The sequence below is a fragment of the Herpailurus yagouaroundi genome, unplaced genomic scaffold (assembly GCF_014898765.1).
Source record: "Herpailurus yagouaroundi ecotype Mexico unplaced genomic scaffold, PumYag 166, whole genome shotgun sequence".
Classification (NCBI taxonomy): Eukaryota; Metazoa; Chordata; class Mammalia; order Carnivora; family Felidae; genus Herpailurus; species Herpailurus yagouaroundi.
Window position 1 is genome coordinate 5,881,884 of NW_024412407.1, and position 68,852 is coordinate 5,950,735.

The 68,852-nt window shown below is 50.9% G+C and overlaps 3 protein-coding genes across 5 annotated transcripts; 2 read left to right on the top strand and 1 right to left on the bottom strand.

Moving 5' to 3' along the window:
- Window positions 1-14,886: 14,886 nt before the first annotated feature.
- On the top strand, window positions 14,887-22,348 carry RND1 (Rho family GTPase 1). Its single transcript, XM_040488282.1, has 5 exons — window positions 14,887-15,127; window positions 15,903-15,990; window positions 18,606-18,715; window positions 19,579-19,713; window positions 21,249-22,348. Exons 1-5 carry the CDS (start codon window positions 15,008-15,010, stop codon window positions 21,492-21,494), a joined length of 699 nt encoding a protein of 232 aa, XP_040344216.1. The 5' UTR covers window positions 14,887-15,007; the 3' UTR covers window positions 21,495-22,348.
- A 3,662-nt stretch (window positions 22,349-26,010) lies between these two features.
- Window positions 26,011-39,617, top strand: DDX23 (DEAD-box helicase 23). 2 transcript variants are annotated; one of them, XM_040488278.1, is made up of 18 exons: window positions 26,039-26,137; window positions 26,604-26,680; window positions 29,611-29,819; window positions 30,445-30,555; window positions 31,456-31,549; window positions 31,663-31,728; window positions 33,055-33,193; window positions 33,468-33,601; window positions 33,739-33,851; window positions 34,078-34,221; window positions 34,323-34,548; window positions 34,844-34,989; window positions 35,352-35,529; window positions 36,270-36,512; window positions 36,931-37,082; window positions 37,298-37,406; window positions 38,195-38,369; window positions 38,711-39,617. In XM_040488278.1, the coding sequence occupies exons 3-18, from the start codon at window positions 29,611-29,613 to the stop codon at window positions 38,932-38,934; spliced, it is 2,463 nt and encodes an 820-aa protein (XP_040344212.1). In that variant the 5' UTR covers window positions 26,039-26,137; window positions 26,604-26,680; the 3' UTR covers window positions 38,935-39,617. The 2 variants fall into 2 exon arrangements, with proteins under 2 accessions (XP_040344211.1, XP_040344212.1); XM_040488277.1 differs by lacking the exon at window positions 26,604-26,680 and having other exon boundaries at window positions 26,011-26,137.
- Window positions 39,618-40,447: 830 nt separating this feature from the next.
- CACNB3 (calcium voltage-gated channel auxiliary subunit beta 3) lies at window positions 40,448-52,914 on the bottom strand. Of its 2 annotated transcripts, none has more exons than XM_040488279.1 (13): window positions 52,784-52,914; window positions 45,572-45,694; window positions 45,233-45,355; window positions 44,670-44,785; window positions 44,378-44,442; window positions 44,138-44,157; window positions 43,859-43,939; window positions 43,598-43,656; window positions 43,318-43,427; window positions 42,864-43,015; window positions 42,566-42,661; window positions 42,288-42,437; window positions 40,448-41,829 (listed from the first exon to the last, which is right to left on the bottom strand). In XM_040488279.1, exons 1-13 carry the CDS (start codon window positions 52,823-52,825, stop codon window positions 41,515-41,517), a joined length of 1,452 nt encoding a protein of 483 aa, XP_040344213.1. In that variant the 5' UTR covers window positions 52,826-52,914; the 3' UTR covers window positions 40,448-41,514. The 2 variants fall into 2 exon arrangements, with proteins under 2 accessions (XP_040344213.1, XP_040344215.1); XM_040488281.1 differs by lacking the exon at window positions 52,784-52,914 and adding an exon at window positions 49,359-50,093.
- Between the last annotated feature and the right edge of the window lie 15,938 nt (window positions 52,915-68,852).

Below are 68,852 nucleotides of genomic sequence, written 5' to 3' on the forward strand. Positions count from 1 at the left end.
TAGGTGGGAGAAGCTTTAAACTCAGTCTTGGAATCAGGCCCAGGGCCCAGGAAATAAATGGGGCTCAGTGATACACACACACACACACACACACACACACACACACACACAGGCTTTATTCCCAGCACGGCCCAATGTGGGGCTTGAACTCACCACCCTGAGATCAAGACCGGAGCTGAGATCAAGAGTCGGATGCTTAACCAAATGAGCCACCCAGGCTCCTCTCAGTGATATATTCAGTGTTCTCAGAACACCCTCAACTTCTGAAAACAGCTGGATGGGGAAAGGCGGGGAGGTGTCACGAGTGTACCTTGATTTGACTGCAGCCTACCATTAGGACCTTTTATTCTTTGGGTGACCAGGGCAGGGTTGCAGTAAACTCAGTTCTGCCTACTTTTTAAAGTACAGAGTTGTGGCCAGAGGCAACCATGGCCAGAAAAGCAGAGGAGGAGAGAGAGAAGTAGGCTTGGCCCCTGGTTGGAGGCCTACGGGTGGGGAACTGGGAGAGCATAGGATGAGACAGGGGAGCTGATGTTGCAATGATTTATTGCCAGTGATTTATTTTATTTAACAAACACTCATATTGTACTTACTACATGCCAGGCACTGTCCTAAACACTTAATAAATATTAACTCATAACATTCCTAGGAGATAGGCATGACCATCATCCTCATCTCACACATGGAGAAACTGAGGCAGTTAAGTAACTTGGCAAGATCAGGGAAGTGACAGAGACACCATCTGAACCCAGCCAGGCTGGCTCCAGGGTCTATGCTCTTTACCGCTAAACTATGCTGCCTCGTGAAAGGAAAGGCAGTTGCAAGGGTGAAGCATTGAATCTGGGCCTCCCACATGAGACAGATGAGAATTCCACCATTGCAGCTCCTGGGACACTGAGAAAGTACTAGAAGCATCCACTACGTGGGAGGGCCCAGGGCAGTGGGAGGCGCTATGGGGAATGGTGAGGCTCTGCAGCTGGGAAGAGCTGCCAGAAACCAAATCCTAGGGGTCCAGGACTGGAGACGCAGGAGCAGGCACCAGATAAGAGACAAGGTCAAGGGACTGGGTAAGATAGCAGCTCCTACCGTAGTCTATGAGATCTAGCCCCTGCCTCCCTTGTCAACTTCATCTCTTCCCGTTCTCCCCTCATTCACAATTTTGTCCCCACTGTTCTTTCCTGCCACAGGGCCTTCTCACTTGCTGTTGCCTCTGCCCTGAACACTTCTCCGACATGCACACATAAACACCCACCCCTCCCTTTTCCTAAGCTGACGTCCACTCATCCTTCAGATCTCAGCCTCACTGTGGGTTCTTCAGAGAGGCCCTCTGACCTTCAATATCTGAATTAGATTTCTTCTGTTATTCTCTTATAGTAGTATCCTATTCTTTTCTTTTATCACCTATATCATAATTTGAAATTGCAGATTCGATTGTCTGTTTAATGCCTGTCTCTCCCATTAGACTGCAAGCTCCTTGAGGGCAAGGACCCCATCTTATTCTCCACTGTAAACCTTGTTCCTCACCTAGTGCTGGGCATAAACATACTCCATAACATTTTGTTTAATGAGTTTATGAATTTAGAAGGCTCTCAGAGATCTACTTGTCCAATGCTTCTTTCCCTCTACCATATGCCCAGTAGGTGATCATCTACCTTCTCCTTGGATACTCCCAGTGACAGAGAACTCACTATTTCATCAAGAGGCCCATTCCACTTTTGAAGAGATTTACTATCAAAGCAAAATTGGACTCCCTGTTACTTCTTGGTCCTAGTTCGGCCCTCTGGAACTACATGTAATCAAGATAGTCTTTTCTTGTTTTAGTGTTTATTTATTTTTGAGAGAAAGAGACAGAATGTGAATGGGGAGGAGCAGAGAGAGAGAGAGAGGGAGACTCTGAATCTGAAGCAGACTTTAAGCTCTGAGCTATCAGCACAGAGCCCGATGCGGGGCTCGAACTCGGGACCGGTGAGATCATGACTTGGGCTGAAGTCGGATGCCTAATCAACCAAGGTGTCCCAAGACAGTCTTTTAAACAGCTGCAGAGAGCCAGCATGCTCACCACCTCTGCCCTCAATCCTTGTCTGTGTCACCTAAACAGTTCTTACAGTTTTGGAAGGCTTGGTTTCTTAGCCCTTCTCTACCCTGGTCCCTTTTCTCAAGAAACACCCCCTTTGGTCAGCACACAGAATGTAGCCTGATTTATGAATTATTATCATCCTCCCCAGCCACCCCCAACTGGCATAAAGTCCAGCAGGATAAGGGAGGACAGGGAGGAGAAAGTGAGAAAAAAGAGCAGTTTCTTTCTCACCAACGGTTAACTGGGGATGTCTTTCTCCAGGAAACAATGTTATTAGTGATGGCTGGGGCCCCGGGCTAGTCCTGAACTAGATGTACCATTGTCAGCTCCGTTCTGGGTCAAACGGTCTTTCTGGACCCATTTAATACCTTTTCTCTGGGAAAAATGTGTTTGGGTTCCAAACAGGCAAGTTATATATAAACCCTTTAGATAACCAGCTTACAAATTGGGAACTGCTTCTAGAAGTATTTAGGTAACACCGAGTGGGAGAGTGAAGGGATGAGAACAGAGTGGGCTTGCTCGGAGAAGTTTCCAAGAGGTTTTTGGAGCAAAGATGGGGAAAGTGGTAAGGCACACAGGCTTCAGTCAGCAAACCTGGGTTTCAGTCTCAGCTCTGCACTTCATGGTTGTGAGACCTGCTGACTTTATCTAACTTCCCCTCAGGTTCCTCTCTGTAAAGAAGACGATAGTTTTTCCCTGACTGAATTGGAGGGGGCTTTTAAAGAGAGATTGTTGCCTTCAGTACAGTGCCTGGCACATGAATGCTGAGGAGTGGTGGGTATTGTAAGGTTTGCAAAACGGGTTTTTTTTTTTTTTCCCTTCCACTGAGGGAACAAGGTTAACGTCCCTGAAGCCAACATGCCCCTGTCCCGCAAGCGGGAGCCCAAGCTGATTAAGGTGAAGATGGTCCTAAAGAGACATTCCAAAGGATGGCTTCGAAAAGGGGGCTCCAGAGGGGAGTTAGGGGGACAAAAGGGTAGGGGCTCCGAGAGCAGCCAAAGACGGTGCTTCATCACACACTGTTTCTGTAGAGTGTGTGTCCGTGTGGGTCCTGTGAGGCTCTGCTGACTGTGTGTGTCAGTATGACAATGTGTGCAAACCTTCTACCAGTCAGTGGGACTCAAGATTACCCTCCCTCCGTCAGGCTCCATTACTCAGCTTTCTGCAGTTCCAGGCCTTATCGCTTAGCTGTCTGCCCTCTGGCCTCTTCCTTTTGTTTACCAACTTGGCTGGCTTTCTCCTCTGGGAACAAAGGAGGTGTTCAGTTCTGGGCAGTGCGGGGCTCCTGCTACCCCACCCCCACTCCCTTCCCTTTCCAGGAGCACTGCCCCTCCTTGTCTCAGGCAGACCCCTTGGTTCTGAGAGGCCCCTTCCCACAGTTCCAGGGAAGGGAGAGACTGAGCTCCTGGCTGGCACCCCCTTTTTCTCACCCCCTAGCCCCCATTCTTGTCTCCAAAGAGGCCCCTAAAGCTTCACTTGTCTAGGCTGGAGGCAGCTCCTCTCCCCATTGTCTGGCCAGGATTTGGAAGCTCTGGTTTCCATAGCAACCCCTGGGCATTTAATTAAGGGAGGAGGCCTTCATCTCTTCTAGTCCAGGCAGTTCCAAATCTCTACCCGAAAAGGATACCCTGAGGGGGTGAGGAAGAAGCATTTTCCTTCAGTACAGCACAATTCTGGCTTCGGGGCTGAGCCCGTTATAGCTTTCCCAGCCCGCCCCCTCCCACCTGCCAAGCCCATCCCCACCCCACACCAGAGCCGGCTGGGGAGACCTCTCAAACCATGAGGGCAAACCCCAGGTCCCAGGATAGCAGGGGTTTTGAGGGGTGGTGGGCACCCTCAGGCATATACACTGACTGTTGCTTTGTTTACTGGGGTGGGTGAGACTTCCACACTGGCCCTGCTATCCAATTGCTTTACCGTGGAATGGGTTCCGGACTCCTTGAACTCCCTGAAATGGAATGTCAAATGCTGTATATAAAAGTTCATTACAAGCGTTCTCTTGGGTACTGGGTACACAGTTTTCATCCGAGCCACAAAAGGGATCTGTGATCTCAAAACGGTCCCTAGCTCCTCTGCCATTTGCCGGCTGTGAGACCTTAGGCAAATTCCTTCACCTCCCTGGGCCTCCCAGTCCTCATCTGTAAAGGGGGATGATAATACTTCACAAGATTGTTGATGTCTGGTGAGAACTTAGTAAGGGGTGGTTGTGATCGTTTCTGTTACTATGAGAGAGGGTGAAATGGAAGATCCTGAAGCTTGTCCGCTCTACACTTACATCTTATAACACCACTCTGCCCTCTCAGTGGGAGGCATTCCCCGCCCCCCCCATTCCCTCTCAGCCCCACCCAGGCTGCTGGAAAGTGCTCCCGGACTCTGATCGGAAGCTGGCAGCTTTCAAGAGCCTCGTCATGAGGTGGAATTTCCATGCTCTGGTCACTGAGATCCCAATTCCTGAAATTCCTGCCTCCGGTTTCTCAGCTGTGGCCTGTGACCACTTTTCCCCATTTCTGGTTAGGTTACTGTGTGTGTGTGTGTGTGTGTGTGTGTGTGTTTCCTTTTCGCAGTATTTTTAGACTTAGGAGAAAATAAACACAATTCACACACTAGCACCTTTCTGATTGTTTGGTTCCTCACAGACAGGAGGGTGGGGGCACTTCTTTCCCCTGTGAGAGGTCTTCAGCTCTGCCCTCCCCATACATCCTTACCTTCTGTTGAAAATTCCCAGACTTACCCCACCCATCTTGCCCCACACTGCCTCTCCCTCCCTTTAGCGTTGATAAATGCAGATTGTAACACAATTCTGAACTGTACGTGTCTCTGGGTCTTTTATCCTTGTTATATTTTTATCTTGTTTCCCTCTTGGAAAATTCCCCCACCGTGGCATATTTTGTCCCTCTCTTCGGAAGAGGCAACTCTATCCAGGCAGCTCTTGGCTTGCTCCGTTGTGATAGCATCCAGATCCAAAGGAGGGACCGGGGAGTCCGAGGAACCGGGGACCCCACCACTTATGTTTCGGCTTCATCATCAATAAAGCAGTGTTTACCGACTGCAGCTGGGGAGAGATTTCGGTGCAATACTGCGATGAGGGGAGCCCTGAGCTCCGTGCCCAGCAGCAGCAAAGGCCTCAGTGCTGGAGCCGTTACTCCTCAGACCTGAGGGTCCCCCCCCCAGGACGCGGGGCTGTTTCACAGCCCTGTTTCCCTCAGTTTGGTTCACACAGCCGCCAGAGTCCTGGAGCAGGACTGGGCACTGCCAGTGTCAGGAGACGCAGGTGATCCCGGAGGCGGGGAGAGATGTGGGAAGGGCTGAGAATTAGCCCCAGGGCGGCAGAGAAAAGGACTTACTCAGTCCGCAGAGAACCGGAAGAGGGAAGGATAGATTTCCTAAGAAAGGGTGTGTAGGGCTCTTGGTGGCACCTCTTTTCACTCTCCCTCAGGACAGAGCAAGTGTTGGATCAGAGAGACTGAGGCTGGTCAGCAGAGGAATGTCCTAGCTGTGGATGAAGCCTCTGGCTCAGGAAATCCAAAGTCCTTGCTGAGGAAGCTGAGGCTCACAGAGGTCACGGCTGGTCCAAGGTCACGAGTTAGTGTGTGCCATGCCCCAGACGCAGCCCTCGGCCTCCTGAGTGCAGAGAGGCAAGGCTTTCAACTCACAAGCTGTGCCCCTGGAGGCCGGCAGCACCTTGGGGTTAGGGGGATGGCAGAATGAGTGGGGGCTCCCGGTTTGCTTAAGATTCACAGCCCCTAGGAAGGGCTGGAAAGAACTTGAGGTAAGACAAGTGATGTCTTGCGTTACTAAAGAAAGCTCAGTGAGACGTTGAGGAACCCACCCAAGGTCACACCCCTAGTGATTACGAGGGTCAGGACTCAGACTCTGGCCAGCCATGTCTGCACTCTCAACTTTTGCTGCCTCTGGAAGTGTTGGAGTCAGGTTTTGAATCTGGCCTGGCTGCCTCCTGAGCCAAAATGCTAACGATGCTCTGTACCCTCAGAGGACTGAGGACTGAAGGGGACCATGCTGGTGCAACACAGCCTACAGAAAGCAGCCAACGTGGCTGTTTTCATTAGGTCTGGCTGCCCCCGGTTCTGCCTTTTCATTATTTGCTCCGCGCCTGGGTTTATACCCTTGGCTTTCACCAGCCTGGAAGCAAGGCCCCGTCCTCAGCGGTACACAGGATTGTGGGTAAACAGGTAACCACCTGACTCTGTCCTGCCTGCTGCTGGACTCTGGCTGTCTGGAGTGCATCCCCTGATGTGTCCTTGAAAACTGACTCTAAATACAGCCGAAAGGGCTCTCAGAGAGCAAGTCCAAGTTTGAATTTTGTAGATGACGACACTGGGGGGCTCAAAGGGAGAAAGAGTCTTGAGTAGGGTCATTCCTTCCTTTAGGTCCACAAACAGTTACTGACCCCTTTTTGTGCCCCTGCCACTGTTCTAGGCCCCGGGAAAACAGCAGGGAACCATACTCTGGTTCTGCTCCCACAGGGTCCACCTTAGCAGAGGGGAGGAGAAAGATAATCAACAACAAAATCAGGCAGCAAAAAACATAAACCAGAAAAATAGCACAGTGACAAATGCCAGAGAACATGAAAGAGAATGAGTGGGTGGCTACTGTAGCCTCAGTGACCTCTCTGGGTAGATGACACTAAATCTGACACGAAAGGTGCCAGCCGGGGCAGTCAAGGAGAAGGGCATTCCTGCCAGAGGGAGAGCAGTGAAAGGCCCCGAATTTGCTCGCACTCACGGAAAGAAGATGCTTCGGGAAACTTTAACATCAATATAGACGTAAACGTGTCTGTGCGCTGCCTATGTGTATATATAAGTAAATGTATATGTATATAAAGTGTGAGTGTGTATACATTTTAGCGTGTGATTCACATGTCATTTCTGACCGTGACTTGTGGACAGAAAGTTGGAAAGCTATTACTGAAGGAATCAAAACAAGTTCAGTGTGGCTGGAGCAGAGTGGGAGAGAGTAAGACCCGAGGAGATGAGGTCAGCCGGGGGCAAGAGCAGCCGGTCATGTGTGGCTCCAGACGCCAGGATGAGAACTGGGATTTTATTCAAAGTGGGCCTCACCCCCTCCGAAGACTTAAATGGAGGATGGACAGGATCTATATAGTTTCTTGGTTTTGTTTTTATTCTAGCCATCTATTTATTAAAAAAAATTTTTTAAGCTTATTTATTTTTGAGAGAGAGACAGAGAGACACAGAGAGAGAGAGAGACAGAGACAGAGACAGAGACAGAGAAAGAGATAGGGAGGGGCAGAGAGAGAGGGAGAGAGAATCCCAAGCAGGCTCCACGCTGTCAGACCAGAGCTAGAGAGGACAGAGGAGGGCGGGGGAATTGCTACACGGTAGGAGGAGCCAGTGACTGCACTTGGGGGTAGGTCTGGCGGAGGGTCCACATCATTGTCCAGCTCACTCCCATGTTTCTGAGGTGTTTCCCTCCCTTCTCACCACCCCCTCCCCCACTCTTAGCATGAGGCCTCCCTACTACTCACCCAGCAAGTGGCCATCTTGGTCCTGACCAAGCCCTGGTGGTGGCAGGGGAAGCCAGCTGTGGCCTCACCAGTCTCCCGACTCCAGTGCCCACTCCCTGTGTGGCTGCGCTGAACTTCCTCTGACTGCCTTCTGCTCTTCTGTTCCTCCAGCTCAGCCCGAACAGACAGAACACGGGCTTCTTTCCCTGTTTCACCTCCCGCCCATTCCTCAGCCATTCCCGTACTTCCCTCCTAATTCTCAGTCCAGCTCACGTAGCTCTGGGTGTATATGTGCGCATGTGTCTTTTCTCCTCCTATGTACATCTTTTTTTTTTTTTTTAATATTTTATTTATTTTTGAGAGAGAGAGAGAGAGAGAGCTGGGGAGGGGCAGAGAGAGAGGGAGACACAGAATCTGAAGCAGGCTCCAGGCCCTGAGCGGTCAGCACAGAGCCCGATGTGAGGCTCAAACTCACGGAACCGTGAGTTCATGACCTGACCCGAAGTCGGTCACTTAACCGACTGAGCCACCCAGGCCCCTCCTCCTATGTACATCTTTACTCACACACACATAGGCGTGCATCCACTGGTTCTCTGTCCAGGCCTCCATCTCTCGCTTCCAAGCCATCTCATCCTGCCAGAACATTCCCTGTACTCTGGCCCCCTCTCAGCCTCCTGTTCTTGTTTTACATCATAGCTCAGTGCTACGTCCTCCAGGAGGTTTTCTTGGGAAATTCTCCTCTTTCCTCTTGTTTCTCCTTCTAATCTCTCACCAGACTCATGAAGCAACACCCAGCTCCCAGGAAGAGGGGTGGAGAAGAGCACCAGCAGGAGAAAAGCCCTGGGAATGGGCCTGGCACTCACAGTGAGGCTTTGGTTTCCTCCTGGGGAACATAAACAATATCACAGAACACCAACATCAAGCCAGGCCACTCTGTGACCGTGAAGGAGTAAGAACAAGACTTCACTGCAGTCACATCTGAACGCAGACAAAAACAAGAACGTGTCCAAGCCACAAATATGACCAAACACCCCCTATCCCGGCTAGTGGGAGTGGCTGCTGTTTCTTCACCAATCACACTGTTCACCCAGCTGCTTCCTCCTAACTCCTAACAAGATTTATGAAGTTTCCCAATCACAGAATTCCCCAGCTTTCTGACAACAGAGCAAACCCCCACTTCCTTGACCTCTCCCTAAATCAGCAAATGTAAGTCCAAATCCTAAGTCCTTTCTAATGTCCTTTTCCTGGATGCCCACCGTTCCATTCCATGGTGCTATGTTCTCCTTGTTGCAATGAATCCCTACACCCAGTTTTGCTCAGCTGTCACTGTTGGTGGTCTTTGGCTGGAGGGCGTTGACAATCAAGGACAACATGCAGGTGTGCTTTATGTAATGTTTAAACTACAGACTACTATATTTGGGGTTGTAAGTGCATTTTATGATATTTTAGCACTAGATTTCCTTTCCTAATTATTCTCAAGGCAAAATGTCCCACCCCCGACACTGAATGACCCTTCCAGTGAATCGGGTTGATTCTTCAGTCCTTGGGCATGCTTACCATTTTCCTGCATCTGCATTCTTCCGTCACTAATCTTACATCACAATTGAAACCCTCTTCTATCACCTTCCAGGTCACATAACCCAGATCTGATCCCTCCCTCCTCATCCCTCCTATTGCACTAAGTTTTAATGAGCTAGAGGGCTCTTGCCTTGTTTCACCGCAGAGCTGTAGGTTCTCTGAAGGCAACCACTGAGTCTTAAAAACTTGGTTAGCACTCCAGGGGCTGCTCCAGCTAAGATGCCCCGTCAAAAGGTCAGGAGTTCCCAAGTGCTTGGGGCCAGAGATCCTTGAGATCATGAGAAACTGTGGCTTTAGACCAAGGAACGGGGTGCCTGAATCCTGTTAAGGGATGGGGAGAAAGGGCCTCATCCTACAGACTCCTTGGGGATGCCAGTGGCAGGTTCCTGGGAGCTCTTTGTAAGGATCCCTAGGGCAGAAAAAGACAGCCTGGATACCCTCTGGTAAGAATCAGAGTGAATTTGAATTTGCCATCACCCGGAACATCTTTGTGTATTATGTCACTGTCCCAGATAAGGAATTTATCAGAGTAATCAGAGCCAAAAAAAGATAAGACAGTCTTGAGCTTTGAATATGTGGTACACACACACACACACACACACACACACACACACACACACACTATACAGGCTAGTGATTTTTATTTTTTATTTTATTAAAAGTTTGTCTGTCTGTCTGTTTGTTTGTTTATTTTGAGAGTGAGAGAGAAAAAATCCCAAGTAGGCTCTGTCACTGCAGAGCCTGACATAGGGCTTGAACCCATGAGCAGTGAGATCATGACCTGAGCCAAAACCAAGAGTCGGACCCCAACTGATTGAGCCACCCAGACGCCCCATGGGCTAGTGGTTTTGAAACTGTGTCCCCTGTAGTTTGTTCCTTAGAAGTACCCCAGGAGGGGAGGTACTTGACTGAGCCCCATTCCAAGTCCCTTGTTTTTTGTTTTTTTTTTTAATAATGTTTATTTGTGTGAGAGAGACAGAGACAGAGCACAAGCAGGGGAGGGGCAGAGAAGGAAACACAACCTGAAGCTGGCTCCAGGCTCCGAGCTGCCAGCACAGAGCCTGATGTGGGCCTTGAACCCACAAACTGTGAGATCATGACCTGAACCGAAGCCGGACGCTTAACCTACTGAGCCACCCAGGCCCTGCTCCAAGTCCCTCATTCTGATTCAACCAGAGCAGTTTGGTTTTTCATCTTTTTTTGCGTTTGGGATTCCGGATAAGATTTAATTTGTAAAGAAGCTTACTACATGCAAACAACACCATGGAGATGCAATCAGCAAAATCGAAAATATGGAAGACAGTATAGAATACACAACTTGGTTTCTTCAACAAATAAACTTCAAGAAAAAAAAGGGAGGTAGAACCTATGAAATGAAAGACATTTAAGAGCCATATCAACCAAGTCCAACATGTGGACCTTGCTTTACATTAAATCAATGTATTACATAGTTGGGAAAATATTAACACTGACTGGATATTTGATGATATTAAGGAGCTATTTAGTTATTTTTAGTTGTGATAATGATATTATGGTTATGTTAACAAACTCCTGGGGCACCTGGCTGGCTTGTCAGTGAAGCATGCAACTCTTGATCTTGGGGTTGTGGATTCAAGCCCCATGTTGGGTATAGAGATTCCTTTAAATACAATCTTAAAATTTTTTTAAATATTTTATTTATTTTTGAGAGAGAGAGAGAGAGAGAGAGAGAGAGAGAGAAAGTGAGCATGAGCAGGGGAGGGGCAGAGAGAGAGAGGGAGACACAGAATCTGAAACAGGCTTCAGGCTCCAAGCTGTCAGCACAGAGCCCGACATGGGGCTCGAGCCCATGAACTGTGAGATCATGATCTGAGCTGAAGTCAGATGCTTAATGGACTAAGCCATCCAGGTGCCCCCAAAACAAAATCTTTAAAAACAAAAACCAAACTCCTTTTAGAGATGAGTACTGAAAAAATCTATGGATTAAATGATATGATGTCAGGGCACCTGGGTGGCTCAGTCGGTTGAGCGTCCGACTTTGGCTCACGTCATGATCTCACATTTTGTGGGTTCGAGCCCCACATCAGGCTCTGTGCTGACCACTTGCTCAGGGCCTGGAGCCTGCTTCAGATTCTGTGTCTCCTTCTCTCTCTGCCCCTCCCCCGCTCACGATTTGTCTCACTCTGTTTCTCAAAAATAAATAAATGTAAAAAAAAAATTTTTTTAAATGACATGATATCATGTGTTTGGAAATCATCCAGTACAGAAGTTGTAGTGGGAGAAGTGGGTGGAAGGCATAGATAAATAAGATTATGTTGATAATTATTGAAGTTTAGTGACAGAAGCATAGGGGCTTGTTGTATTATTCTTTCTCCCTTTTTACAGGTTTGAATATTTCCACACTCACAAAAAAGCTTTAAAACAAGTCAAAGGAGACTACATAAATAAGATTTGGAATTATAACCTTATTTTTTAAAGTCACAGATGTATCAAGATATAATTCAAACACCATACAAGTCACCAATTTAAACCGTATAATTCAGTGGTTTTTAGTATATTCGCAGAATTGTACAACTATCACCCAATCAAATTTAGAAGCTTTTCATCACCCCCAATCACCACCTTGTATCAACTCCTGTCACCTCCCATCACCACCTGGTATCACTCATCACCCCCCATCAGCCCCTCAATCACCCCCCATCACCACCTCATATCACCCCCTATCATCCCCATCACCCCCATCACTACTTCATATCATCCCCAATCACCATGTCACCCCCCTGTCACCACCTCATATCACCCTCAATCACCTCCTCATATTATCCCCATCACCCCCATCACCCCTCATGTCACCTCCCCATCACCCCCATCACCACCTCATATCAACGCCCACAATCCCCAATCTCCTCCTCGTATTACCCCCCATTATCCCCATCACGACCTTGTATCCATTAGCAGTCACTCCCCATTTCCCCAATCCTGACAGCCCCAGGCAGCTGCTCACCTATTTTCTGTTTCTTTGGTCCATCTATTCTGGACATTTCACACAAATGGAATCAGACAATATGCGGTCTTTTGCACCTGGCTTCTTCCACGTTAGGATAAGGTTTTCAAGTATAGCCTTGTTTTAAAATTTTCTGGTCTTGATAGGAAAGAACCACCTTGTAAGTTTATTACTCTGGCTATGGATTTTTACATGAAGACACTCGGAAGAGGTTTAAACAAACTTAGGGGAAGGAATCTAACTGCTGGAAAGAAAGAAAGAAAGAAAGAAAGAAAGAAAGAAAGAAAGAAAGATGAAGGAAGGAAGGAAGGAAAGGAAGGAAGAAGGAAGGAAGGAAGGAAAGAAGGAAGGAAGGAAGGAAGGAAGACTAAAGACCCTTTCTCCAGTCCAAATCACTCACATTACATTTAAAGAAACAGGGGCCCAGAGAGGAAGTGACTTACACAAATGTCCTAACAGCTTGTTAAGGGCAGAGCAGGGTCCAAAACCCAGACCTGCTGAACTTTGGCTCCATCCTCTGTTCATGTTGCCACGCTGCCTTCTGACCTAACACACACACACACACACACACACACACGCGCGCGCGCGCGCGCGCGCACACACACACACACACGTCACTTTTCCCACCACAGCTCATAACCAAGTGACCCACAAAATATCTTCATACACATCTTGAGAATCCACCACAATGGCGGCTGCTTGGTCTCACAGCTCAGGCTTTCCGCTGCCCTACCCTGACATGCAGTCAGTCACCCAGGGAAGAATCAGTGTTAGCGCCAGCTCCCGGAGTTTCTCTTGCAGAGGAGCTCGAGAATAGCAATCTTGTTAGAAGCCAGAGAAAGCTGTTTGCATGGCAGGAACAGTTTTTACTTACACTGAATGGCTCTTTGGAGTGGCTGGTGGAGAGGGTATATAGCGGGGAGGCTGGTAGAGAACATGGAGAGAGAGGGCTAAAGCCTTTGGGACTACCATTGGAGGGAACCAAGTTAAGGGTTAAGAGGATGTATAGGAACCCCACGGAGGCCTCCAGAGCTGAGTCCAGATGAGCCTGATGGTGGGAAGAGGAGGAAAAGGTCAGGTTGAGGGAAAGGACTCCAGGTTGAGGCAGTCTGGGATCTTACAGCTGTTCCTGGAACTCTCCCAAATCATACTTATGAGCAGTTCAGAGAAGCTGTCAGGTGGCCGAAAAGGGCAAGAAGAGGACACACTCTACAGACGGATTATCTGAGGGCTGAGCATGAGGTCTTAGGGAAAAAATTCCAGAGTGACTGGGAGAGGAGGCTATGGTGGCACCTAGGTAACTCTTACTACTCTGGAGATTCCTTTAGGTGATCCTTGGCCCCTGGAAGGGGGAGCCCTAAGAGATGGGTAGAGGACAGTGCAGGCCTTAGCCCCAGAGCCCTCAGACAAATAATTTGGGCCTGGATGGCACAGGATTTGATGAGGGGCACACTGGGTAGGCTGCCTTCTCAAAATACCATCCATCCCCTGTCTATAGTGAGCACTGGGGATTTCACTCTTAGAAATCTGTCGCTTTGGGTCTGGGAAGTGTTTTTAAACATCCTTTAGAACAGGGAAAATAATCCTGGGTCGGGCACCAATGAAGGTAAAGCTCAGACAGAACAAGATCCAGGCATGCTCCAGAGGTGCTGAGCTTGACAAGGGTAAGAGACCTAAAGATAAACTCTGGGGTGCTCTCATTTTTGCCCAAGATCAGCTTTGCTCCAAACCCTGATCCCCAGAAGGCCTTCTTTAGGCCATCTTGGTTCCTGAATGATCAGTGGGCAGTTTGAGCTGTGCATACCCCATGGTCCTGTCTAGTGAGGGGCAGGGCCCAGAGGCAGTCATTAGCTCATCACAACCTTGGGTTGCCCTCCAGCCTGCTGATCCAAAGTCCCAGGCCCAGTCTTCCAGTCTGAACTTTAACCAGGTGACACACAGCATGTCGGCATTAGTAAGTGTCAACCTAGAACTGGACCTGTGCCTGATTCATCCAGGAAGCTGAACCCAGGCGGCAGAACAAACACCCTTAAGCAGCTCCTGCCTGGCATGGGGTGAGAGGTTATCTGGCCCAACAGACAGAGACTTTGTTTGCTTTAGTCTCCTCCTCTTTCTCATCCCCACTTGCCAGGCTCCCTCATTCCTTTCTCTCTGTCCATCTCTGGGTCAGGAACTGTGTGGTTTTTTTCCAGATGATGCAAGAAGACCTATCTATCTATCTATCTATCTATCTATCTATCTATTTATTTGAAGGTGATTCTAGACTTGGGCATTGAAAGGGGTACAGCAGGAGCTGATAAAGAAGTATAGCAGGAGCCTCTGGGAGAGGAAGCCAGAAGTGGTTTGGACGGGGATTAGAGGGAACAAAGAGGTCAGAGATCTGGGGGGCCACCGTTCCACCCCCTATCCCGGGTGCCACCTGTCTATAGTTGGGGCAGATCCTGCTTTTCTCTTGGGACAATGCCAGCCTGACCTCATTTTCTGCCTTCATGGCCAGTTTGCTTTTGACACTAATTGATGGACACTCAAGACCATTAATTTTGCTTCACGTCCCCTCCCCCTTCCTAATACAAATGCAAACAGCGTGGGAATCCCCTTGCAGAGGAAGCAACGGTGCAGCTTTAAGGGAAAGGGAAGGGAAGAAGAGGGCACTGACTCAGATTTCCCCACCATTGGCTGCTGGAGGGGATCCCACCTCAGGGATTGGCCTTGACAGAGCCCGCCTCCTCTTGCGATTGGCCCAGCCTGGGAAATATAAGGTGGCTGTGCCGGCCTCGTTTCCATTCGGAGGGAGGCGAGGAAGCCGGCCGAGTTTTTGTGCTGAGAGGCCCCTGGCGCAACCCTCTCCTCTCTGAATCGGAGTCCAAGTCCCGCGGAGGCTACGGTCATGAAGGAGAGACGGCCCCCCCAGCCAGTCGTGGCCAGATGTAAGCTGGTTCTGGTGGGGGATGTGCAGTGCGGGAAGACAGCGATGTTACAGGTGTTAGCGAAGGACTGCTATCCCGAGGTGAGCTGCCCGCCTGCTGGCCAGCGTTTCTCCTTGCCCGCCTGTCTTCCCCGCGGCCAGGCTCCCACCTGCCCGGGGGAGCTAGCCGCCCGCCGCTTACGCCACCCCAGCCTGCCCCATCTTCAGGCGCCCGGCCGGAGGACCGCGCTGTCTTAGCTTCCCCTGAGACCTGTTCCACTTCTGCCGCCGCGCTGGCTGGCCCCTCCTCACCTCTTCACCCACAGGCCCCGATCAGATGCCTTCCTACCTCCCTTCGACCTGGAGTCGGCTCGCTCGGGAGAGGGAACTGGAGGCATTTCAGAGTCTGGGGTTTCTCCTTGACGTAATACCTGCTGGTCTCCTCATCCCATCCTCAAAGGTTCTGCGAGCATGTCCGCAGGCGGGCTTCGGCTGCCCTGCTGGTCCGAGGGGCTTGTGGGAGAAGATACAGAGCTCGAATTGGCTTGTGTCTCTAAAATTGGGAGACAGACAAGTCTGGAGCTGTGAGAAATCTGTGTATCTGCCTCCCTGACCATGTGGGATATGGGGGGCTTGTCCCTGGCTGGAAGTCATTCAGCTTTCTTTCTTCCATGGAGCAAAGTGCCTGTGCCTCTAGGCTCCTTTCCTTCCTGTCCCATGTGGTCCCTCCTGCCCCAGGTATCCCCCCTCCCTGCCCCTTATCCCCTGCCACTTTAGTGTCTCACTAGGGTGAGTGGCTTCTTGTGTAGCCAGCACTGATCAGAGGCTTATGAGGGTAGGGGCACCCAGGGTGTGACTGGTTCCTCTCTTTTCACAGACCTATGTGCCCACCGTGTTTGAGAATTACACAGCCTGCTTGGAGACAGAGGAACAGAGGGTGGAGCTCAGTCTCTGGGACACCTCAGGTAAGACTGCCAACCCTAAATGCCCCCTTCCCACCTCCACTGGTCTGCTACAGCTGCTCTCTTAGGAAATTGTTTCCCTCTTTGGTGGGGAGAAGGAGTATGTATGATACTGGCCAGGAAACTGACAGAAGGGGACCTGAAGATTGCTTGGTTGGCTGGTCCAGGGGTGCAGAGTGGATGAGCCCCAGAAGCCACTTCTCTGGGTCTAGCTCCTTCCTTCAGAGGTCCGGGATGGCGAGATGAATGAACCTTGACTACACCTGGGGGGCTGTCAGATAGGGCTTCTCCATTTCCACTCCCTGTTCTCTACCCCTACCCCCCACCGACCCCCCCCCCCCCACCAACTGCCTTTACTGCCCCAGAGCAAAGCCAAATGAGAGACAGGAGTCAGAGCTGCTGGAGGCAGTGGTGGTTGAGGCCGGGAGACAAGCCTGCTTTGGGGGAATATTGCTCCTGACTCAGTTTTCTCTCCTGCATTCCATCTTGGGTCACTGCTGTCCGCCTGCCGCAGCTCCGTTCCACTTGTCATACTGCTGCGGCTCAGGGATGAAGTGATGCATCATCGATGTTTTGGAGGGTGGGGGAGATGGCTTTAATATGGGGCACAGTCAGGTTGTAGATAGTGGCAGGGAGGAGGGGTGGCTGTGACAGTCCCCCCCACCCCCGCCCCCATACTGGGCTGAGGTAGAAGATGCCCCGTCTTTCTGGAATATAGAAAACAATATTTTTCCAGCCTCCCAACCCTAGCCCCTCGGTGCTAGGCTGTCCTTTACTTTGATTCTGATCCCTGCTCATTATCTCCTTTACCCCAATTCTTTTTTAATAGACTGGGCTCAGAGTCCTAATTAAGGACTAAAAGCCAGGAATAACAGAAAGAAAATAAAATCCACTCTCTAAAAATGGATATTCAGGCTGAGTTTAAAGAGGAACTGTGTAAGCCACTAGGGCTTTCCTGTTACATATAATAAATATGCCATCCTACTCCTCAAAGAGCTGTTGTTCCCATGATCCAGTTTTGAGGTCTGAAAAGATTGGGGGTAGGGGACGGATAAACAGAAAATGAGATCTCCTCATGCCTCCCCCCCCCTCCCCAAAACAGAGCAGACAAAAATTCCTCCACCTGGTATGCTTTCCTCCATTGCAGCACCAGGGGTTGGGAGGCAGGGTTCTGGTTATCGTGGACTGTGCTATGCTGGCTGGATCCGACTAGAATGCAGCTTGGCTATGTGATATATGGGATTTTGTCTGCTGTCCCCTGTCCACCTCTGTCTTCACAGAATCTCACTGCGGCTCATCTCTTTTTACTACCACTGCCCCCAAATGCCACCCCCCCGGTGGAATGCAGCTCTTGAATCCCAGTCCGGATAATGGAAAGTCAGCAAAGTGGTGTCAGTTCCCTGTGTCGCATGCCCACCCTCCAATTTCAGAAAGGATGCAGGCTATCAGTCATCTTCAAACTCCTTTTTTCAAATTAGGTGCCCACAAAGAAGGAGGAAGCGGTAGGGGTGTGTGGGATGGGCCCTCCCAACCGAGGGGCCAGGGGCCAGGGTCGAACCTGTTCCCATTACTCACTTGCTGGTTTTAGGGGAGGGGGGTTGCCTGGAGCCAGAATGGAGGCCTCCTCCCCTCCCCTCCCCCTTCCCCACTGCTGCAGTGCTCCCTTTGCTCAGTCCTGCGGTGCTAAGACCCCACCTCAGACCGGGGATGGGGGCAGATTGCTGAAGGGCCACAGTTATTGCAACTCCTCTTTACTCTTTTTTTTTTTTTTTAAACGACCAACCCCCTACCCCAGCTTGGATTCCCCCCAGTTTCCATGGCGATTGTGGTGCAGGGAGAGGGGCTGCTTGCTATTCTGAGCACGGATTGTCTGAGTTCCAAATCTGCTACTGTTCCTTCCCCAGGGTGGAGGGGGGCAGGCTGAGCCCCTAGCATTCTCCCATACTGGACCACCTGGGTCTGCATTGCCTGCTGCCCTCCCAGTGAAGGACCCTTCCTCAAGCCTCGAAATCCCTAGCCTTTGGTGCTACTATCTTTGAAACTGCCTCCCTGAGATCTTGGGGGATAGGGGCTGCAGCTTTTTGCAGGGAGGAGTAGGGCACTGAATTCGTGATATTCTTCCTCTCCTGCCAGCCTCCTAGAGTTCTGACCCCATGGCAAAGAAGCAGGGCAGCCAGTTATGTAACAGGCAGGTTTGTTTTTCCTTTGGGGAGACCCTGGAGCAGAAGCAAGGAGCAGACGTAGGGCAGCAGGCAGACTCTAAAAAAGAGACCTTACACAAGCCCTGGTCTCTGCAGGGGTGGGAGTATCCTCCTCTGGGATTCAGAAAAATGGTAGACCTTAAATTAAGCGCCCTGTAGGAGATCCAAATTCTATTCTACCCACACCTCCTCCCTTTTATTTCCCCCTTTCCCCTTTTCAGGGCTAAGGAAATGATTTTTTTTTTTGTACTGCTTTCTGGCAGGTGGTCAGGTCCCAAGCTTCCAGGCTGTAGCATGTTCCCCTGGGAGATAGGTGGGGCCAACTAACCTAAGGGCCAAGAATGGTATTCCCGGGTCTCTCTGGGCCTAGGCCTGTAGGGAAGGGGGAATGTCACCATCAGCTCTTCTCCATACCAGGATCTCCCTACTATGACAACGTCCGTCCACTCTGCTATAGCGACTCAGATGCAGTATTACTATGCTTTGATATCAGCCGACCGGAGACAGTGGATAGTGCACTCAAGAAGGTAAGTCTGGATAACTGTGCAATCTCTAACTCAGCTTGAGAACAAGAAAGAATCTTGGGGATCTTGTTGTCCAATCCCCTCTTCTGGAGCAGGAAGAAACTGAGGCCAGGGAAGGAAGAGATTTTCCCGAAACCATAACCATTTGCTACAGCTCTGGGACTGGAACCCAGATCTCTCCCCACTCTGCCTCCTGGCTTTGCCATATCCTATACTGCTCTGCCAAGGGCCCAGCAAGGGAGGGTGGTATTAAAGACTCAGGAGGTGAAGGACTGAGAGTCAGAACCTTTCAGTGATAGGGTTTGAGGGTTGGAGGTGGGGTCTTTTGGAGGCAGCGTCTGTAGACCTTGATCCCAGGCCCAGTGGACTGGGCAAGGCAGGCAGATGTGGGCAGAAATGCTGGTAGGAAACACCTGGTTTGGGTGGCAGAGTCTGCCCTTACCGAAGTGTCTCAGAATACCCTGTGGGACTACTTCCCAGGATACTTTGGGATTATTTCCTTTCCTTGGGAAGAGACTGGTTGGTTTCCTCTCGATCCCTCCCGGCTTTCTGGTCTCGTGAAGCTCTTTGACTGGGTTGAGGGGCCAGATCCAGGCCCCGGATGCTTGGCAGAAAGTGGGAAGAGATTCTGCCCCTGTGAACCGGGCTGTTGAATGAGGGGACAGGCTCTCGGGTCAGCACTCCTGTGGCCCCAAAGGCCTCACAGGAAGATGATGTAATTAGTTCATTGGTGATGCTGTGACTCAGGGAGGGCTGGGCTGCCAATAAGCTGGATGGTGTGTGTGATGTTGCCAACTGGGTTTCTGCAGGTTAGCCACTGACTCTTCCTTCCTCCTTCCCCCTTCCCTTCTTACATGGCTCTTCAGTGGAGGACAGAAATCCTGGACTATTGTCCTAGCACCCGCGTTTTGCTTATTGGCTGCAAGACAGACCTGCGAACAGACCTGAGCACACTGATGGAGCTGTCCCACCAGAAACAGGCACCTATCTCCTACGAGCAGGTGTGTGTGTGTGTGTGTGTGTGTGTGTGTGTGTGTGTCTATGCGCACACACGCATGTGTTAAAGGTGGGGTGGAGAAAGCTATAGGCGAAGGATTTGAAATATGGCCCTTGCTCAAACTCTCCCTACGGCAAGGGAGATTGGTATCCTGGGGGGCCATCTGTAATCAGCAAATCAGTCACCTAAATAGAGGTGGCAGGTAACTACTTACCCCGGTTTATGCTATAGGTTGGCAGATGAGTCATTCCTGTGTGTGCTAGTATTTCTCAGATTTTTTTTTGTTGACCATCTACATTAGAGTCACTAGAGGTGCCTGTTAGAATTCCTGACTCCATACCTATACAGTCACTCTGGGAGAAAGATACAGAAACTGTGTTTTGGGAGCACCTGCCTGGCTCGGTCAGTGGAGCATTCGACTCTTTTTTTTTTTTATTTTTTATTTTTGTATTTTATTTATTTTTGATAGAGGGAGACAGAGCACAAGTGGGGGAGGGGCAGAGGAAAAAGGAGACACAGAATCTGAAGCAGGCGCCAGGCTCCGAGCTGTCAGCACAGAGCCCGACACGGGGCTTGAACTTACAAACTGCGAGATCATGACCTGAGCTGAAGTCGGCCGCTTAACCGACTGAGCCACCCAGGCACCCCAGCACGCGACTCTTGATCTCAAGGTTGTGGGTTCAAGCCTCATGTTGGGTGTAGAGATTACTTAAAAAAAGAAATCTTAAAAAAGAAGAAATTGCGTTTTTAATGATATTCCTGGATATTTTCTTTTCTAAGTTTATTTTATTTATTTTGAGAGAGAGAAAGAGAGAGAGGAGGGTAGGGACAGAGGGAGAGAGAGAGAGAGAGAGAGAGAGAGAGAGAGAGAATCGCAAGCAGGCTCTGCACAGAGCCCGAAACAGGGCTTGATCTCACGAGCCATGAAATCATGACCTGAGGAAAGATCAAGAGTCGGAGACTTAACTGACTGAGCCACCCAGTCGCCCCTGGATAATTTCTTTTGCACATGGGAGCACAGGACCATTTCTTTCAAACCAGTGGTTCATATTAGAATCATCTGGGGAGCTCTTAAAAATATCAATGCCGGGGCGCCTGGGTGGCTCAGTCGGTTAAGCGGCCGACTTCGGCTCAGGTCATGATCTCGCGGTCCGTGAGTTCGAGCCCCGCGTCGGGCTCTGTGCTGACAGCTCAGAGCCTGGAGCCTGTTTCAGGTTCTGTGTCTCCCTCTCTCTGACCCTCCCCTGTTCATGCTCTGTCTCTCCCTGTCTCAAAAATAAATACAACGTTAAAAAATATATGTATATTTAAAAAAATATATCAATGCCTAGGCGCTACGGCAAGATTTACTTGGTCCGGTATCCATATGGTTTTAAAAGTGTTACAGGTACCTGTGGAAAATAATCAGCAGAGGGTGGTGATGGGAGACTGGCTGTTGGGTCCCATCCGGAGTAGCCCTGGGGAGTACCACTAAGCACAGAAGGCAGGGTTTCAGAGCCATTTTGGACGATTGCATTCATGACCTCACCCCCTCTGCAGGGCTGTGCAATAGCCAAGCAGCTGGGTGCAGAAATCTACCTGGAAGGCTCGGCTTTTACCTCAGAAAAGAGTATCCACAGCATCTTCCGGACAGCGTCCATGGTGTGTCTGAACAAGCCCAGCCCAGTGCCCCCCAAGAGCCCTGTCCGAAGCCTCTCCAAGCGACTGCTTCACCTCCCCAGTCGTTCCGAACTCATCTCTTCTACCTTCAAGAAGGAAAAGGCCAAAAGCTGTTCCATTATGTGAAGTGGGGGTTGGAGAGGGGAGGCAACCTCCCACTTCCTCCCTTGGGTTGCAGAGGCACGGGGAGAGGGAGGACGGGACAATTTAGGACACTGGACACGAGTTTTTCAGACAGCCACGGTGAGGGCTTGGAAGGAGACAGGAATGGGACGAGGAAAGAGCCAGGCCCGGCTTGAGGACCTGACACTGAGAAAGAACCATCACACCCCAAGCCAGGCACAAGGTTGTGGTGGGGGCGGCTGCCCCAGTGTCCCCCACTCCAGAGGAAGGAAAGGTGTGGGGGTGTGGGGGGCATGCTGGCCTCATGAGCTTGGGGGCCTATAGGAGCCTCACCTTCAGCATCATGCCTCTTCCACAGCGCTTCCATGCGGGCCAGGGGATGGGAGGGGTCCCTGAGCCCTTCCCGTCCCCTCTGAGGAGGCCGCAGAGGAGTGGAGCGGGGAAGCCAAGAGGCAGCTCCCTTGGGAGCTGAGCCCAGGTGCTTCATAACTGAAATGAGAAGGGCAAGAGCTGGTCAGAGCCAATGAGAAGGAAACCTCATCTTTGCATAGCCCATGCCTCATGGAGAGGTGACATCATACATTCATATGCTTCTCACCTAAGTCCCCAGGGTCCAAGGGAGAAGCCCCAGACCCCCTTCTCTTGCAGTGTGGGGGTGGTGGTGCTGCAGGGGGCAGGGCTGGGTGGGGGTCACCAGACTTTTTCTGCCCTTAGGGCAGTACAGCTGGCATTTGTTTTATAGACTCTTGTCTTTGGAATTGGGGGGAGGGGGGAGTGTTTCAATCTGTTATATGTTCTGTGTTTAAAGAAGAAAACCTATTTATTAATGAAAAATATAACACATATAAAGAAGCTGGCTCCGTTTTCTTTGTTTCTTTCTCTGTTCCCCTTTGTTTGGTCTTTGATACTGAGGAAGGAGCTATCCTGCGGCCCTTTCTGTGGGTTGCAGAGTGACTGGCTCTGCTGTTCCCTGGCATTTCCAACAAGGATCTCCCTTCCCCCCAAAGCACTACCTGACCCAAACCTTACCCAAGTCCATTAAGCTTATGAAGATCTCCTTAGCCCTAGGGCAGGGTTTCTCCACCTTGGAACTAATGACACTTTTTTTTTTTTTAATGTTTATTTTGAGAGAGAGAGAGAGAGAGCAGGGAAGTGCAGAGAGAGGGAGAGAGAATTCCAACCTCCATGCCATTAGTGCAGAGCCCGATGCAGGGCTCGAACCCACAAACCGTGAGTTCATGACCTGAGCTGAAACCAAGAGTCAGACGTTTAACTGACTGAGCCACCCAGGCACCCTAGAACTAATGACATTTAAATTTTTTTTTAACATTTATTCATTTTTGAGAGACAGGGCATGAGCGGGGGAGGGGAGAGAGAGAGAGAGAGAGAGAATTAAAACAGTCTCCAGGCTCTGAGCTGTCAGCACAGGGCCTGATGCAGGGCTCGAACCCCCGAATCGTGAGATCACGATCTGAGCTGAAGTCAGATGCTCAACTGACAGCCACCCAGGCGCCCTGGAACTAATGACATTTTAGACTAGATAATACTTTGATGCTGGGGCCTGTCTCATTCATCGAAGGATGTTTAGCAGCATCCCTGGCCTCTACCTGCTAGAAGGTAGAGGTAAGTGGCCCTTGAGGCAAAATCACTCCTGGTTGAGAACCATTGCCCTAGAAAGGCTAGAGAACAAAGACAAGGTTCGGTGAAATCATCAGTAGAGGATCCAAGCTGCTGAGATTCCAGCCCCTGCAGAAGGTGGGACAGACTGGAGCCCAGTTGAGGGGAGGTTCCTGGGGTTGTGGTCTCCTAGTTCAAGGAGAGGTAATGTCTTCTGCTTTCTTTACCTCCTGGTTCCATTTGCCTGTCGATGACAGCTCAGGAGCCTTAACATCCCTCTCAGACACGTTTTTCCAAGTTTCATAGTGTGCTGGAAATAAAAAGTAACTATGTATTGAGCACTTACTATGTACTCAGGACTGTGCTGAGAGCTTACCTGCATTATCACATTTAACCTCATAAATGATAATAGCTAACATTTGTTAAATGTTTACTATGGGTCAGGGGCACTTATGAGATCTTTCTTTTTTTTTTTAATTTTTTTAATGTTTATTTATTTTTGAGGGCGGGGAGGGGCAGAGAGTGGGAGACACAGAAACCGAAGCAGGCTCCAAGCTCTGAGCCAAAGTCAGTCGCTTAACCGACTTAGCCACCCAGGCACCCACTTATGAGTTCTTTCTATGTTACTTATTCCTGTGACAACCCTATGGGATATTATCTACCTCATTTTACAGACAAGGAAACTGAGTTCAGAGAAGTTAGTTAACGTGCCCAAGGTCACACAGCTAGAAAGCGATAGAATCTGGAAACAAATCCAGGTAGCCAGACTCCAGAACATGCACTTTTTTTTTTTTTAAACTGCTATCCTATCCTTTGAGGCAAGAAATATCATAATCCCTATTTTGTAAATGAGGAAATAGAAAAGTCAGAGTGTTATATAACTTGCACAAGACCATACGGCTAGTACGTAATGGAGTCAGTATTCAAACTGGGTCTCAATGTCAACTATAATCCCATGGGCTCCTTATTGCTAGCCATGTTGTACCTAAATAGGAGACTCTACCTGTGGTCCTTACTACAACGTAGTCCCTCTGTCTCTATCTCCAAAGATACATGTTTGTGAAAGAACTAGCAAGGCAGGACAAAGCATATGAGCATCCCTTAAGCAAATGTCTTTTTTTTTTAATGTTTATTTATTTATTTTGAGAGAGAGAGAGAGAGGGAGAGAGAGAATCCCAAGCAGGTTCTGTGCTGTCAATACAGAGCCCAACGTGGGGCTCGATCTGATGAAATGTGAGATCACGACCTGTGACGAAATGAAGACTCCAGACACTTAACCAACTGAGCCACCCAGGGACCCCTAAGTGCAATGTCTTACATGTGTCATGAGAAAGTTGTGCACAAGCACTAGGGGAACTCTGGCACTATGAACTTGAACAAACTTCATCATCTTTCTGGGTCTCAATTTACTCGTCTTTAAAGAAGAGCAGTAGCCTAGAAATTAGGGGAATACCATGGATTCTGAAGTTAAATGAACCTGGAGTTGAATGCTGGCTTCATTCTTTTAACTGTGGTGCCATTGAAGGCATAATTAATCAGTAAAATGATGGTAATACCCGCTTCATACTGCTATGAGAAATAAGTAAAATAAGTAATATAAGTTAAGTGACCAGCACAGAGTTGGGCACTCTATTGAATATTCTCAGTAAACACTAGTAGCTGCTGCTCTTAAAGTCTACACCTTTGGTCTGTTAAGTTCCATTCTGTGAGTGGAGAGCCCTCCAGTGTTCACTGCATGCATTACATCTACTAGATCTCAGACCTCCTTTCCCTTCCGATCTTTCTTTAGGGTAAAAGTGGTTAAGTGCAAGGCTGCAGAGTTCTAAGAGCAGAAACGCTTTTCTTCCGGGGTTACTTTGGGCCATTGTGTTCAGGGTTTTAGATGTTCAGGGTTTTAGAATTGTTTGAGTCTATCCTGAGGCTCTGTTTGAAGAGAACTGAGCATACATTCAGAGGGAAAAGCCAGACCTACAGCCACGTGGTACTGAAACCAAAAGGCTGATGATGGGAAAGTGGGAAGGAAGAGGACATTAGACACTGATACCTATCTAAACCGTCCTCTATAGAAGTGGCAAGGTTTGGGGTTTCTTTTGGGGGTGGGGGAAAAGTGGGGCTGGTGAATTAAGAACCACAAGAGCAAAGAGAAACGAAGTAAACATACAATTTGGGGTAAAGAAAACTCTGTGGATCTGAGTCAGGGCGGGGGTGGGGGCGCTAGCTGGAAGAAAGAAGCAAAAATATGAAGCTAGCCCCGCTGGCCAGATTCTAAAGGGCAAGAAAAGGAGGAAGCCAGGGTCCTATTAAGAATGTTGAGAAAACAGATGCCACAGCCCAGGCAATACTATCCTTCCGGGAGGGCTCTGTAATCCAAGTATGGACTCATTTTGAGTTGCCACAACAACTGGGTATCGTGCTGCCCGGACAAGGTTGCTAAAATGTCCTTCTAAATTCCGGATAGTCCCACACAATGAATCGTCCTACCCTCAATCTGAAATACTAGGCTACTCCTGTAACTTAACCTTTAGTTTGTCTACCTGTAAAATGGGGCTAATCTATCTCACAGATTTTTATTTTATTTTATTTGTAAAAACGCTTTTCCACAAACGGTCCAGTATTTGTTACTGCAGTTGCTTGTGATAATTAAGCGCTATTGATATCTAAGGAAGCCCTTAAATTCCTTCGTCGTAAGCCACGATAGTCCAGTAAAACCAACATATTCCAGGAAGACTGCGTGGCGAGAGAACCTTTTGCTGGAAGCAAACCCACGGAAAACTCTTTCTCCCGCAAACTCATTTGTTTGGCGAACCACATTGCCCAGCAGACCCCGCGGCCGGCGTTGGCCTTCGCGCGGTGCATTGTGGGATTAGTAGTTCCCAGGCTTTTAATGTCAGCCCACGCCGCCAGGTACCAGGAACTCACCTTCCCAGCATGCCGCGCGGCCGCGGATGCATCTCGGCGACCAGGAAACGGGAAAGATGGCGACTGTTCGGCGACGTTGAGGCCGCGTTGGGCGGTTCAGACTCAGAGTGGTGAGTCCCGAACGATGGAGGCGGTTCCCAGGAGCTTGCAGAGAGGGCAAGAGTGGGGGCACGGCGATGGCCCCTGTCCCCGGGACGAGGCGGGGAAGAATGCCTCAGGGTAGGGGCATGAGCCCAGAGAGCTCTGGCGGGCTGGAGTGAAGGGGCGCGGGCCCCAGGGCGGAGTGTTGACTCCTGGAGACACAGGCCAGGTCCCTGGACGATCTTACGGGCCAGACCTTTGCCCATGAGCATAGCACCTGTGATACCCTCCATCCGACTTTATTCCTTCATGTTTTGAGTAAGCCTGGCTCCAGCCAAACTGGAACTCTGGCTTTTCTCCCAGAACCAGTCATGCTTTCCCGCCTCTGCGCCTCCTGTATTATTTCTTTTGCTAGGAATGACTTTTCCGCACCCTCAATTACACATCTTCAAATTCTACCTATACTTAAATGCTCAAGAGCCACTTCCTCTACAGATCTTTCCAAATCTTCTTTGCAAATGAAAGGAAACTTCTTTGAATTCCTATAATACTTCATCTGAGCCTTCATCTTGGTAAGTGCCACATACCCTCTATTGTTCTGTAACCTTTTTTTTTGGACAGGATCTTCCTAATTTCCTTTTGCAATTCAATACGGAGTCTAGCATGGTGCTTTCCATATAGTAGATGCTTGATAAATACTTAATTGGATGAAAAAGAAAATCTGCCCCTACCCTACAAGAACTGAGGAACTCAAAGACCTGGAGGTTTGCAAGGAAGGCTGTTGAGAAGCGATGAGTAGGGTGCGCCTGGTTATCTGGCCCTTGTGATAAGTAGAACCTGTAATAAAAGTTGTCTATATTGTTTCCTTATCCTCACTTCTCATTCTCTTCTAAACTCACTCCACTCAGGCTTCTACTTCCTCCATGCCATCAGAACAGCTCTTGTCAAGGTCACCAATCATCTCCATTTTTCCAAACACAAGGGTCACTCTATCTCCTAGCCTTTTTCCGCTGGCACAGTTAATCACTCCCTCCGTGAAACACACTTTTGGCTTCTGTGATGTCATCCTTAACTTTTTTTCCTCTTTCTTAATGCTGTTGCTTTTTTCCAGTCTTCTTCTCTGGCTCCTTTGCCTGACCTCTAAATGTTACAGTGTTCCAGAGCTCAAACCTGGTTCTCTTTTATTTCTTTCTTTAACTATAGTGCCTATTTAGGTAATACTATTTAGTGTCTCACAGCTTTAAAAGCCATGTATACAGTGATGACTCAAATTTTTGTCTCCAGGTTCTTCTGAGTTCCAGAATTGCATTTTCAAAATGAAACTTTTGATTTTCTCTTAAATCTCTTCCTTCCCCAGTCACTGCTGGTCACTAATGGCATCGTGAGCCATTAGGTCAGTCACACCATAAATTTAGGAGCTATCTTTGTGTCTCCTCTTTTCCTTTCTCCCTTCATCAGTAAGTCCTGTCTGCTTTGCCTCCAAGTATATCCTGAAGCTCACTACTTTCCATCTCCATTGCCACTTTCCTAGAACAAGCGACTGTCATCTGTTGCCTAGACTGCTGGTTCTGTTTCTACTCTTGCCTCCCTATTATTTTCTTTCAAGTCACCAAATTCTTTAAAAATGTAAAATTAGATCACATCACTTCCTGTTTAACACCCGTTAAGGTTCCTGTTGTTGTTAGGTTGAAATCCAGGTTCCTTTACCCGGGCCCAAAACACATTTCCACGATCTGAATCCAGCCTATCTCCCTGAACTCACCTTAAATCAGTCTTTCCCCTGGGTCACTGTCACTCAGCCACATAAGTCTGTTTTTAATTGGCAAATATGCTGCGCTAGTTCTTACCCCAATGCCTTAGTACTTGTTGAACTTTCTACCCCATAAGATCTTTTCCCTGATCTTTGCAGCCTCTCTCTTTCCCATCATTCAAGTCTCAGCTTACATGTTACCTAAAACACTCTTTCCTGAGCCCTCTCTCACTTGTTCCTACCTCTCCCCATCATATCCACCCTGTTTTATTCTGTCTATTACTTCTCATTACTATTTGAAATTCTCTTATTCTGCCCATTATGCGCTTCATTGGAATTTCAGTGTTATGAGATCAGAGACTTTGTTTTGTTTACTGCTATATCTCTAGCAGGTAGAACAGTTTCTGGTGCTTAGTGAATATTTGCTGAGAGAATGAGTGATGTTCAGAGAAGATACCTCCCTTCTGGGTTGTTTTCTTAGGGTTCTGAGTAGAAGAGACATAAGTATAATTGCATTATGTACTGATATAGAACATTTAGTCATTTCTCAGACAATTGTGAGATAAGATGAAAGTGCGACTTGTTCATTTTTCTTTTCTTTACACATTCTCCTTTCTTAAAGGTATGTGGCAGGAAATTACATGGAAGGGAGATTGTACGTGAAAGTCTGGGGAACTGATATTCCAACGGAACCATTTGGGGGTAAAATAAGTTCTGAGAAATGTATCCTGAGTGTTAGGAATGGATGATGATGATAGTGATGGGGTAGAGGTGGATTCAGACTTACTGTCATTTTAGCTCCTGGCTGAGGTGGATTTTGTAGTTAGAAGGACAGTTGACAGTGTGACATGGTGTTCAGTGTCCCCCCCCAGGCAGGAGGGGAATGGAACAAATTCCTGCTCAAACCTTTCATAGGACTGGGTAGTGGTCAAGGCTCTATGAGAATCTGAGTAGGGAATGTCAGTCAGCAGTCTGTGACCTTTATTTTTTGGTACCTACCTTTCTTTCTTTTCTGAAATAATTATAGATTCACAGTAAGTTGCAAAAAAAAAAAAAAAAAAAACATAGACGTTCTGTGTACCCCTTACCAAAGTTTTTCCCATTGTATAATGAGAAGTACATTTCTTTTAATCTGAGTGAAAGTGAGTTTGTTTCTCCATTTAAATTTAACTTCTCTCCATTTAAATTTAAGTTCTCCATTTAAATTTAAGTTCTCTTTTCTCCACTTACAATTTAAGAGTGTAATCCCAAATCTCAAAGGTAACTCTTTTTCCTCTTTTGAGTTTTCTTTATGAGCTCAAGGGAACTTACCTCCCTTAGCCATTTATGCGTTGACTGATCCCAGTGGGCTGGCAGACTGCTAAGATAAGCAATACAGGATGTTTCCAGAGGTAGCTAGCATACTATGCATTCACTAACATTTCTTTTCATACTCTTACAGTCCAATTATAAAAATAAGATAACGTCTGTTATATACTTTTAGAAATGAACGTATATGTATACAAAAAGGGATCACAGAGGGATGGTATAGTATAACAAATAAGAATGGGTCTCTGGAGCCAGAGTGCCTGGCACTCTGTCACCTACCACCTGTGTGTCCTCAGGCAAGTTACTTTATATACCTGAGCTTCCATTCTCTCATCTATAAAGTAGGCATTCCAGTATATCTACCTCATAGGGTTGTTTTGTGACTATATAAACAGTTTAGAGTAGTACATAGTACATAATAAGGATTTCTCTTATCCATGACAGATGGCAGGAGAGCTGGCTGACAAAAAGGACCGTGATGCATCACCTTCCAAGGAGGAAAGAAAGCGATCTCGGACTCCTGACAGAGAACGGGATAGAGACCGGGACCGGAAGTCTTCCCCATCCAAAGACAGGAAGCGGCATCGTTCAAGGGATAGGCGTCGAGGAGGCAGCCGTTCTCGCTCCCGGTCCCGTTCCAAGTCTACAGAAAGGTAAAGTAACTTTGTATGTCTATATGGGAAGGGAGACTACATTTCACACTTCTTCATTCTTGGTTCCTCTGATGCCTGCACTATTAGGCCACTAGTCTTTCACATATTTCTCTACACCTAGTGACCCAGCAGCTCTTAAAAGTTAAGAGGGAACTTGTAGGATGAAGGTCCAAGTGATCGAGGAAGATAGTTTCTCTGTTCACATAGACTATGGCCTATCATTCCATTAATGCTTAGCAGTACAACTCCGATCTAGACGACTTTCTTAGAATTCCCTCATAGCTTCTCCTAGAGACACATTCCCCGATTTATAAAAATGCTGCTTTGTGGAGAAAAGAGCATGAGAGGGACACCTGGGTGGCTCAGTCGGTCAAGCGTCCGACTTTGGCTCAGGTCATGATCTCATGGTTCGTGGGTTCAAGCCCTGCATTGGGCTCTGCTGACAGCTTGGAGCCTGCTTCAGATTGTGTCTTTCTCTGTGCCCCTCCTCCTCTTCTGCTTGCTCTCTCTCAAAAATAAGTAAATAAACATTTAAAAAAAAAAAATCACGAGAACCTTCTTATGACTGCAGTGAACCTGGATACTCTGGAAATCTCACATGATTTCTTAAATTTGCCGTCTTTAGAGAGCGAAGGCACAAAGAACGAGAACGGGATAAGGAGCGTGATCGGAATAAGAAGGACCGAGACCGGGATAAGGATGGGCACCGACGGGACAAGGACCGGAAACGATCCAGGTACCTGAGGGAATGGGAGCGGGCCTTAGGAGAAAGCCTTCCTCTGTGCCTCTGAGCTGGCGCAGGCCCATAGGGAAGTCAGTTGTTGTGGTAGTTACTGCAGAGCTGTCATTTTTAGAAAGCACGTATCCTTAGAAACTATAACCAGTTACTGAAGCTGCAACAGTTTGAGGGTCAGTTTGTTCTTAAAAGTTAGAAATTAGTTGGAGAGGGTTACCAGCCTACAAAACAGTCCCTTAGTTCCATTGGACCATTCAGGTGTCCACCCAAGATAAACAACATGTATTTGTTGGGATAGCTTAATGCCCCAGTATCTTGACCTCTTTCCTCTGGAAATTCTGTATGCAAAGTTTTTATTAGGCTCTGAGTATATGCAGGTTAGGATTCAGGGCAAAGAACACAATTCCCATAGCAAATACGGGGGTGGGGGTGTTTGAGACCTCTTGTAGATTGGGCTTGTAATAGTTGTAGGGAAAGGATCTCTGCACAGGTAGGAAGCAAGCAGGGGGAGGGAACACACAGAACAGTACCCGGAAAGGGTGGATGGTGGGGGACCTTGTCAACGAAATTCATTGTGTATTATAAATGAAGCAGGATTCTTTTTTTCTGATGCGCACCTGCTATTTGGAAGAGAGATTTTTGCCCTCAGTAGTGAAGGCAATCTTGTGAGAAGAGATTAGTCTTGGAAAGGGAGATTCAGGTAGAATGGGGCCAAGACAGGCCCATCATTAGGTTTCAGAGCAGGCAGAGTGACCAGGCCTGCAAAGGGAGCTTCAGGGCGTGATGGATGGCCATAAGCCAGTCTTGTTGAGTCATGGGAAAACTTCTATCCTCTCTGTGGCTCAGCCTGGATGAGGGCAAGATAGCGATATGGATCTTTCCCGTTTCTTTTCCTTAAAGTTTATCTCCTGGCCGAGGAAAAGATTTTAAATCTCGGAAAGACAGAGACTCTAAGAAGGATGAAGACGATGAACATGGTGATAAGAAACCTAAGGTAAAGGAGAGGAAGGATTTCTCTCATCTGCCTCTTCAGTTCAAGTTCTACATTATAAATCTTCAAAGGGAGAGAGCCTTTATGGACTGAAGTCCTATTTTTTTTATCTTTAGGCTCAGCCATTATCCCTGGAGGAACTTCTGGCCAAGAAGAAGGCTGAGGAAGAAGCTGAGGCTAAGGTGAGAACTCGAGGGTCTGTGTTAGCTGGCCGGGCTGCTGTAATAGAACGTGGCAGGCTGAGCGACATAAACAACAGAAATTAATTTTGTCACAGTTCTCGAGGCTAGAAGCTGGGATCAAGGTGTCAGTAGGGTGGTTTTCTTCTTTTTTTTATTTTTTATTTTTTTTTAATTATTTTTTTTTCAACGTTTATTTATTTTTGGAACAGAGAGAGACAGAGCATGAACGGGGGAGGGGCAGAGAGAGAGGGAGACACAGAATCGGAAACAGGCTCCAGGCTCTGAGCCATCAGCCCAGAGCCTGATGCGGGGCTCGAACTCAGGGACCGCGAGATCGTGACCTGGCTGAAGTCGGACGCTTAACCGACTGCGCCACCCAGGCGCCCCAAGGGTGGTTTTCTTCTGAGGCCTCTCTCCTTGGCTCGTGGGTGGATGTCTTCTGTGTCCTCACATGATCTTCCCTCTGTGCGGACATGCCCCTGGTGTCTCTCTGTGCCCAGGTTTTCTCTTACAAGAGAGGAATGGTTTAGGGTCCACTCAAAGAACTTCATTTTACCTTATCACCTCCTTTATTTATTTATTTATTTATTTATTTATTTATTTATTATAAAAATTTTTTTAGTGTTTATTTATTTATTTATTATTAAAAAAAATTTTTTTTTCAATGTTTATTTATTTATTTTTGGGGGGGGGATAGAGAGAGACAGACCATGAACGGGGGAGGGGCAGAGAGAGAGGGAGACACACAATCGGAAACAGGCTCCAGGCTCTGAGCCATCAGCCCAGAGCCTGACGCGGGGCTCGAACTCACGGACCACGAGATCGTGACCTGGCTGAAGTTGGACGCTTAACCGACTGCGCCACCCAGGCGCCCCAAATGTTTATTTATTATTGAGAGACAGAGCGTAAGCAGGGGAGGGGCAGAGAGAGAGGGAGACACAGAATCGGAAGCAGGCTCCAGGCTCTGATCTGTCAGCATAGAGCCTGACCCAGAGCTCGAACCCACAAACCGCAAGATCATGACCTGAGCCGAAGTCGGACGCTTAACTGACTGAGCCACCCAGGTGCCCCTACCTTAATCACCTCTTTAAAGGTTCTATCCAAATACAGTCATATTCTGAGGTACTGGGAGTTAGGGCTTCGACATATAAATTTTGAGGGGGACACACAGTTCGGGCCATAGCAGGATCCTAGACCTATCTGTATTTTCCTGAAGAGGTGTAATGCCTGAGCAAATATTGTCGGGCCCTCTGCTCTCTCCTTATCAATGATGTGATCATACCCTGCTCCTAGATCCTTTGTTTACAGTTCCAATCTGTTTTGTAGCCCAAGTTCCTCTCCAAAGCGGAACGAGAGGCTGAAGCCCTAAAGCGACGACAGCAGGAGGTGGAGGAGCGACAGAGGATGCTCGAAGAAGAGCGCAAGAAAAGGAAACAGTTCCAAGACTTGGGCAGGAAAATGTTGGGTTCGTTTTCCTCCCCCGTGTAGCCCTTAGAAGGAGTAGGAGAGGATGGGTTGGAATTGTAGTGTCACTCAGGAGAGCCAGAAACCTGTTTGCTCTGGAGTTTGGAAGAGGGAGGGCTGGGGGAGTTGATGAGCATATCTCTGGGTTACGTCTCCATTTCCCTTGTATTGCAAATCTCCCCCTTCTCATTTGATGTCTGTCGTCCAGATCCTGTCCGTGCCCTCTTTTGTCTTGCACTGAGTTCTTCTGCAGCTTTGCTTTCCTTGGTCTGCAGAAGACCCTCAGGAACGGGAACGTCGGGAACGCAGGGAGAGGATGGAGCGGGAGACCAATGGAAATGAGGATGAGGAAGGGCGACAGAAGATCCGGGAAGAGAAGGATAAGAGCAAGGAACTGCATGCCATTAAGGTGCAGGCCTTGGTTCTGTGCTCATTTCCCCCGCTACACACAAGAATGAGATTTAGTTATTTGGCCATTCCGATCTCTGCATGTGAGATCTGGGTGGGCCTGGAGCTTCATGGGCTTTGCATTCCGTCCCTGGGCAGGAGCGTTATCTGGGTGGTATCAAGAAGCGGCGCCGAACAAGGCATCTCAATGACCGCAAGTTTGTCTTTGAGTGGGACGCATCGGAGGACACGTCCATCGACTACAACCCCCTGTGAGTGGCTTCAGGCCTGCGTGCTAGGTCTTTTAAGGCAGTTCCTGGAAAGAACTGGTGCTACAGAAAGAGCAGTAAGATTCTGGGGTGGGGAAATCGGTAAGCGCATAGTCAGCCAGCTCTCTGGGTGAGGAAAGACCCCAGTTACGAAGGTGTACATATTGGTTCATGTCAGTAGTCCGCCCTTCCCTCCTGCTGCTATAACAAACCCCTGTCTCCACCTCAGATACAAGGAACGGCACCAGGTGCAGTTGTTGGGGCGAGGCTTCATTGCAGGCATTGACCTGAAGCAGCAGAAACGAGAGCAGTCACGTTTCTACGGAGACCTGATGGAGAAGAGGCGGACACTGGAAGAAAAGGAGCAGGAGGAGTGAGTGGCAGGGCTGGGGGTGGTTGGGCAGAGCCCAGAACCTACAGAAAGGAGCTGGAGGAAGGATACTGATCCCACTTGTTCCTCACGTCCCACTCCAGGGCCAGACTCCGCAAGCTCCGTAAGAAGGAAGCCAAGCAGCGCTGGGATGATCGGCACTGGTCCCAGAAGAAGTTAGATGAGATGACGGACCGGGACTGGCGGATCTTCCGAGAGGACTACAGCATCACCACCAAAGGTGGCAAGATCCCCAATCCCATCCGGTCCTGGAAAGACTCTTCTCTGCCCCCGCACATCTTGGAGGTCATCGATAAGTGCGGGTACAAGGTAAGGAGGGACAGCTTGGCCCAGAAGACCTGATGTGTTCCCATGTTCTAGGGGATACACACTTAATTTGGGAACAGAGAGCTTTGTTCCTTTGTTCCTCTGTTTTGTTCCTCTTCTGCCAGGGAGCACTAAGGTGATGCTCTCACTTTCTGGTGGAAGTATTGGCCTTTGGTGACTGTTTCCTCACTGTGAACTGCTGTCCTCCTCTTGTGCTGGCCCACGTGCCCACTCTGTCAGCAGTGGCTTGGGTAGCCGGATTCCATCTGTACCCATTATTGTCTCTGGGTCACTGCAGGAACCAACACCTATCCAGCGTCAAGCAATTCCCATTGGGCTACAGAATCGTGACATCATTGGTGTGGCTGAGACCGGCAGTGGCAAGACAGCAGCCTTCCTCATCCCATTGCTCGTCTGGATCACCACTCTCCCCAAAATTGACAGGTGGGGTCGGCAGGTCCCAGGTGGGGTGGGTTTGGCTGGGTGGGAAAGGTCACAGTGGCAACTGAGCGTTTGGTTTTCTTTTTAAGTCTACAGTCAGAAGCCCCCTTCTTTAGTCTGGGTCAGATACTAGGGAATAATTGGATCACGGTATCAAAGAGGTGTATGATTTTGTTGGCAAGGACCACTCCCTGAAGAACTTGGCTGCCCTGGAGTCTCTGATTTTTAAATGAGATCTTTGCATCCTTTTCCCACCACCCTCCCCATCTCCATAGCTGCCCTTAAGAGTGACTTTGTCTTGCTCCTGTTTGTGGTTGGATAAGAACGAAAGCTCACGGAACTGTGGGATGCCCCGTTTACCACAGGATCGAAGAGTCAGACCAAGGCCCTTATGCCATCATCCTGGCCCCCACTCGTGAGTTGGCTCAGCAGATTGAGGAAGAGACCATCAAGTTTGGGAAGCCACTGGGCATCCGCACTGTGGCTGTCATTGGCGGCATCTCCAGAGAGGACCAGGGCTTCAGGCTGCGCATGGGCTGTGAGGTTCGTTCACCTAGCGGGCAGCCAGCCCACTGTTTGAGGGTTCTCAGTTTGGGGGCCGTGTCTCTGGTTTCTGCCATAGACGTACAGTAAAGTGAAGAAAAGGACTGGTTTATATATATGTGCTGTTACTTGTCGAGAACTTAAGAACCAGGTATCGTACTGTGCGCATCATTAATTTTACCAACAACCAAATGAGAGAGAGAGGTGGTGGACCTCCGTTGTGCAGGTGAAGCTGAGGCTCAGGTCAGTAACTTGCCCAAAGTCACAGCTGGCAATGAGCAGAGCTGAGACTCATACCACAGCCTTTGTTGTCACTCACTCTGCCAGACCATGTCAGTGACTTCACGTATTGGCTCCTCAAGGTAGAGGAAGAGAGCTTTCGATAAGAAATTTTATGGAGGAATTGAGTCTTTTGCAACTTCCTGGCATAATCCCTTTGTATAATTCTCTCCGTGGTTTCCCTTAGTCTCTCTTCCATCTAAGAAAGTTCCTGATTTTGCCTCTTCTGTTTGACTCCTGAGCCTTACTCAGAGACCCTGTTCACGCCTTAAAAAAATCCAAGGTGGCAACAAGCGGTTCTGTGCCAGTTCTTAGGAACCTTTGCCGTCAGTCATAACTGCAGGTTGGGGTCCAAGTTCCTTAGCATTGGAGGTCTGTTGTCTGAGCGGGTGGATAGTTCACAGGAGGGAGAAGAAAGGGGTACGTGCTGCGGCTGCATATGTTTCCACTGTGCCCTCCAGATTGTGATAGCTACCCCAGGACGTCTGATTGATGTGCTGGAGAACCGTTACCTTGTGCTGAGCCGCTGTACCTATGTGGTTCTGGATGAGGCAGATAGGATGATTGACATGGGCTTTGAGCCAGATGTCCAGAAGATCCTGGAGCACATGCCTGTCAGCAACCAGAAGCCGGACACGGATGAAGCTGAGGACCCTGAGAAGATGTTGGCCAACTTTGAGTCAGGAAAACATAAGTACCGCCAAGTAAGGCCGCTTCCCTAAGCTGGGAAAAGGGGCAAGTTGCCAAACCTGCTCTGAGGCCCTTCTTGCCCTGGGGGGGGGCCCACGGTACATTTACCAGCACGTCCTCTGACAGTCCTGGCAGCGGAGCCATTATTGGCTTTGCCCTCGAAAATGGTTCCAAGGCATCATGCTACTCCCCACCATGGGTGCCAGCAAATGCTCTCAGCCCTTCGCGTCATCATAAGATGCAAAATTCCTTGGTGAGCAGGTAGTGAGGAAAGAAGTGGGAAAGCAAAGGACACGATTTCCTATGGCAGTGGCTGTTAAAGCCTACTCCGTGGCTCGTTTTAGGTTCTTTAGCCCAGGCTACACTTCCTGTGGTGATGGAGGATATGGCGGTGCCTGCCTGGGCCCAGGGCTGAGCTTCCTGTTTTCACAGACAGTCATGTTCACGGCCACCATGCCCCCAGCGGTGGAGCGTCTGGCCCGGAGCTATCTGCGGCGACCTGCTGTGGTGTACATTGGCTCTGCAGGCAAGCCTCATGAACGTGTGGAACAGAAGGTCTTCCTCATGTCAGAGTCGGAAAAGAGGTATGGGGGCGGCTGAGCCTGGCAAAACATGATGGAGAAGGCGCTTTTTTCTGTATGCGGGATGATGGAGGGTGAATGTTCTGCCGTTCTAAAGAGCTGCGGTTTGCTTGTTCGGGACGCCATGGGATTGAAGGTCCTGGAATTGGTGTTGGTAGATCAGAGCGTGCGTCTCAAAGGTCTGCCTCTCATTTTTCTCCTCTGCCTCTTCTCCCCAGGAAAAAGCTGCTGGCAATCTTGGAACAAGGCTTTGATCCACCCATTATCATTTTTGTCAACCAGAAGAAGGGCTGCGATGTTTTGGCCAAATCTCTGGAGAAGATGGGGGTATGTCTGGCGAGAGAGAGCCAAGTCCGCTCTCTTTGGTGGGACTTTCTGAAAATAGAGGGCCCCTCTGAGGCTCCTCCTTTCAGTTCTGTCCCATTCTTTAACCTAGGGTTCAAGTCAGGGCCGGAGGGAAAAGGGTGGTGTGACAGGGATGAGGGAACTGGGTCTGTTGTGTGATCCCCTGTCTAGTCCTGCAAGGGCAGCCAGAGCTGCCTTGGGTCTTCCTCCAAGGGGGCCGGGCCAGGGACAGGTTTTGAGACACACATCCTGGCCGGACAGGAGGCTGTAGAATAGTAGATCAGAGTTCTTTGTGTTTATAGATGTATGGGAAAGTGGGTGGTGCATCACGAGGGACATGGGGGATTGGTGTCCTTTACTCCTGCTACTGGTGTTTCAAGGGTCCTTAAATGTCTTGGTCCCTGCTTGCCGCCCTCATCTCAGCCTCATTCTCTCTTTGATGACTTCCCGTCTGTCTGGCTCCGCGCCACCTGCCCCCCAGTCGCTTTACCGTTAGTACTATCACTTTATTTTTACTCTCTTTCCCCTCTCACCCCAGGGCTTTACCTTTGACCTCACTCTGTCTGCCCCTGCCGCACCACACCCTGTTCTCTCCCGTCCCTTTCTTCAGCTCACCTGTTCTCTGCTTGCTTCCAGTAGCACTCGTTCTCTCCCCCTCCTCCTTCCGCGTCTGCCCTGCTGCTCTGCAGCCCTCCCTCACTGTCTCCACTCCCTTCTGTGTCTTTCCATGACCCCACTGCTCTCTTCTCACCTTGCCATTGTTCCAACAGTACAATGCTTGCACGCTGCATGGTGGAAAAGGCCAGGAGCAGCGAGAGTTTGCACTGTCCAACCTCAAGGCTGGGGCCAAGGATATTTTGGTGGCTACAGATGTGGCGGGTCGTGGTATCGACATCCAAGATGTGTCTATGGTTGTCAACTATGATATGGCCAAAAACATTGAAGGTAAGTGCGGGCGGAAGCAGCTTCCATCCAGGTAAAGGGGGCCTCCTTGTCTCATTCCACTTGAAGCCGGAGGCTCTTGCTGCCATTCCTCACAGCTCCAAGTCTGGGATTGCTTGTCCCGGTGGGAAGAGCTCTGCTTTTTATCTCCCATGGGTTTTGTCCCAGCACCCAGGACAGCTCTGTCTCCGGGGTGTGGGGCACTGTGGGCGCCGCGGGGGTCAGGCCGCGTGGGGGGGGGGGGGGCGGCGGGGTATTGACTGCCCTCGGAGGTGTGTTGGGGTGGGGCGCGCCTTTAGAAGTGAGGCCCGGTACCCTCGGTGGCACTCCTCCCCTTCCCCCAGATTACATCCACCGCATTGGTCGCACGGGACGAGCTGGCAAGAGCGGTGTGGCCATCACCTTCCTCACCAAAGAGGACTCCGCTGTGTTCTATGAGCTGAAGCAAGCCATCCTGGAGAGCCCGGTGTCCTCCTGCCCCCCAGAGCTAGCCAACCACCCAGATGCCCAGCACAAGCCAGGCACCATCCTCACCAAGAAGCGCCGGGAAGAGACCATCTTTGCCTGACACGGCACTCTTGCCGTCAGTTTAAGGGCATGTTCTGAAGCCTTTTCTTCGGGACCCTTACGTCTCTTTCCAGGTCCTCACTCTTATGGGGCCTTAGGAAACAATCAGACTCCTCGGCCCAAACCCTCAGGTCTGAAGGCCCGAGCGTGGGGCTGCAGAAGGAGAGGAAACTGCTATAGGCGGCAGGGAGAACAAAGGACACAGATTCTGGCCTGGCTCTGCCCCTCTGGAGGGCTTTGGGATTGCACTGGGCCATCAGCTCTTGCCAGTCGTGGGGGCAGCCGGTTGGCACTGCCTCACAGACTGAACAAAAACCTGGCCGCCACGACGGTACCTCTTCGGCTCGGACTTGACTGCAGAAGCTGCAGCAGTGTCATTGCCCTAGGTGACCCCAGGGGATCTGGCACTGTGAGGATTATGGACCTTGGACTCTGTCATTTTGACAGCCGTTTGCCCTTTTGGATTATTAAACCAGTTGAGAGCCTTGTTTAGAGCTGTGCACGGCCCCTGTGCCCAGGGGTGCTGTGCACTCTGGGCATCCCTCACCCAGGGAATTTTTTTAGTAGCTGTGGGGACAGGGTGAGCTGGCTGTGTCCATCTTGAAGTCACTGAGTGAAATTTCTGTTTTTTATTCTCTGAGAAGATGAGTTTGTATGTTCTGAGAATAAACACATGAAGATGAAGGCTGTGTCTGATTCCAGCTACAAGCATCTCCTGGGTTTTCCCTGCTGTCACGGGAGATAGGAGGACAGCATTGGGCGCAGTGGGCTGACTTGGGAGATGAAAGAAAATCGCATCCAGAGAAGCTCCTGGGGCCTCAGCTGAGAGCCTGAATCTACAGGCGGCCAGTTGAGGGGAGATGGAAGGGCCGCAGGGTCGGAGTGCATCTTGCCTGCCTGATGTAGCCTCCCTTAACTTGTAGTCCTGCCTGCCCGTGCGCCCTCTGGGGAGCTTTGCACAAGGGTGACAATGGAGAGCGGTTGTGCCACACGGGCAGGTGGGGCCCAGTTGTGGCCTGTTGTGGTGTGCCAGCGGCTGGATGGCGCCTAGTCTTCAGCAGCTTTGCTGGTGGCTCCCTGGTGGCTGAGCCCGCTGCTCACGAGAGGGGTGGAGACGGGAACTAGGGGCATTAAAGAGCGATGAGCTGGGGCCTACGGAGCGAGGCTGTGGGGAGAGGGCTGCAGAGCTGGGCAAGCGCATGGAGTTCAAATTAGAAATACTCTTGGGTCTTTTCGACCCGAGGCAGGGACGGTGTAAGGCTGTGACTAAGCCTTTTCTTCCTCACCTCCCGGAATAGGTCCCTTCCGTGCTGCTGAATGTTTTCCTCCTGGTACCTGGGCGAGGGGGCTGCCCAGGAGTGCAGTCCTTCCTGCAGCTCTGTCCTCGTGCCCTTCCCACTCAGCGGGTCCTTTGTGAGAGAAAGGAGGCCGGGATACTTCTCTCTTCTAGATTTGGCCTGCGCTGTGAGGAACCTGGCCACCTGAGCCGGCAGACACAGAACAGGAGCCTGAAGGACTGTGCATGGTGTTTATTAGAGATGACAGTGAGGTGGGGGTCTTGTGGAACATGCTCTGTAGGTCACACGTTAGAGCCATAAGGCAAGGGTAGTCAGGTAGACAGGGCCGCTGGGGGCTGTCCACTGTGTCCTATCTCTCCCCACCTAACCCTAACTTAACAAGCAGCAGCTATGAATCAGCGAATAAAGTCGGGGCCACGTTCTCCAGGAGGCATGAGGGCCAAGAACAGAAATGACAGGAGGCAAGAGCAAAAAATGAGCGGGGCGAGGAGGCCCCTGTAGCTGTTCCATACGTCCTCCGCTATACACACTCTCCCTTCCCAACCCCCAGTCCAGGTTGGCTCCTGTCTGCCATTTGGGGTGACCGCGTTCCTGGTCTCTGGTCCCGTCACATGTTGAGAAGCTTTCCCGACAGGCGAGGAGAACCCTTCCCTGCAGGAGCTTCGGCTGTGAGGCCTCTGGCCCCGGCCTAGCCTGCCTGCTGCTCCAGCCTTGTGTCTGGATGCCCCACTCCAGCTGATGGACGGAGTGCCACCCTGTCGGGCTCTGATTGTCTCACTTCTAATGTGTGGCAGTGAGGCGAGCGGAGGACCTCGGACCCCAAGCACAACCCCTGAGTGCCTCGACTGTCGGGACTTGGGCCTGCTCAGGGGCCTCGTTTCTTCCTCATGCCATGCTGCCCACACCCACCCTCTTGTCACTCTGAGGGGGCATCCCTTCCCTGAGTCTGGTGGGAAGGCCCCTGCTAAGGGGATCCTGGCCTGAGGGCACTGCCGGTGGGGCAGCTTCTTGTGCAGGAGAGGAAGGTGCCGGGGGTGCAGCACACGCAGCTAGTACCTGGAATGGGAGCCTACGGGGGTCACTGTGCCCAGGAGGTAAGGGGGCTGGCTCCCTGCTTCTCCCAGAACCTTGGGACCACAGGCAGCCCTGGAGCTGGGGCCGGGCAGGGGGTTGTGGGGGCTGAGCCTAGTGCCAGCCTAACGCCAGTCTAACTCCAACCTGCCTGGAGTGGGCACCCCAGCCAGCTGTGCCTGTGCCTGCCAGGGTAGGGCGGCAGGAGGCTGTCAGTAGCTGTCCTTGGGCCAGGGCCGGTTGCGCTGCCAGTTCCGGTCATTGTGGTTGTGCTCCGAGTCCTGGGCTAGGAGCCGGTCTTGGGGGTCGTGCCCGTTAGCACTAGGCAGCCCCGAGGTGTGTTGGCGGTGAGGCTGGTACAGGTCCTGGTAGGCGTCCGCATAGTCCTCCTCCAGGTGGCGGGAGCTACGCTGCGAAGACCCTGTCCAGGCTTGGCGGGAGCTCTCGCTGGCCTCGTCTGAGGGCATCAAGCTGTCCCGCTCCAGCGGCGAGTGCTCCTCGCCGCGCTCCCCCAGCAGCTGCTGGTTCTGGGGGCAACAGGACAGCTCTAAGTAGGCAGGGCAGACCTCGCCTTGGCCTCCCTCCCACCTCTAACTGGGTGGGGGCCGTTCTGCCCCCTCGACTCTCAGTTCCTGGATACAGGAAACAGTGCAAGGAAGGAGGGAGAGGCATCTTCCGCGTGAGACATGGAAAACGGGAGCTTTTGCTTCCTGCAAAATTCAGGCTCTGCTGTCAAGACAGACTAAGCTAAAGAGAGTGTTTCTTTTGAACCCAGAAAAGTAACCTCTGATTACCCACCTTACTGATTTATTCCCTCTCTCATCAGGAAGTTCCTTCCCCCATCTGCCCTGGCTCTGTATAGCACAGCTGAGTTCTCCGATCCTTTGGCCTTCAAGCTGGAGGCCAAGGACAATCGCCTGGGCCAGGAGCAGGCAGTATTTTGGCGGGTTCAGCCTGAGCACCTGTGCCCACTGCAAACGAGTACCTGAAGTCCGGGGATGGCACTGGGAGGGCCCAAAAGTCCAGGGCCGGGGGCCGGGTGGTGGGTGGCCCTCCAGTAAACCTCTAGGTATTCAGCCAGGTGCTCACACGCATCCTCCAGCTGGTTCTCATCCAGAATCACATCAAATGACTCCTGGGGAAGAGAGGGAGAGGGTGAACGTTGGCTGCCTCTTGGTAGCAGCACCCCCCCACCCGTCTCCCTCACTCCCCCGCCCTGGAAAAGCTAGAGTGGGCACAGGAGTAGCTGACCCAGGCACTCACTGGTGGGCACTGAACCAGCTTGTCATATGCCATCATCTGTACAGTCAGGTGCTTCATCTGTGACTTCCCCCGGGAGCGGATGAGACGCTGGAGGACCTGAGGAGGAAGGGCAGGGCTGGGCCTAGAGAGAACCCGGCATGTCCCCCACTTGTGCTACAGCATCAGCAGCAGGTGAGGATGATTCAGACGGGGGCAGCAGGAAAAGGGAACTCAGGAGCCCTCGGGCAGGGATCAGGCAGAGGTGTACCGCGTTCTGGGAGGGCAGCCCCGTGGGCCTCCTCCATCGTCGTTGAGGTACCTTTGGTGAGGATACTTTGACAAAAACGATGATGGGGGCCAAGGAGGTCTTGGCCAGCTGTGCCGGGTGGTTGATGGTGTCGGCATCCAGCACTACCAGCTGCAGAGATTTTGCCAGCTCGAATATGCGCTCGATCTCACTCTGTACTTCCGCTGCGGGAGGGGGCAAGTGGGCCATGACGCTCACCGCGGGGCTCCACCTACTTCTTAGTCCCTTGGGGCCGTGGGAGCGCTCCGCGGTGGTGGACGGGAAGGAATCGGAGGGAGAGGGTATATTCATCAAGGTGCAGGCAAGCAGTGAAACGGAGAACCGGGGAGACTGGGGCGGTTCTTGCCAGTCCTGGGGCGGGTAGAGAAGCTGGGCAAGACTGCAGGTGCCGGGGAAGGGAGAGGTAGGAGAAAGGGTCTCACTAAGGCTTGAGTGGGTGGAGAAGCAGGAGACCGGGACTTCTCACCAATGCTGGAGCGGGCGGAGGAACGCTCAATGATGGTCCTCTTGCCAGGATTGTTGAGCACAGATCGCTTTGCCAGTGAGAGGTCAGCTGTGACGCGGGTGATGGAGATCCTGGGGTGGCGGTGGAGAATCACAGCCCACCTCTAAATTCCAAGCCTTAGGCTTCTCCTTACCCAGGTCCCACTGAGTTTCTCTTTAGAAAAGACCTTGCTATAGGCACCTGGAAGGAGATAATGATCTTCTCCCTGGTTCTCATGCCACCTGAGGCCAGAACAGCTTACCTGCCATCAAATCTATGTTTGAGGAAGTCGAACAGAGCCTTCTGCATCATGTCCGTGACCTGGGTGGCAGGGGTAAGGGGAAAGGCATGGGATTGACTGGGGCCCTCTTGCGCAGGGGCAGCTTCCCTAGGCATGGCCCTGGAGCCCGCCCCCTCCACACACAGACCTGGTGGGGGTAGAACACCCCTCCCACTGTCCCTGTGGTCTTCCCACGGCAGGCTGGGTAGAGGCAACCCTTTGGGGTCAGGGGCCTTCTCTCACCTCATAACCTTTCAGAGAGGGTCCCACCAACACCACAGGCCGCATGGAGGGCACCACATCATATGGGGGAACGTGTTCTGCCTGCAGAATGGACCCAAGGTCAGGCAAAGCCATGGCCCTGTCGCCTGCCCTATGCCTGACTGGTGCAGGGCAGATCCAGAAGTTCTGGGCTCCCTCCCCTCTCTGTTCTCTTGCCCTTCCAATAAGGACTGCCCAGAAACCTGTCCCCACAGCCATAAGCCATGAGCCCCCCCAGCCCAGGTCCCTTCCTTGACTCACCTGCTTTTGCTTCTGCTTGGCTTTTTGGAAAAGGAAATAAAAGATTAAAGTTGGTGAAGGGGGAAAAGCCCTGGGGGCATGGTATTTATTCCCTTCCCCAAGGGAGACACTGGGTTTCTCCGAGCTCTTTGGGTCCCTCCACCAACCCCCTCCCACACAGCTCACCTGGGAACAAGCTCCCTTTCTCCCTGTGTCTTAGTTACCCACCTACCCAAGATGGGTGGGTTGGGGGGAGGCTACCTAGAGATGGCGGAGGGGAGCGTCGGTTGCCAATGTCACTCAGGCTGGAGGGGTTCCCAGATCTCCTGAGAGCAGAAAGGGAGGTCAATAAGCTTCTGTGTGAATGCATTTTCTACACATTATTTCACTGTCGTATACATTTCCTTACATCTTAACTAGCGAGGGAGGCGCACGTGTGTGACAGGTGTACTTATGCGTGTTGGCTTTCATATTTGTGCGGTGTTAATGCGTGCTGCGGGTAAAGTACATGTGTCTGGGGGTACGTTTATTGAGTCATGAACCCTGCTCTCACCTGGCCTTCTGCTCCTGCTTGAGCCGGATGCTCTCCAGGCGCTGGGGGCTGGGGATGAAGGCAATGTCCCCACCCTCTTTCACTAGCCTCCCGATCCACCAGTCATTGCTGTACTTCTGGGGGAAGGGGCGGTGAGAGGAGGCGCCCAGGCCTCAGTCCTGGCTCTTCAATGTGAAGGAGCCAAGGAGGCATTCAGAGAGCGGTCTGAGGAAGGCAGCACAAAAGGAGGAGGGCAGGAGAAGGTGCCAGAGGGAAGGGCAGCCAGGTTTGAGCCACCCAAGATTTCCGTGCAAGGCATCACCGATGTCACAGGTAACCTAAGAGGCAACTCATCTAACTGCTCACTTTACACGTATGGAGACTGAGGCCCAAGCCAGGTCTCAGAAGGATGGAGGCCCTGGGGACTGGGTTGTAGATATGAGGGGCGTATGGGTATGTGTTCTGGATAAGAGCTGAGGAGTCTGGGGACCTGTTCATAGACTAAGACTGAAGTAAGAGGCAGGGGAGCTAGGGCACGAGCAGGGGGATTAGGTGGCTCCTCTTTGGGGGTTGGGGCTGGTCACCTCTTTAATATGCAGAAAATCTTTGGCCTCAAAGTTGACTCCAGAGCCCTGGACTGGGCACTCCTCGTCCAGTACGCCACAGTAGCTGACATTGGTCCTCACAGCAAATGCCACAGGTTTGTGCTAGGGAATTTGGCCATCAGTGCAAATGAGGGGAGCCTCACAGCCCCCCTTCTAGTTTCAATGCCCCATCAGTAAAGGGCGGAGGCCCCAGCAGGACGCCCATGACACACACACTCTTTCACACTCATGAGCATCCTGCCCACTGACCCCTGGGGACTTAGGACCCACCCCAAGTTTCCACCCAGCCCAGCCTAGCCTGCCAGCCCAAGTTGATACCTTGGCCCTTTCAAGCTGCTGCTGAGCCTGGCTCTCCACTTCCCGCCGGGCACTCTCCCGGTCCTCCTCCAGGGAGACGTCTGAGTCCAGAGATGGGCGGCTGGTATAGGAGTCGGCTGAACCCTGGCATGGGGGAGAGGTTGTGACCGCTGGGCACTACAGGCATCCTCTAAACCCTACAGCAGAGGCTCCACTGACCCCAGCCTGTCCATGTCCGTGCTGGACCCCGGTGGTCCCTCTCATCTCCCTGAGAAGGGCCCCAGTGCTTCTGGGGCTGCAGGAAAGCCAGCCCAATCCATACGTGCTAAGACTGGGGCCCCTCCCCACAAGCCCATTAATACTGCGGCTCTGAACAGAGCCTTCACTTTCCTCCTTCCTCCCTTTCCTCTCCTCTACCCTGGCCTCTGGGGCAGAGTGAAGGGAGACGTACTGCAGATGATATATTGGAGATGATTCTGGATCTAGGAGACCCAGCCCTCTTGTTCACATCAGCCTGCAAAGCATCCTGGGCCTTATCCCTTTAAAATGCGTGGCAGCAGTACAGTCAGCTGGGAACAGTCAAGAGACACTGGTTGGCGTGGCACTCTCTCCTGGGTGTCAGGACAGAGCCATCTACCCCCTTCGATCTCCTCTCCCCAGGTGCCTACCCTTCCAGGGTGAAGAGGAAGACACGGTGCTGCCAACTCCTGGAAGTCACTTCCTCTCTCCCCACCCCCACTTTCTTTCCCCTTACACCTGCTGGGGCAACTGGCCAGGTGTGGGCAGCAAACAAGACAGACTGAGAAGGCAACACAAAGCTGTCTCCCTGGGCCCCAGAGAGGCTCAGCCACACCATATGGCCTGTATCTCCCCAGCCCTTCCCCAAGAGGATATCAGCCCTGAAGGAAGGCGCTGTCAGTGCCAGGCAACCCAGCGGAGGACCCTGGGGATGTAGGGACAGGGTCTCTAGTAACCTGAGCCGGGAGAGTCTCTGAGTCCTGCGAATAGGAAGGGGGTACGTTTGGAGGGTTGTAGAGCTCACCAAGAGGGAGATGCGCAAATGAGGAAGGAAAGCTGGACCTTAGGACAGGAGGATAGAAGTCAGGATGTCTGGGTTTCCCTGTCAGACTAGGGGAAAGGGAATCTTTTGTTTTCTGTCTCAGTCTCCACTCTTTATGATCAGAGGCTTGAAGCGTCATTTCCATCAGTTCTGAAGTGCAGGTGGCACAGATAAGGTAGGAGTCTGGCTAAGGGGTCCATGTGGGAGTGTGTGCGCGCGCACGCGCGCGCGTGTGTGTGTAGGTTTTAGAATGTTCTCAGGCTGAGGAACATTCCTTCAAGCTCACTGTGCATGAGCACTTACAGAAGGCAGCAGAAGCCAGAGTATCAGCGGGGAAGACAAACTCACGTACCACCCTGCCCCTCGGCCCCAGCCCCAGCATCGGCAAGAGGGCTGGTCAGCTTGATATCAGCCCGGAGCCTTGAGCCTAAGGAAACACAATGTCTGTGGTAGATGGAAGGCATGAAGAGAGCACAAAGGGAAAAAGTCTTTCATTTTATAGAGGAGTAGAGTCTGCCTGCTGTTCCCCATCTCTCTTGAGAACAAAATAAGGCTGGCTTGGCAGCAGGAGAAAGAGCGGCTGAGCCTCGGGAAGAACCTTTGTGCTGTCAACAGAGTGGGGGGGACCTCCTTTCAGGGGTCTTAGGCACAGGAGACAGCTGTCTAATGCGAGCAGGGACCAATGGGAAAGGAGGGAAGAGGCAAGGCGGGATGACAACTCACTTTGATGAGTAGGTATCAGATGCCTTCTAGATGTCCAGGCCTGTGCAGGAAGAGGATTCTGACCTTTGCTCCACAGGCTCTTGGCCTAATTTAGTAATCTTAATGTCCCCGCCTGGAACATCTGGGTCACCTGGCCTCTCACCTCAGAATGGGAATCATAGGATCTTCCCCTAAATGTTTAAGGAGTTGTGCTCACGATGGAACCCCCTCTCCATTATTCCCAAGTCCTCAGAGCAGGACCCAAGGATGGGTGCATCCTTCGTGCCCTGGTATCACTTGGGAGGCCAGGGCTGCCCTGCCAAGGGTGCTCTGGGGTCTTGCCTCCCCCACCCCCTGTTATGCCAAAACAGCCAGAGGCCCAGTACTTTGGAGCTGCCAGGAGTTGGCACAGTGCCCTGGTGGTGCCCCCCTTGCCTGGTGAGTGTGTGGGCAGGCTGCAGCTCCACTCTTGCCTGGCACGGGGGAAGAAGAGGAGGGAGATGAGCCGGTGGATTTATTTAGAGCCTGATCTCCCTCCTACTGCTTCAGAGGGGGCCTCAGGGAGAGCAAGGAGCCAGGCAAGAGAAAGGGAAGTGGGGGGAGGGTGATCCAGGAACCAGAGAGGGGTGGGGAGCCAGCAAGGGGGTAGCAGGCTGCCCCCAACACATCCACATGTCAGTCTTCACCTTGCAACAGCCCTTGCCTTCTTGCCAGGGACGGGAAGAACCTTCTAGGGCCCTCCAGCCCCTCCGAGAGGTTCATTCTCAAGCTCACCTTGGCACCCTGGGCCATGCCAGCTGTCCCTTCAACTGTCAGAAAGAGGTGTCCACCAGAGCCTTGAAAATCATCTGCTCTAGCTGCAATGTAATTAGCCCCAGAGGCCCAATGGGGAATTGGGCCCAGCAGGAGCCCAGTCCCAGAAAAGGACTGAGAGCTGCCTATCCTGAGCCCTAGAACTCATGTATCGTGGGCCTGGCAGCAAGAGATGAGAGAAAACCCAAATACTCCCCCTTTGACCAGAGTGGTCTGCCCTCCACACCTATCGGGGACCCCTTCCAAGCCATCTAGTGGTCCTCTCCTAAGGAGACCTTCATGCAGCATGTTTCGGAGAAGGGACAGAGAAGCTGCTGCCCATCCTTGCCCCATCTTTCCAGGCACTCTCCCTGCTCTCTGAGCTCCGGGAATCACTGCCTAATGAGCTGATTTGTCTCAGTGGGTCAGGAGATAAAAGCAAAGAGGAGAATTAAATATTTATCAGTTGCCTGGTTCTCTGAGCAAAGAGCTTCCTCTCCATCCCCAGGCCCTCAGCCCCTCTGGCCTCACCTCTAGGCCCTCCATGCTGAGCAGGAGCTCAGGAAGCCCACTGCTCTGAGGACGCCCCAGCAGGAGGCATGGAATGGATGGGGCTCAGTCAGCTGGCCCACCCATGTGCCAGGTGCCTAGTTTCCAGCCTGGGAGAGAAGCTGTGCTGCAGGCAGGGTGAGGAAATAAGGCAATGCTCAGGGATGGGCAGCAGAAGGGAATAATGGAGGTCCTCAAGTTTATGATCCTTTTGAGGCTGGTACCTGATTCTCTGTTATCCCAGGCTCTCTAAATTTGTCCTTTACTTGAAGCATAGGTCTGAATTGTCCTCCTCCCCCAAAGCCTCAGCTTCTCCAGTAGCTGTTGTGTTCAGACCCAGTCAATCCTCCTTTGGTCCTTTGGGAACTCCAGACACTGCGTGTGCCCTCTCTACAGCCTCTATGCCCTCAGTCTCCAGCCCTTCCTCCCTCTACCCTTTAGTCCTGGGCTTCGGGGCCACCTGCTCGAGCCTTTCCCCCACACTACCCCCCCGCCATGCGCACACCAGATACCCCTTGGTCTAGGACTGGAGTCCTGGGGAGCTTTGGGCATGGAAATTCATCTCCCCACTTTTCAGAAGCGCCCCCCCTACTGGCCCTGCCCCTCCACTGAGGCGTTTTTCAAAGTAATGAACGGGGGAAGGGTCCAAGGGAGAAGAGGAGTCACCCCAACTTCCCCACCCCCACCCTCACCGTGGGCACTCACCGCCTCCGAGTCCTCAAACCCGGGCACGTAGGAGTCGTCATACATGGGGGAGTCCGGGCTGGGGGGAGCGCGCGGCGCCGGGGGCGGGAGCAGCCCGGAGGCAGGGGCGAGGACAGCGGGCCGCGCCCGAGAGATGCCACCGAGCCCCGCAGCCCTGCGGGCGGCGGCGGAGAGCGAGAGAGCGCGAAGGAGAGAGCGAGCCGCGAAGACCAGCTGCTCGGAGCTCAAATCACCGCTCCCCCCACCCCACCCCCCCAAACCCTGCCGGTCCCACCCCGAGCGCGGCTGAGGAATCTGGCGCCGGCTCCTACAACAATAGTGCCCGCCCACCTGACCCCCTCCCCGGGAGCAGGCGGGGGCGGCGGTGGGGGGCGCCGGCCACCCGGGGAGCCCGAGACCGGGCCTGGAGAGGGTGGCCGGCCGCAGCCGGGGAGAAGGTGGGTCCCCAAGCACCTATGGGGCAGAGGGGCCGCGGGGAGGAAGGGGAGGAGAGACTGCGGGCGGGGCGGATCTAGGCTGGGAGGAGGCGGGGCGAGGAGAGATGCGGAGACAGAGACGCTCAGCAACCCAGGAAATACTCCGCCGGGAAACAAAGGGCTGGAGCGGGGGAGGGGAGGGGGCGCGGAGATGGGACCCAAGCCGTGAAAGCCGAGGGCGCAGGTGGCTTAGAGGCCGGAGACACAGAAAGGAGGGATCGAGGCAGAAAGAGAGGAAAGGGGGAGACAGGAAATTGGAGAGACTGGGGGAGATCGGAGAGGCGGGGCGGGGGCTGGGGACCGGCGGCAGAAGGGGGAGGGGCCCCAGGTGAGAGGGCCGCGTGTCTAGGCCCTGGCGGCCCAGAGACTCCGAAAGAAACCTCCGCAGTGGTACTGGGGAGGAATGGGTTTGGCGAGCCCAAGCCAATGCGTGAAAGTAGCCCCTACCCCAGCAGGTGCTCGGGCTCCTCCCCCCCCCTCCCCGCCCCGCCGTGCTGGGACCCTGGAGCAAAGGGCCACGTCGCCCAACCCATGCAACTGGGGTTTTGGGTCCGACCGCCCCACACCTGTTGCGCGATTAGATTCCATCCTAGTCTGGCCAGGACTGGGGGGGGGGGGTCCCTTGCTCGCCTCCTTGCCAAGGACTATGCCATGCATTGCCAAGGCATCCGTGGGAACTGGGGGAGGGAGGGGCTGTTTTAGGTGAGCCTAAAGGGAGGGGGAGAGAAACCGGAGGGTGGAGGTACGGGGATTGGCGGGGCTGGAACAGAAGGTGGGATACCGGCCACACTGGGGTTGGGAGGGTTAAGGGCAAGACTACCGAGTCACTAGTGTAAGGCCAGATTCCCTCCTTAGAGAAAGGATGGGGTTGGGGTGGCCGGGATCCTGGTTGGAGCCACAGTACCACGCTGTACCAGTTTCCTTCCAAGGAGAACTGAGATGTGAGGTTAGAGACAGAGCAGCAGCCCTTCTCTTGGATAAACTTCCCCAAAGATCCACCCATTGGAGCGCCCTCCTTTCTTCCATCTCCTGAGCAACATTATTCCTTTGAATTTTGATTGTCTACCTGCCCTAACTCCACCACGAGGGGGATGTGAGATTTAGAAAGAGGGTTACACTTGGTTACACTTGGAGCCTTTCTGGGCTCATTTCTTCTCCAGTCCCTGTTTCTCACACCCAGGAGGGTGAATCAGGAAATCTGTTCGTTGCTTTACCTTCCTGAGCTACAGGGGAGTCAGAAAACCAAAGCTGACCCAGTTTGACGCGATCTATGGGAGGAGCATTGCGCATGGGAGAGAGGAAGTCCACCTAACCCAACTGGCTTCCCCATTTATGTCAATTTTTCATGTTCCATTGACAAGAAAGAAGGAGAGAAGGGGCCTCATCTTAAGACTATCTTTAGCCTGCCTTTAGTCTGTCTGCCCCTGTGAGTGGTGCAGCCGAGCCCTGCTTAGCATCTTCCTGCGGCTGGATTTGGCAGACAACTTTGTTGGAGCCCTACAAGCTGGCCAGGCACTGCTGGGGGAGGCCGTCGGCTTTCACAGTTCTCTCCTGAGTCCAGCACCGTTTGGGGATTGGTTATACGTTGGATTCTCTGGTAGTGCCAGTTCCCAGACACTGTCTTTTCACTTCTGTGCCCCCTCTTTCTAGTTCCTCAGAACTCCTTGTCTCCTCCTCTTGTATTCTCTGCCTCTTCAGTTCCTTCTGTTTTTTTCCAGAAGGGCAGAAAGGAGCCATGAGGTGTGAAAGAATAAGACTCTCAAGGCGCTCTCTCCTGGGTGATAATTCCAATGACGACAGCTGCTGGGGCATCTGCTTCTCTTCCCATCCCTGGATCTACTCTCCTGATCTCTCCTTTGGTGACTCTCTCCGCCACCAGGGGGTCCTGGGGATTGTAGTTACACAGCAGACCTGCCATCAGCGTCACTCCTTCCTCACACACCTTGTTGTTTTCATCCCCATCTGGGACAATGGTGTCCAAGTCTGCTTCTGAAGCATGAGTTGCCGTGCCAACCACCCCCCCCCCCCCGAGACGATTTCAAGCTTTCATACCTGGGCCCATCCCTTGGGTCTTACAGGAGCTTCAGAGCCGCACTCTTTCCCTTATCTCTGAGTCGTTACTCAATGCCCCCTTGCATCTCTTATCTCACCCACACCTGCCTGCTCCAGTTCTCATGCCAACTTCCTGTCCTGAAATAAGACATGTGCCTGTCAGTATCTACGTGGCCCCTAACCTCTTGTCTTTTCCAGGGGTGAGCATAAGACGAGAGCTGAGGGCAAAAAACCCCCAACCCAACCCAAACCAAAACAAAACAAACAAAAAACGGTGTCGAGGATTGGAGAAGAGGATTTCTGCTCTCCTCCCTTGTAGGAGAGAGCTGTTAGGCTGGTAGCTGCCTGGCACCCAAAGTATGGAAGCAGGACACCGGGGAGAAGCCTGAATGACCAAGTTTGGGAGTGGGAGTACTTGGGAGCCTCCGGAATACATTCCAGCTTCTCCTGTAAGTGCACCAGGAAGCTGGCAGATCCTAATCCCTCTGCATTGAATGGGGAAACTGAGGCAGGAGCCAGTACCTCTGGGAAGTCCTTCTCCTCAGCAGTCTTTAAGATGGACCAAGCCCAAACCCCCAGCATTCTAGCTGCTAGGCCGCCCTCAGGGAGCCTGGAGAGGGGCACCAGGGGAGCTTGGTGAATCCCTCTTATCTCCGTCCTTTCATCTAGCTCCTTTTTTGGCTCCCCAGGCAGTCTTCCCCTCCCGTCCCAATCCCAGTGCTTAGAAGCTGCCAGCTCTGACTGCTCCCTCCTTTCTTGCCCGCCTCTTCCACCCTCAGCCTCACCTCCTCGATCTTCCTCCCTCCCCATCACTGCAGTCTCCCCCAAATGAGGGCCCTCCTCCTAGCTTGGAGTGGGGCTCTCCTCCCACCCACTGGGGAGGGGGCCCGCGTTTACCTCATTCAGCAGGAAGGTTGCACTGGAGTCAGAAAAAGACATAGACCGGGCTAGCGGTCTTTCCCCCTCCCCCGGGCCAGGGGCTCCGAGGCGGGAGCAGGACCCGGGCGCTGCTCTGCACACTGGCTCCCGCCTGCACGCCTGGCCTCGCCCCACGCCCGCCGGGCTCGCTGCCGGCTCGTGTCCCTCTCTCCAGGTTCCCTCCCCCTTTCCTCCTCCTTCCCTCCCTCTCCCTCCCTCTCCTTCCTTTCTCGCCGCCTCTGTCACTCTCCCTCTCCAGTCACCTTTCAGTCCTGCTCTCTCCATTTCCGTCTCTTCTTCCTCCTCTCTACGGTCCCTGTTCTCTGTTTATCTGGGTGCCTCCCACTGTCCTTCCATCCCCACTTCTCGCCTCCCTTCTCCGCCTCCTCCTTCCTCCTCAACCCGGCCCCCAGAAAAGGTAGGGACTCTGGAGCCCCCACCGCCGTAGGCAGAAGGGGCTGCCCGGACCCCGGAGCTCTAGGTGGAAGGTTCTAGTCCCTCCCGGCCCCTGCTCCGTGCGCCGTAGGAAACCAGGCGCCGGCGCTCCCGGCGGCGGCGTCCACCCCGACCTCAGCAGGGGACAGGATCCAAGGGAGAAATGCTCGTGTGCGACTCGCTAGCCCCCGCGGCAAGGCGCCCCCCCCTACCCCGGGGTCCGGGAAAGCCACGTCCAGCCACCCGTCCCCGGCCCAGACCCTGGGTCTCCAGCGCGCCCCGGAGTCTCTAAGGTCTCTTCTCTCTCCTGGGTTCCGGCGTCGCGGAACTTAGCCCGCGAAGGCGCAGGGCTAGGCGAGGCGGCTCGTCCCCGCCCGGCTGCAGCGCCCCCTAGGCTCGCTCTCGGGGTGGCCGCACACGGCCTCCAGGTGGCGGCACCCGCCGGGGGTCCTGTCTGTCGACCGGCTGCCGTCCGGCCCTCCCAGCAGGAGGCGCTGTCCAGGTCTGAGCGGAGGGGGCGCAGCTCAGAGCCAGACCCCCCCACCCCCACCCCAAGCCTAGGAAGAACCCCTCTCCTTCTCCTCTTTCCAAGAACTGCGGTCCCACCTCCGCCCCCCACCCCCCAGTATGGGACTCCAGGCTGCACTCTATCTTCACCCCGTAGGATTCCTTTGAGACACTTGGCTTCTCTGGGGCCCTACCCAGCTCCTACCTCCATGTTGGTCTCCAGGGGCGCCCCCGCTGAGCCCAGCAGCTATCCGGCCAGGCCTGGGCAGCTGGGAGTACAGAGTCGCGGGACTGCTGCTCGGGTCAGTACCCCCTCCACCCCCTTCGGCGGGCACGTCAAACAGGACAAGCCCAAGTTCTGGCGGGGTAGGGGGGAGCAGGGGTGTAGCCCCAGCCAGCTCTCTTCTTGCACCCTTCTAAGCGGATCGGTCTCTCATTGGTCCCTCCACACCCCCAACACCCCCAGGCTGGACGCTTCTCCACACCAAAGACTGCAGCTAAAGGGGAGGGGGAGGCCGACCCCTTCTCCGAGACAGACCCACCCTGATGCTGAATGACAGGAGTCCCTAACTTCCCCTCAGCAGAACCGTTAAGATCAAGGGGGCTCCACCGTCCTTCTCAGCCCTTCTTTTACATCCCTTCCCCTGGGGAGGGTGGGGGTCCTGGAGCCCCTCCCCCAATCCTCCCATCCCCTGGGGATCTTGGAAGACTTCTCTCTCTCTCTCTCTCTCTCTCTCTCTCTCTCTCTCTCTCTGTTCAGCTGACCCTCTACTTGTCCCTATTTCAGAGGGAGCTAATTTGGGGAGAACCAATTCTCCTCTTTCCACCCCTAGCTCCTCCTCAGGCTGGACTTAACCTGGAAAGTGCTTTGCGAGGGCACCTTCTCCCCTCCCTCTGTGGTCTAGTCCAGTGGGTCCAAGGATCTCCTACCACCCACCTACCCCCAAGTCACTCAGCTTCAACTATTCAGAGGAGATAAAGAGATTGTGTGTGTGTTATTAAAATGTGCATGGTGGGTTTTATAGGTTTTGTTTTTTGGCTTTAATAGATGAGCAGAGCTTTGCTTTCCATTTGGCAATAAGACCTGAAGGGAGAAAGTCGTGTGTCTCCCTCCCCCCCCCCCCGCCACTCCCCCCCAGACCACAGCTAATGGACTAGCTCCTCTGGGCCTTGGGGCAGCTTAAGTTTCCATAGAAGGGGGGTGGGGGTGCTGGCCAAGGCAAGCAATTGTCCCTGGCTTCCCCCTTCCGCCCCCCCCCCCCCCCCCCCCGAACCTACTGCCTAGAACACCACCTCTCTCTCCTCCCCTTATTTTAAAATAGAAATACCAATGACTTCTCTCTGAACCTATCAGGAGGAATCTGAGGTGCAGCGGGACAGCTCCACACTCTGCACTTTTTCTCACTTTCACTCAAGCTGCTGGACCACACCCCTCTCCCTTCTGTCACAGAGAGAAGGTAGGAACCTCAGAATTAGAGCTGGGAGCCCAGGCGGCAGGCTCCGAGAACTGTCCTCTCCCACCCCCTCTGTGTGAGATGACTAGCAGGCTTATCACTCTTTGGGCCCTGTCCAGGATGCACACCCTCTTGCTCCCCACTCTGCCTTCCTTGGGTCCCCCATCTCTGGCTCTGACCTCACTGTATCTGGCACCTTGCTAGAGGGGAACTCTAGACTGCATGCGCTCCTGGGAGCCATGCCTTAGGGGCCCTTCAGGTCCTCAGCTCCAGCACACAGGCCCTCAGGGCTCTGCAGGCAGCCTTGATCTCTTCTCTCTGGGGTTGGCTTAGTATTCTGTGACCTCCCAGACCCCCAGGTCCTTAGGACCTCAGGATATTTGGCAGGGCCTCTGCTAACCCTTTTGGCTAGTGTTTGTGCAGACGCGTTCTGCACCAGGGGCTTGCCCTACGGATCTCGAGCTGGCTTTCCATCACCGCTTGCCTCCTCTCAGCAAGGCATAACGTGGCCCGGACATTTGAAAACCTGTGTATCATGGGGACAGAGAACAAAACCCACCACGTCCACCCTTTGTATCTGTTCTATTGAGACCTAAAAGGGTCCCCTCCTCTCTTCTGAGAAAGCTCTGTGGAAGCAGCTGCCACAGGGAATCCCCACTGCCAATTCTGCCTACTCCTCTGGGGAAGTTCCTCCAACATCAAACCTCAATCCCTTTTGCTGCAACCTCTGACTTCTTTTTCTGGGCTCCGCCTCTGAACCCATGGTGATATTTGATGCGTCTAGGCACTTTTACTCTCCATCCCCTGACACAGCATTTGCTATAAATATGTCTGAAGAGTTTCTTGCTGATAGTGCCCGGCAAGAGTGTGCCTTCCTTCCCACACCGAGCCTCTCTGGAGGGACTGGGCTCTCAGCTGCGGCATAAAGACCCGACTCTTGCCAGCCCTGGTGCAGGCAGTGTGACTGCGCTGTGGATTTGGGGGTTCCTTTTGCTACCTGGGAAGGAGGGAAGGTGACAGGGCTGGGAAGCTTGGCTCTCATTCTCTTGCTGCCCAGAGTCTGGCTCGGCCGGGCATATGGTGCTTGATACGTGTTTTATTTTAGTCTTAGATCTCAGTTTCCCCCTGAGTGCATTGCATGGATTGGTGATTCCAGTTCCCCAGGGTGAACTGGAGGGAGGAAGGAGGCTGGGCCATGAGCAGAACTGTAGGGCTGCCCCAGGTGGAGGAAGGGGTATTAGCAGCAGGATCCCTAGGGTGGCCTGGGGAAAGGGGGCTGGTCTAGACTCCACTGGCTTTCTCTCCTCCTCTTGCCAAGTCCTAAATGCTTTAGGACTCTGAATCACAGCACTGCCCAAGGGGCCAGTTCAAGTCCTTCCCTCACTCCCACGTGCTTGCGAGCTTTGTAAACATCAGAGGTTAGCCAGGGAAGCTGGAGTTGGAAAGAGATGAGTGGGGGTGGGAATCCCTGGGAGGCTGTTCTGAGATGTTTGACTCAGATTCCTGGCCTAAGTGGCCAGAGCTCTTTGGGGAAAGAGTTCCCCAAGCAGGGGCAGCAGAAACATCCCAGGGCTTCCAAAAGTCTGGGACAGAGGGGACTTGGGCTTTAGGAGGTGGGGCTATTGACAAGAGGCTGGAAGTGGCCTTAAGAAGAAGGCTCAGAGTGAAGGGAGGACAGGCTAATCCTGGACGTAGAGTTGGAATGAGTGGGGATGAAGCACTGAGTTTGGATCCTTTCTCTTTGCCCCTCTGGCCCACTGAAGCTTCTGGGTTCCTTTATCTCTTGCCAGACCCCTGATCTCAGCCCAGATCAGAGGCTCTCTCTCTCTCTCTCTCTCTCTCTCTCTCTCTCTCTCTCTCTTTAAATGTTTCTTTATTTTAGAGAGAGAGGGCATGAGCAGGGGAGGGGCAGAGAGAGAGGGGGACAGAGGATCCAAAGCAGGCTCTGTGCTGACAGCGGAGAGCCCAATGCGGGGCTCGAACTCATAAACTGTGAGATCATGACCTAAGCTGGAGTGGGATGCTTAACTGACTGAGCAACTGATGCTCCTCTTTTTCTTTCTTTCTTTCTTTCTTTCTTTCTTTCTTTCTTTCTTTCTTTCTTTCTAGTTATTTATTTTGAGGGAGAGAGAGTGTGCATACCAGCTGGGAAGGAGCAGAATGAGAAGAAGAGAGAGAATCCCAAGCAGGCTCTGCACTGTTGCCCGTCACGGGGCTCTACCTCACAAACTGTGAGATGGTGACCTGAGTGGAAATCAAGAGCCAGACACTCAACTGACCGAGTCACCCAGGCGCCTCCCCACTCTGCCGGAGCCCCTCTCCCCCTCTCTGACAAAGAGATGGGGGAGAGGTGCCAGTTGTGGGCTGGAGTACCCTTCCACTGGCTCTCACCAGCCCTCTGCCCCACCCCAGACTCCCATTACTTTCAGTTTAAGGATCTGAGCGTGGTAGCCCTCTCCGGCCCAGAATGAGGGCATGGTGCCTGCAGCCTCCCTGGGAATGAATTATTGAAGAGAGCATAATGTGAGCTGCTCACAGCCTCTGCCCCTTGGGCCCACCATTGCCTCTCTCTGCTTCTCACTGCTTCTTCACCAGCTCCAAGGGACATGAGGGAAGGGGGTGTTATGGAGAGGCGAGGAACGGGGTAGAGATGAGGAAGTATAGACTCAGACCTTGGGGAGAAGCCTTTTGGGGAGGAGGGAAGATGGCTGGCGAAGAGTTGTGGCCCTTCATCATGAATCAGGAGGGCAGAGGAAGCCGGCAGCCACCCTGGAGCCAGATTGGGAAGTGAGACTGGAAGACCCTTGACCCCAGTGGCTGCCCAGCATCGGAGCATTATATGCCCCGGGGTAACGCAGAGCCAGAAAGAGTCTGGGTCCTTCTTTGACCTGGAGTCAGCGCCAGTAAGGGTATTAGGTCATTCAGGGACGCTATGTGCAGAGCCCTCTCTCCCTCCTTGGGAAATGACATCCTGCTGAGAACGGAGAATGCAGAGCCACCGCCGGGTGCACGTGCTGGCTGAGGACAGGTGCAGCTGGGTGTCAGAGTCCTGGATAGGCTGTCTGGCATGGTGCAAAGAACACAGGGCTTGGAGTCTGCAAATCAGAGGGCAAGTCCTAGCTCTGTCTCTCACTAGTTGTGGGCAAGTCTTACTATCTCAGAAATGGAGTTTTCTTATCCTTACGAAGGGGAAAGAACAGTGCTTGCTTAACAAGAGGTTCTGTGAGAATTCAACAGGAACGACTGTATTTCATAACACGTGAATTGCTACATAAAAGTTAGTTGTTATTTTTGGGCAAGACTATATCATGCGCAGGGAAGCAGCATGAAGGAGATAGGACCTGCACGGAGTCATGGCCTGGGTTTTAGTTCATGTCCTGTGACTAACTCTTAGCCTTTCCACTTCTGAGGTTAAATGACTTTCCATAGGCCACCATCAGTCAATGGTTGATCCAGAGTGGGGCCCAGATCTTTCAGACTCTACCTCCTGGGTTCTTTCCATGACACCGTGTGGGCTGGATACTGGGATCTACTCCGACCTCCCACGTGCTCAGCACTGGGGACTTCCCCTGAAAAGTCCCCCACACCCTGATGCCACAGTGATTAGTACTTCATTCCTTTGTGATTTGTGCGGCCACACCCCTCTCTCTTTTAGGAATAATGCAGCAAGTACGCCTCCTGACTTTCCCCTGAGGCAGCATGAATAATATTATCGTGTATTTGGAATGCAGTTAAAAAATAGCCTTTTATTATTACAGAAGCAGGACTTATGTATTGTAGAAAATAAAAAAAAAATACAGAGAAACAACAAAACAAAATAAATCCAAACGGCATTCCCAGCACCCCGAAATTACCACCATTAATACTTTTGGTTGGTGTAATCTTTCTGGTTTTTTTCTTCTTTTTTTTTTTAAAAAGAAATGTTTGTTTATTTTTGAGAGAGAGAGAGGGAGGTAGAGAGAGAGAGAGAGAGACAGAGAATTCCAAGCAGGCTCTGCATTATCAGCACAGAGCCCGATGTAGGGCTCAATCTCACAAACTGTGAATTAATTCATTGCTCTTGGATATATATACCTAAAGATGGAATTACTGGATTCCAGGGTAAACTGTATCTTTTTTTATGCAACACACACACACATACACACACACAAATAAGTGTAGTATGTCTGTGTATTTAGCAAAATGAGATCATAATGAACATGCTGTTTTTAAAAAATGTTAAATTTTAAACTTTTTTTAGAGAAGAGAATGGGGGAGAGGGGGAGAGGAAGAGAGAGAGAATCTTTTTTTAAGTTTATTTTAGAAATTGAGAGAGAGAATGCTAGCTAGGGAGAGGGGCAGAGAGAGAGAGAGAGAGAGAGAGAATCTTAAGGAGGCTCCATGCTCATCAGTGCAGAGCCTGACTCGGGGCTCAGTCCCACAACCCTGGGATCACAACCTGAGCCCAAATCAAGAGTTCAGTGCTTAACCGACTGAGCCATCTAGTGCTCATGAACATGCTGTTTTGAGTCTGCTTTTTTTCTTTTTATTAAAAAATTTTTTTTAAATGTTTATTCCTTTTTGAGAGACAGAGAGAGAGGACAGAGCGCAAACAGGGGTGGGGCAGAGAGAGAGGGAGACACAGAATCCAAAGCAGGCTCCAGGTTCTGAGCTGTCAGCACAGAGTCAGACGTGGGGCTCGAACCCGTGAACCGTGAGCCAAAGTCAGACCCTTAACTGACTGAGCCACCCGGGCGCCCCAGAACCTGCTATTTTTCCAATCAACAGTTTCCCTTTCCATTTCATTAATTTTCATTTTATCTAATTCCAGTCAATATTCAAATCTCCCCAGTTGGCCCCCTCAAATGTCTTTTGTAGCTGATATCTCCTAATCAGCATCCAGTCAAGGATTACACATCCTTGTATCTGGTGGTTGCATCCTGCAAGATCTCATCTCAGGTCCTTGCTGACTGTTAACTGGACACCTCTACACAGGGCTTCCACACATCATGGCAGCTTCCTGCTGAGGGAGAGAGAGATCGTAGTCTTTTGTAACCTAACTTTTTAAAAAGTTTATCTGTTTATTTGAGAGAGAGAGAGAGAGCACGAGCAGGGGAGGGGCAGAGAGGGAATCCCAAGCAGGCTCCGCACTGTCAGCACAGAGCCCCATGTGGGCCCGGCTCAAACCCACCAGCCGCCAGATTATGACCTGAGCCAAAATCAAGAGCTGGTGGTTTAACCAACCGAGCCACCCAGGCGCCCCTGTAACCTAATTTTGGAAGCGGCTTTTCAACACTCTTGTTGCGTTTTATTCCTTGGAAGCAAGTCACTAGATCCAGCCCATGCTCGGAGGGTGGGGATTACACAAGAGTTGAATCCCGGAAGGCAGGGATCATTGGGAGCCATTTCAGAGCTGCCTTACCCATAAATTATAGATGATGTTCCATGCCTTATCGAACGGGAAGATACACAGTAATTTAAAAGGTACACGCACACACACATACCACTCTGGTGGAGGATATATTTTTTAAGATTTGTAGGGACAGGGGTATATGAGGACTCTGTACTTCCCATTTGATTTGCTTGATTTGCCGTAGACCTCAAACTGCTCTAAAAAATCAAGTCTGTTTTTTTAAAAGTACGTTGTGGGAAATGAACCTGTGATAAAAAGTACCCGGAGGCAACTACTTTAGACAGGGTGAAAAAGGAAGCTCTCTCTGAAACTCAGTTTTCTCATCTATACGATGGAGGTATGGGTATTTGCCTATATGTGTGTGTATATGTGTGTGTGTGTGTGTGTGTATGTGTGTACATGTGTACACATATGTGTGTATATGTACACACATATATGTATATATACAGGGCCCTGGCTGGCTCAGTTGGTGGAGCGTGTGACTCTTGAGGTCGGGGTTGTGGGTTCAGGCCCCACGTTGGGTGTAGAGATTACATGAAAATAAAATGTTAAAAAAAAAATCCTCCACCAGAGTGGTACATTTATTAAAATTGATGGAGTCTGATTTTGATGCATCATTATCACCCCAAGTCTGTAGTCTCCACTAGGATTCACTTTTGGTGTTGCACGTTCTGTGGGTTTTGACATGTGTATGATGACTTGTGTGCACCCATATAATATCATACAGAATAGTTTCATTGCCTTAAAAATCCTCGGTGCTCTGCCTATTAGTCCTTCTCTCCCCCCGAACCCTTGGCAGTCACTGAGTTTTTTTTTTTTTTTTTCAACGTTTATTTATTTTTGGGACAGAGAGAGACAGAGCATGAACGGGGGAGGGGCAGAGAGAGAGGGAGACACAGAATCGGAAACAGGCTCCAAGCCATCAGCCCAGAGCTTGACGCGGGGCTCGAACTCACGGACCGCGAGATCGTGACCTGGCTGAAGTCGGACGCTTAACCGACTGCGCCACCCAGGCGCCCCAGTCACTGAGTTTTTTACAGTCTCCATAGTTTTCCAGAATGTCACATAGTTGGGTTCTGGACTTTTTCCAGAATGTCACATAGTTGGGTTCATATACTACACAGCTAGATTCTGCAATACCCTTTTCGTGATATATAATTTTCTTATTCATTTCTCTTACTATCTGCTCCCCTCAATTAGAACGCAGGTTGCTGGAGGGCAGAAACCTTGTGCGTCTTCTTGACTTATACTGTATCCCCAGTATGTATAATTGTGCCTGCCACCTAGTAGGCATTAATGAATATTTGTTGAGAGGAAGAATACATCTTGAGATTTGTCCATGTCACGTCCTAATTGATTGGAATCCAGGTCTCCTTAACATAGCCCAAACTGATGAGTTCATTCATCACCACCTTGGGGTGGGGGGGTGAGGGGCGCGGTAAGACAGAGAAGGGAAAGGGCAGGAAGAGTGAAGGGCAAATCAATTTTCCACAGAACGCATTGGCCAAGCGGGCCAGTGGGAACATAATCCCCTGGTTCTTCTCAACATAACTGAGAGAAGCTCACATTTGGTTTAAGCGAACAAAAAACTTTACCTAATATTATTTAAGGAGGAACAAAAAGAAAATAAACAATGACAATGCATGAACTGTGAAACAGTCCAGGAGAGACTGGAGTATAAAGTTTCCATTCTCATTGCAGCTAGCTTTATCCCTGGACTCCCAGACTTGGGCTCTCTGCGTATCTTGCTCCCCAATTCCAAAGGACTTCTCTGCAAATTTTCAGTCCCCTTGAATGCCTTCCTGGTTTCCCTGCCTCCCAGCTCACAGTCTGTTTGCCTTGGTGGGTGTGTGGGCACATTAAGATGCTCTAAGCATGAAAAAGATGGTGATGATCCTTGTGCAGTGAAAAGCAAGTCAACAAACAATTCAACTGTAAAAAAAAAAAGAAATAAATAAGTCTAACAAAATTCTGAAAATTTCCATGACAGATCTCGTGTTTAGAGGAAAATGACAAATACCAACTTTATCTCTAAATAAATATTTTTCAGTGCCCCTGCTCTGCCAGCACCCAGCACGCCTATTGTGTAAATATTCCCTGTTGCACACCCCCCAACCCTACCTCTGGGGGGAAACATTTAAATTTTTTTAAATGTTTATTTATTTTTGACAGAGAGACAGAGCGTGAGCGGGGGAGGGGCAGAGAGGGAGAGAGAGGGAGACACAGAATCTGAAGGACTCTCCAGGCTCTGAGCTGTCAGCCCAGAGCTCCACGCAGGGCTCACACTGGTGAACCACAAGATCCTGACCTGAGTTGAAGTCAGATGCTTAACCGACTGAGCCACCCAGGCGCCCCTAGAGGAAACACAGGGCATTGTCACTTTTCTCATTTGGAGTATTTTCCCGCTGGGCATGAGAACTCTGAAGTAGTGTTTCCCCAAATGTTTATCTTGGAAGATTTTTAAACTTTCTGCAGGTTTAAAGTTGCGAGAATAATCCAATTTCATCTATACTCGCTAGTCAACACTTCCCCACACTGGTTATGTGTTTTTGCTAAACCATCCTGAGAGTTGCTTGCAGACGTCAACTTCATTCCTAAATACTTCATCACGTACTTACCAAGAGCAGACATTTCTCCATAACCTCAAAACATTATCAAACTCAGGAAATTTAACATTGTTACGATATTATCTAATATATAGTCCATTTCAAAATTTCCCAATTGTCCCAACAATATCCTGAGGACTTTAAAAAAAAAAAAAAAATCTGGGATCCAGATTAGTTATGTCTCTTTAGTTTCCTTAAAAGTGACAGTTTCCGGGGCACCTGGGTGGCGCAGTCGGTTAAGCGTCCGACTTCAGCCAGGTCACGATTTCGCGGTCCGTGAGTTCGAGTCCCGCGTCAGGCTCTGGGCTGATGGCTTGGAGCCTGTTTCCGATTCTGTGTCTCCCTCTCTCTCTGCCCCTCCCCCGTTCATGCTCTGTCTCTCTCTGTCCAAAAAATAAGTAAAAAAACATTGAAAAAAAGATTTTAAAAACTGAGTTTCCTAGCTGTTTTTTTTTCCTTTTATAACATTGATATTTTTGAATAGAACAGGCCAATTGTTTTAGAAATATACCTCCATTTGTTTCCTTGTGGTCAGATCCAGTTTAAACTTTGTTTTGTTTTGTTTTGTTGAGAGAGAGGGAGAGAATGTGCACATGGGAGAGGGGAAGACAGAGAGAGACAGAGAATCTTAAGCAGGCTCCATGCACAGTGTGGAGCCCAATGTGGGGCTTGGTCCCATGACCTTGGGATCATGAGCTGAGTCGATAAGTCACCCAGGTGCCCCTCAACATTTTTGGTAGGAATACTACCTTGGGTGACATTGCGTCCTTCTCAGTGCATCCATTGGGGGTATATGATGTCAGTTCGTCTCATGTTTGGTGGTGTTAAATTTGGTCACTTGGTTAGGGTGGTATTTGTGGCATTTTTCTTAATCAGAGAAGATATTACCTTAATGTTTATTCATTTTGAATAAATGTTGACAGAAAGAGAGAGAGAGTGAGTACAAGCAAGGGGAGGGGCACAGAGAGAGGGAGAGAGAGAATCCCAAGTAGGCTCTGTGCTGTCAGAGAAGAGCCCGATATGGGGCTTGAACTCATGAACCATGAGATCATGACCTGAGCCCAAAAGAGGGGTCAGACGCCTAACTGAGCCACCCAGGTGCCCCAGGGAGCGATGGAAGAATTTTAGTGAATTTGTATATATCTGTGAATATATATGAGATGAGGAAGTTTGATATTTGCTAAATATTATTCCATTAAAATATTATATCATTAAATATATTCTCACCTCTTATACACATATATAAAGCTGGATTTCTGGACCATTTTTGGCAAGGGCCAAAGCAACTCTTTCCAGTTTTTTTTTTTTTTTTTCCTTCCAGTAATTACTTAGTCAGAAAGATTGGGAAACAAAGGGAAAATGACCTTCTGACTCTCCTTAATACTCTAAAAAGTTTTTTTATTTTTTTTTATGTTTATTCATTTCTGAAAGACAGAGAGAGACAGAGCACAAGCAGGGGTGGGGCGGAGAGAGAGGGGGACACAGAATCTGAAGCAGGCTCCAGGCTCTGAGCTGTCAGCACAGAGCCCGACGCGGGGCTCAAACTCACAAACTGGAAGATCATGACCTGAGCCGAAGTCGGATGCTCAACCGACTGAGCCACCCAGGCGCCCCAATACTCTAAAAAGTTTTAAGGAAAAGTGTGGGCATCATGATATTCTACCTCCAAATACTTCAGTAGTATTTTTAAAAAATAACATTTAAAAAATGTTTATTTATTTTGAGAGAGAGAGGGAGAGAGAGAGCACAAGCTTGAGTGGGGGATAGGCAGAGAGAGAGAGGGAGAGAAAGAATACCAAGCAAGCTCCATGCTGTCAGTGAGGAGCCTGGTGTAGGACTTAATCCCACACATTGTGAGATCATGACCTGAGTGGAAGTCAAGAGCCAGGTGCTTAATCGACTGAGCCACTGAGGCACCCCGAACATTTTTTTTAAAGTAGGCTCCATGCCCAACGTGGGGCTTGAACTCATGACCCTGAGATTAAGAGTCATATGCTCCACTGACTGAGCCAGCCAGGTGCCCCCAAAATAATATTTTCTTATAGCGCCAAACTAACATTATGCTTCCTAACACAATTAAAAATAATTCCATCAAATACCCAGTGCATCTTCAAGTTTCTCCACTTGTAAGAAGGGAACTTAAATTAATTTTTGATGGGTTTGGGGTGAGGAGGGACTTGAAAAGCCCTCGAGAAGGAAGTGGGATTTTGAACAAGCCTTGAATGGTGACTAATAGCTACATCATTGTGGCAGGACAATTCCAAGATGGCCCCTATATGATCCCCATCTTCTGGTATTCATGACCTTGGATAATCCCCTTCTCTTGTGTATGGGCTGGCTTAGTGATTTGCTTCAGTTTGTAGAACACAGCAAAAGTGATGGGATGGCTTTTGTAATTAGCTGCCAGAGATTATAACTTCCATCTTTTTTAAAATTTATTTTATTTTTAAATATAATTTATTATCACGTTAGCTTACATACAACACCCAGTATTCATCCTAATAAATGCCCTCCTCAATGCCCACCATCCACTTTTTCCTCTCCCCCATCCCCCATCAACCCTCAGTTTGTTCTCTGTATTAAGAGCCTTTTATGGTTTGCCTCCCTCCCTCTCTGTAACTTTTTTTCCCCCCTTCCCTTCCCCCATGGTCTTCTGTTCAGTTTCTCAAGATCCACATGTGAGTGAAGACATGAGATATCTGTCTTTCTCTGACTGACTTATTTCACGTAGCATAATACCCTCTGGTTCCATCCATGTTGCTGCAAATGGCATGATTCTATTCTTTCTTAGTGCCAAGTAGTATTCCATTGTATATATAAACCACATCTTCTTTATCCATTCATCCGTTGATGGACATTTAGGCTCTTTCCATAATTTGGCTATTGTTGAAAGCACTGCTATAAACGTGTGCCCCTATGCATCGGGACTCCTGTATGCCTTGGGTAAATTCCTAGCAGTGCCATTGCTAGGTCATAGGGTAGGTCTATTTTTAATTTTTTGAGGAACCTCCACACTGTTTTCCAGAGTGGCTGCACCAGTTTGCATTGCCACCAACAATGCAAGAGGGTTCCCGTTTCTCCACATCCTCGCCAGCATCTCTAGTTTCCTGATTTGTTCATTTCAGCCACTCTGGCTGGTGTAAGGTGGTATCTCAGTGTGGCTTTGATTTGTATTTCCCTGATGATGAGTGACGTTGAGCAATATTTCATGTGTCTGTTGGCCATCTGGATGTTTCTTGGGAAAAGTGACTATTCATGTCTTCTGCCCATTTCTTCACTGGATTGTTTGTTTTTCAGGTGTGGAGTTTGATAAGTTCTTTATAGATTTTGGATACTAGCCCTTTGTCTGATATGTCATTTGCAAATATCTTTTCCCATTCCGTCGGTTGCCTGTTAGTTTTGTTGATTGTTTCCTTTGCAGTGCAGAAGCTTTTTATCTTGAGGTCCCAATAGTTCATTTTTGTTTTTAATTCCCTTGCCTTTGGAGATGTATATGACTTCCATCTTGCTGGCAGACTCTATCCTTTCCTGGCTTTGATGAAGCAAGCTGCCATGTTGGAGAGGCCCATGTGGCCTGTTCAGCAGCCTGAAGGAACTCGATCCTGCCAACAGCCACCTGAATTTGGAGTTGGGTTCTTTCTCATTCGAGCCTCAGATGAGACTGCAGCCCTGGCATCTTTGTGAGGTCTTGAAGCCTAGAGCATCCAGCTTAGACATGCCCAGATTCCTGATCTACAGAACCTATGAGATAATAAATGTGTGTTGTTTTAAGATGGCAAATGTGTGGCAATTTGTTATGTAGCACTAGGTAACTAACACACTTAACAAAACAGCCTTGCATATGGAAGCCATTGTTATCATCCTTTTTTACTGAGGAGGAAACCAAGGCTCAGGGAGGCTTGATCAATTGTCCAATGTACCAGGTGTCTTCTTGGTTACAAAACCAGAAACCAACTCCAGTTAATGTGGGAAGAGACATTCATTGGAGGGGTAAGGAATAACTTTTCCATGGAATTGACGGAAAGGCCAGAGTACTAACCAGTCTTTAAAAATATGCAGGAACAAAGGGAAATTAGGCAGCAGGAACCATGGAAGGGGTTGGTTTTGGAGTTTCTTGCCACTGTCACTGGGCACACCATCGCTGACAGCAGAATAAATTCTAAACTGATCTAGCTTCTTCACTTCACCAGCTCCAGACTCAAAGCCCTTGGTTGGAGTGCCTGATCATCTGAGCTTGGGTCAGCTTCACACAGGCTGGTGCCTGGGATCAGCTCACAGCAAGTAGATACTCAAAAATAGTTCATTCAGTTTACAAACAAAAGACAAATCTGGTCGCAGATGGAGAGCTGGCTCGTGCCTCAGAAACTGATATGACCCTTTGCTTTAATGCAGTGACATTCCCAGCCCTTCCCAGGATTTCCCATACTGCCCCGCAGGGAGCAGGGAGCCAGAGGAGAAGACCGTAGATTAAGCAGTGAAAACCTGGGGCGATTAACTATGGGAATGCAGTGTCAGAAATCTGCCACCAGAGGGCACATGAGACTCAGAAATCTACGAAGGGAGCAAGAGGTTATTGGGGCAGCAGAATTACTAGGAATGGTGGAGAAGGCTGAGGCAGTCAGGCTTGGTTAGGGCTCCTGCAGGCTGGGCTCTGGGGACCCAGAGAAGAAGGAGCAGTGGTGTGGATACCAACAGGTTTCTCTTGTCTTTGTGGCCCTGGCTGCACCCTCTCCCCACTGTTGGGGCTTTGGGCTCCCCTGGTCTTTGTTCTGAGATCTTGGGAGAACTTTGGACTCTTTTTTATGGCATCAATTCTCCAACTGTAAACACTCCCCCCACCCCATCAACCCCAGCTCAGCACTGGAGTAGAGTGCAGGGGTGGGGTGCCTCTGGCCCTGAAAATGGGGCAGGGTTGGGGATGGGCAGTAGCTTCCCAGCCTAGAGCTTTCTATGGCAATAGGGCAGGAGGAGGTAGGTTTGTCTTCTCCTCTGGACTGTAACGTCCAGTTCCTGGCACTGTGCCTGGCATATGGTAGGTGCTCAATAGATATTTTTTGGTTGTTGATATGAATAAACCACACACAGGGAACCAAGGCTGGCTTCGGTACTCCAACTCCAAAGCATTTCTCAACAGCCCTCTATTGCCATCCTTGTCCAAGCCACTGCTGTTTCTCCCTGTGCCACTATGATAGCTTCTGAAGTAGTTTCCCTTGCATCTCTTGATCCCTTGATTTATTCTGTACCTAGCAGCCAACGATCTTTTAAAACCATAAATCAGATCATGCCGCTTCCGAGCCTAACATCTTCCAAAGGCTTCTCATTACACTTTGAATATAATCCAAACTCCTTACCCCGGCCTGTGAGCTTCTGTACTAGCTAAGGCATGTCTCCTTCTCTGACCTCACTCTGTACTCTCTTCCAACACACTGGGCTTCGGCCTCGCTGACTTTCTGTTTCCTGAACACAGTGAACTTGCTATTGCCTTAGGACTTTTGCACGAGTTGTTCCCTCTGCTTGGAACGCTCTTCACCCAGATTCTTTGCATGGCTGATTCCTTGCCATTCAGGTCTCCGTGAACGTCACTTCCTCAGGGAGGCCCCTGGACAATCCAGCCTGGGTTTCTCCTCCGGTCACTTCCTATCCATCCCCACTTC

Coding starts and splice junctions, on each gene's coding strand:
- CACNB3 (XM_040488281.1), bottom strand. CDS start 49,403: ATGTATGACGACTCCTACGTGCCCGGGTTTGAGGACTCGGAGGCG. Junction 45,695..49,358: donor GGTTTGAGGACTCGGAGGCG/GTGAGTGCCCAC, acceptor CCCCCATGCCAG/GGTTCAGCCGACTCCTATAC. Junction 43,428..43,597: donor AAACATAGATTTGATGGCAG/GTAAGCTGTTCT, acceptor CCGCCACCCCAG/GATCTCCATCACCCGCGTCA.
- RND1 (XM_040488282.1), top strand. CDS start 15,008: ATGAAGGAGAGACGGCCCCCCCAGCCAGTCGTGGCCAGATGTAAGCTG. Junction 15,991..18,605: donor CAGTCTCTGGGACACCTCAG/GTAAGACTGCCA, acceptor TCTCCATACCAG/GATCTCCCTACTATGACAAC. Junction 18,716..19,578: donor TGGATAGTGCACTCAAGAAG/GTAAGTCTGGAT, acceptor ATGGCTCTTCAG/TGGAGGACAGAAATCCTGGA.
- DDX23 (XM_040488277.1), top strand. CDS start 29,611: ATGGCAGGAGAGCTGGCTGACAAAAAGGACCGTGATGCATCACCTTCC. Junction 31,550..31,662: donor ATGGTGATAAGAAACCTAAG/GTAAAGGAGAGG, acceptor TTTTATCTTTAG/GCTCAGCCATTATCCCTGGA. Junction 38,370..38,710: donor TATGGCCAAAAACATTGAAG/GTAAGTGCGGGC, acceptor CCCTTCCCCCAG/ATTACATCCACCGCATTGGT.